The sequence below is a fragment of the Phragmites australis genome, chromosome 10 (genome assembly GCF_958298935.1).
Source record: "Phragmites australis chromosome 10, lpPhrAust1.1, whole genome shotgun sequence".
Classification (NCBI taxonomy): Eukaryota; Viridiplantae; Streptophyta; class Magnoliopsida; order Poales; family Poaceae; genus Phragmites; species Phragmites australis.
Window position 1 is genome coordinate 5,620,426 of NC_084930.1, and position 71,817 is coordinate 5,692,242.

The window sequence follows — 71,817 nt, forward strand, 5'->3', positions numbered from 1 at the left end:
TCAGCAAGTTGTTGGGCCAAGGGGGCTTTGGCAAAGTTTATCATGGCATTGTTAAGTCTCTACAACCACCTGATGTAGCAGTGAAAGAACTCAAGAGCGGAGATGATGAGTACAAGGAGATCGAGTTCGAGAATGAGGTGCAGTCAATTGGTCGAATCAACCACAAGAACCTGGTCCGAATGGTTGGGTACTGTAAGGAAGGGGTGCACCGAATGCTCGTGTTCGAGTTCATGTCGGGAGGCTCCCTTGGTGAGTTCCTCTTCAAGTCCGAGAGGCCGTCTTGGAGCTGGCGTGTTGAGGCTGCAATAGCCATTGCGAGGGGGCTGGAATACCTACACTACGGGTGCACCTCCCAAATCATCCACTGCGACATCAAACCTGACAACATACTGCTGGATGGCAACTATGCCCCGAAGATAACGGACTTTGGGATTGCCAGGCTCCTCGGCAACAACAAGGTGAAGCAAACAATCACTCATGTTCGAGGTACGTTAGGCTATCTTGCACCGGAGTGGTTCAACAATGAGAGGAAGGTGGACAGCAAGGTGGACGTGTTCAGTTTCGGCATTGTGCTTCTAGAGATGATCTGCTGCAAGAAGCACCCGGACCAGGATGGGCCGCGACGTGATGACGACCACTCGGACCTAGGCATGGCTGTGACGCTAAGAGCCTGGGTAGCGGACCTGATTAGAGAAGGCAACATTGAGCGTATTGTGCAGGGAGACAACGACGCCCTACAGGACTTGCAGAGGGTGGAGAGGTTCGCGCGCGTCGCGATTTGGTGCGTGCAGGTGGATCCATCGTCGAGGCCAACGATGCGGAACGTGGTGTGGATGCTAGAGGGTGCCGTGGATGTTGACCCTCTACCCGACCCTCCAAGGACTCTCGACTTCTCTGCGACGATCCTCTCCGCTAGCAGCGGCACTGGAAGCGGAACCCATGATTATTCCAGTAGTATGACTGAGTGAGTGCTCTAGCAAAGTGCTCCCTGCTCAGAAAAAAAAGGCCTTTGTGTATGGCCTTTGCTAAATTAATCAAGATTATTTGTTTGGACTACTTAATTGATCACTGTATATGTGTCTGGATGTCAATTTACTTGTGTTGTTGTAGTCATGAAACGGCAGCCCTGGAGCTGCAAGTCTTAACTGTGGTCACAAGATTTATTTTCTTTTTGTTATAGCCCGGGGCTATGTATTTCTGGGGAGGCTCATGTTCTCTCAAGTTAAGCCTTCATCGGCTCATGCTAATATTGTTACGCCTATATCAGTGTAATTTTGCCCCTAATTTATAGCCATTACATAAGACATGAACAGTGACAACATGATGGTACTTAGTCCTATAGGGTGTATTTGGTTGCTAGAATCTCCCCTAGTCTGACCCGGTGGATACTGAAAGAGTACGGGAATTGGTGTAATGTTACGTGTGTCTTGTATTGAGCCTCGAGGGCTGAATATATAGAGTAAAGATAGCTTAGATATCAAGCAATCCTAGAGATATGATAGAATCTAATCCTAATCTATCATAACAAACGGTTCCTTATATATCATATATCATATACTCTAACATCCCCTAGCAATTACAGTGGGAGCGTCGCAGATGATAAGACTGGAGAGTAAGACGAATGACATCCCTCGCAGTTGAAACAACGCGATGCATATGTTGTGACTAGAGAAATCGATGAGTTGCTCATGCAGATGGTAGCCCTTTGTGCCTGATGTCGAGGTAGCCGAGAGTGAGACGAGTAACCGTGGTTGAGGATGCTGTGCATGAGATAGCTGTGGTTGACGTAGCCATAATCGGAGTTGCCGTGGTCAAGGGAGTTGCACATGAAACCACGGGCGCAAGGGGCGCCATGGTGACGGGCGCATGGAGGCCCGAGAGAAGAAAACGGTGACGCAAACGAGATAGTTGTCGAGGAAGAGGTCGATGCCAAAGTCAACACAGTCAAGATCGTCGAGGACGAGGTGAGCACTGGGTTTGCCAAGCCCAGGAACGCATCGGGGATGAAGGCACGCACCGGTGTTGCCAGTACCGGGTGCACGAAGGTAGAGATCCCAACCATACGCTAGTGTCTAAGAGACCAACAGAGGAGGCCTCAACGGTCGCGGTGCGCAAAGTGGCGAGGAGGAGAAGGTGCCGATGCAACCCGCGGTTCCTGAAGTAGACAAAGAGGTTGAGGAGGAGACTGCAATGTTGGCGACGAGGTTGTGCTGGATGAAGACTGTAGAGGCGGAACCAGCAGCCTGGAGCGGTGACGCCGGTGTTCAAGAGAGTGGCAACGGTGCTTGAAGAAGCAGGCGAAGAACACCCGAACAACGTGACGAAGACCAAGGGCACCGACGACTGAGGCGATGATGCGCCGAGAGAGGCGACGTCGGTAGGCTGAAGCATCGTGGCGCACGAGGACGATGATGTAGGGTGATGGCGAGATCCTCAGTTCGGCTAGACCGCGCCAGGGAAGGCACGACGGCACTGCGGAGGCACGGCTACGGGCAGCAGCACTGTGGCCCGAAGGCGACACAGCGGCACCTTGATTCTCGGGAGGGAGACACGCGTACTTGAGGATGACGGGAGCCACGCCGATCGGCCGGGAGGCACGCGTGATCGGTTAATCAGACAAGGACATGCAAGACAGTCGTGACAGAGGCGTCCTGAGTGGTGGAGGTGACGACGAACCGGCGACAGTTGGGGTGTGCGGACAGGGCAGCCGAGCTACGGCACGTGAAGGCGTCCCTATGGTGCGGCGAGCCCGAGTGTTGCCGTGGTCGAGGGTGTGCAAATGGTCCAGCGCATGGTCAAGCGGGCAACGTGGTCGATGGACTCGGGGTCAATGGAGGCGCGTGACGTCATGGTGAACCGGCCGTCGTGATGTGGTCGATGCACCTGAGTGGTCGATGCAGAGCTACGTGGTCGATACAGCCGAGACGCGTGAAGGCGTGGCGTCGGTGGCGATATGGTCGGAGGCATCCGGGCGCACGCGCGAGGACGTCTAGCGCGTGGATGAACTGAAGCAGGGCAGAGGCCGGAGACACCTGGAGGCATGCCGTGTGGAGGCGTCCAGATGCGTCGATAGAGTGGCTCGAGGAGGCGTGCACCAAGCAGAGAGGGTGACGGTGACAGGTGCAGACGCGTGGAGGCGGAGTGCGGATCGATGCCAGGCGGCAGTAGCCGTGACGCACGGGAGGAACCGTCACTGGGCCGCACAGGAGGACGTGCCGCACGGGCGGATCCAAGCGCACGGAGAATAGTAGAGGACAGTCGATGCGTGGAGGAGCCGGACGGGGTGCGTGCCTGGATCCGCACGCGCATGGAAGGCTGGCAACGCAGACGCGCGTCGTGGACGGAGACGCGCGGCGACTTTTTTGTAACGCGATGGATGGTGACAGAGACCCCGGTCGGTGGAATTGTCGTTGACGACGTGTGCGGAGGACGAGGAATCGGTCGGTGAAGTCGTTGCCGAGGTTGGAGTAGAGGCGCGAGGTCGATGGTGACGGCGATACAAACCGATCTAGGGTAAAAAACAAAAAATAAACATCAATAGAGAAAAAAAAAGCCCGTTGAACGAATCAGAAAAATACTCTTTAGAATGGCCACTTAACATGATCGACAACGTGAACTCTAAGTACGGACGGTGTTGTCCTCGGTGGAGATCATAGAGATCGATCTCCTATGAAACGCGCGGGGTGGAAGCTTGTGGCGGTTATGGTTTGTGGTCTAAAATTAGAATCTAAACTCATGATACTATAAAAGAGTATGGGAATTAGTGTAATATTGTGTATCTTGCATTGAGCCCTGAGGGATGAATATATAGAATACAGATAACTTAGATATCAAGTAACGTTAGAGATAGGGTGTAATATAATCCTAATTTATCATAACAAACAGATCCTTGTGTATTCTATACCATATACTCTAACAGATACTTATTATTTCATAGAAAAGCGTGTTTACTTGCCCTATTGTTCTAACCTGACCCTATGGATGGAAATATACAGCCTCATCTGCCTGACCCTGCGGATGCAGGTTCTACATCCGATCATTTAGGCGGACCCACTTGTCAGTATCATAAAATCATCTTTATACGAGTAATTAACCATAATTTTAATTTTTGCATCCGCTCATGCAATATCAGATTCAGTCAACTAAACAGAAACTTAGCTCAGCCTTTTCAGACAAATACAATTAACCAAATAATATTCTTTTTAATAGATATGACTCTGCTCAACCTGCTTATATGATGTAGCTCTACAAAACCTCATTCGAGAAACCAAAATAGTTGCCCAAATTTGTCCCAACTTAGCCTGACGGATGCGTATAATCTTGTGAAGAAGCTTATTTGGTTATCCACAACCACTATTCCAGCCTGATTTGGTAGATGTAAATATACGACTTTAACTTGACCCGACGGATACAGACTCTGCATCAATTCATGCAGATAAACCTACTTGCCAATATCACAAAATTATCTTTATATGAACAACTAATCATAATCTCAACTTTTGCATCCGCTCATACAACCTTAGATTCAATCAACCAAATAAAAACTCAACTCAACATATCCATACAAATATAACCAACTAAATACTCTTCTTTTCAACTGATATGATTCCACCTAATCTACTTCTACTTAATCAAACTATATGATACAACTTTACGAAACCCTATCTAAAAAGACCAAACACACCTATAACGATTGAAAGATTTAGTATGACTCTTGTTACGAACAGACACCTCTTACATTAAGCATATGATCAAATATCATTAGCAACTAACAAAGCTAACTAACTGCCTTCAGTTATCAAGCAAAGGCATCTATTCATCTCAACTGTTCAGGACGTATATATATATAAATATTGTTTATGAATAAAAAATGAGCTCATTCTCTCAACCTACTATCCTTTTGCAAACTCTCTACTCAAACAACTCTCACTGGACGACAAGTTGCCGACCATCATGGCCGAGCTTAAAAATTGCAAACTTTGGGTCCCAAATCGCACTACTCCCTATACTCCTCGGAAGCGCAAATATTACACCAACCTCACTCACCAACATACGTTAGGGGCCACTCTCCCAAACAATCACCGCTGAGTGGGTTCGCGGCTACCGGCGACGGCGAGCAATTCGATACACAAAGGTGGACATGTACAACTTCCGCGTGGTTAGCTTTGGAGTATCGCCCCGCCAGCTCCCCGTGTGCCGCGCACATCCTCTGCTTTCTCGTGCTAACCCGGCCTGATCCTCTCCCTCGCGCAGCGCAAGCGAGCGCGTTGCCTGAGCACCCGGCCGTTCGTGCCGGCGCGTCTCGCGGCTAATGGCACCGCTCCACGACACGAAACGAGCGGACTGGAATGGGCGCCGGCGCTCCGAAGGCCGGAGCTGCAGCTTACCGAGCGACTGGGTGTTTGGCAAGGGATGGGGATCTGAGGGGCCTGCTGATTCGCGCGCGTGCAGAGCACCTCGCACACCATCGGACAAGGCAGCTCGGGGAAGTACGACGTCAATTGGAAGCCGCCAAATCAGTGACCATTTTGTTGGAAACTGGCGGTCATCCACCATATAGGAGGTTCGGAAAAGAATACTCCAGAAGAGAAAATGAACACAGAAGTAGAAATAGCAGCCCAATCCAGGTTATGAAAAAGGCCCACGTCGGCTTGCTGCTGCGGCTGGGCGACGTTTTTTTTTTTAATTTTTATATTTCGAAAATAAAAAAATTGCGAGGGCTGACCCTCCAAGGGTGTGGATGCTGAACGTGGTGTGGATCCGTCGACGAGGCCAACGATGCGGAATGTGGTATGGAACTGTGGATGCTGGAGGGCACCATGGAGGTTGGCCCTCTACCTGACCCTCCAAGGGCTCACGACTTGTCTGCAACCCTCTCCGCCAGTAGTGGCAGTAGTGGAACCCGTGATCACTCCAGTATGATTGAGTGAACGTTCCTGTTGAGAGCTTGCATGGTTCGGATTACTTAATTACTCACCGTGTATATGTTCCGATGTCAATTTTCTTGTGTTCTTGTAGCCATGAGACAGCAATTCTGGAGCTGAAAGTCCTTACTGTGGTCACAAGAATTTTTTTTTATAATAAGCTCTTGGTCCTATTTACCAGTTGAATGCCCGTGCGTTACAATAAAAGAAATAAATTTACAAGATAATATATATATATATAGTTGATTTATTGAAGCCAATACAAGATTTTACGCGATAATATATATACCGATTAAGATTCATGCATAAGAATGAACTAATTTCAATAATTTGTTCTAAGTAAAAACAACCAAAGTAAAATTGACTTATAAAGTTTGATTCAATCAAACAGACACAAATTAAAATTTCAATGCAACTTGATCTGTTCTCTCAATTAATTATGGCTAGGCTGATCCAGCACACACAACTCGTAAGGTTGGATGGAGCAAGGCACAAAAGGAACTTAAAGAAAAAACAAAATTGCTTTTATCTCATCTAAGATAGTGGAGAGTCAAAAAAAAAAAAAAAGAGAAGCCTGTAGTTGAGCACCTATTTGAAGGCCCAATTGGAATCAGTAGTTGCACGCAATCGTTGAGAAAGATTTAGGACAGGTGCTAGGAACATCTATGCGTTGGACCAATTATTGAAAATTGTAGCTATAGATAAAAATGCATTCATCTATTCATCTAAAAAAACTTAAGGAAAAACCATGTTCTCCTTATTGACGCAAACATTTTATCTATAAAATCAAAGGCATGCGCTGCACAGTGAAATAATTTACCTAAAAGAGAGTAAGAGGTAATCGGTGAAGCTACAACATTAGATGCTGACCAATGAACAACATTTCATTTTACATCCTAATTTCTAGGCTATTTTACCTGCTAATTCCTGGCTTGTGGTAACCCTGGATATGAGGCCCAGTTAGTAGCAATGCAGCAGAAACAGTGCAAATAAGTTCAAATTTTGGGTTTGTCCAGGGGATTCTCAAGGGTCTGTCATGTTTTTTCTGGATCTCCGGAAACGACACACAGCGATTGGAAGATTCGAAAAATTTGGAAGGCACAAGCGAGTTTCTCATCTGCTCACGATCGATACCAGTAGTTTTCACATGCAAGTTGTAGTGTCACTGTCCCTATTTTGCTGAGAGCAATGATCTAGACAGAACAAAAAAGGCTTCTAATACCATAGCTCAACACCTAAAAATGACTCGGCGAGGAACATAAGAAATAGAATCTTGAATCATTACATTAATACTGAAAAATGCTTACACGAGGTAAATAAACAACCTATGTGAAAGATCAAACTGTAGGATTGTAAGAACAAATCCTTATGGTTCAGGATGCATACCTCTGCTCGACCAAACGTGAACAAAATCTTCAGCTCTGCAAGAACACTGCAAAATCTTCATCTCTTCACGGGTACAAAATCTTGCAAGAACACTGCAAGAGTCAACGGCCCATCAGCTCTTCGTGCTATTAAAATCTTCAGCTCTTCTCAGCTCTGTAATAACAAATCAAACTCGGCATGTTATCAAGCACATTAAGTTCAGAATAAGCAGAGAAGTTCAGAATAATCACCTCTATTGGCGAGGGTCCTGCTGTCAGTGAACTGCTTCTACTGCTAGCAAGGAATCACCTAACTGCTCTGCTTCCCAAAATCAACCGGATCAGAGCGTGAACACAGCCAAAACACAGCAAGCAAAACCATCGAGAGGCAAGACCATCACTCGTGAAAACATGCCGGGTTACAAACATGTGGAGGTTGCAAAATCAAATTTTATGAATAAATTATAGATGCAAAGTACCCGTAGCATATTATACGATACGAAGGCTACAAACTGCGACAAATATTACATGAGACATATGGTGGCAAATATTATATGGGACCTTAACCACGAAAACACGACGACAAAAAAATGGTGTCATGTACGGTACACATAAAGACATACCTAATAGCGTGCCGCTCCTAATTATAACATGCCTTAGTGAGTGAAAACATATCGGGTTATATTATATGCTCTCTACTGAGTGCACCTAAGATATTTGCCCTTTCTTAGAGCATCGAGATTTGTCGCCTTAGCGCGACAGGGCCTCTTCTGCTTCCTTGCCCTCTTAGCTTTGCAGGCCTGAGCCACAGTATGGTCCTGCTTTGCCTTCCTCATACGCTCTTCTTCCTGCCGCTTCAGCCGTAGTTTCTCTTGATGTTGCTCGTACTCCCGACGTGCATAAGCTTCCCTCCTCCACCGCATGATCATGTCGACGCACCGCTTCTGATCTTTATTTTGCTCAATGTCGAGTCATTCAATGAAGTAACAGATAGGTGGAGGAGATTGGACAAATAAAACAAGATGAGATATTAGTAAAATAGTGAGTAAAATTGGGAACAAGATGTGGAAAATGCTATATGATAGAGCTATGTCGCTATACCGGTGGGTACTCATACGGTCTATGTTGAGACTTATCATATTGATAGTTGGTACATATGAAGAAGCGTGTGCCATATGTGTAGAAGATGTCCTGGGACTCGCGAAGCCTACAAAGGTCGCCACAAAAGAACATCGGTGGTTCGATCCCTTAGGAAATGAAAATCCCCCAATGTTTCTTGGGTGGGTTTGGTGGAGCTGAGGAAGATATTGCAGTTGAGATAACTGAGAAATGAGTGGTGTATCTATGGATGAAGGTGGGGTTATTTATGGTTGCTGAGGGCAGGCTTATGGAGTGAGTGTATGGGCTTGGCGGGGGCTGGAGCATTAGATTCCCTGTTCAAGAATGGAAAAGTTGTGGCAAATGCTGGGCAGAGATTTCATGTGTCAAGATACATGTGTTGTTATTTAATTTATGGTTAAAGCTCTCCCGTGTGGTCACTTCTTGTCTACAGCCTGCGCAAGGATAGAGGTGTTGTCATTTCATGGTTAAAGTTGAGTCGTGCGGTCACTTCGTGTCTATAGATTACGCCATGACAGAGGTGTTGTTATTTCATGGTTAAAGTTGAGTCGTGTGGTCACTTCGTGTCTAAAGCTAGACTCCCGATAGAGATTTCGAGTGGTCACTTCGTGTATAAGTAGCTTTGTAAGAAATACTTTTCTAGGTTTATCGTGAACGGTTCATACAAAGTCGAGGATAATAGAAAGTAGCGTGTGATCCCGTTGGATTAAGAAATTTAACTAGCGTGCGGTCATATTGGAATAAGAAATGCAGTTATGACATGGTAAGTAGACCATAGAGAGTAGACACGTCCGAATATGTAAAAATAGTTCACTAATCGAAGATGCAAATGTAAGTTACAAAAGCAAAGGTACAATCCTACCGCTATCTCCCTCGCTGACGTTGACCATTCCCACCATCATGGTCCCAGTGCCGCTGCCGCTGCCGCTGGCTTGCCCTCACGTGCCCCCTAGAGTAGGTCAGGGCGTCGGGTGGACCAACCTGCCTGGTAGGCCTAGTAGGGATCAAAGTTGTCGAGGCCTCGTCCTGGGTGTGATGTGTCCGAAGTGGAGCACTGGGCAACTGGAACTAGCGACAATGTCGTAGTCCAGTGTGCCCCCGAAGAAGTCCCTCACGAGGTCGAACGAGAGGTCTAGCCCAGGCTCATCCTCTTGACTCGGGTATGATGACTGTGAAGGTTCCGCTGACGTCCATGTGTACTGACTGGAGGGGCCTACGAATAAATGAATTAATTAGATACAGAAAATGTGTAAATGAAAGTATTTGTATAAAATACAATATTATACCTGTGTGGTATGTAGGTGCAGTAGTAGATGGTTAGGCGTGCGTGCCGTAGTAGGGGGAGAACGGTGGTGGTGGGACCGGTCGAGGTGCAGCTGAAGACGGTCCGGTCTCATCACCGTAGTGACCTGCGGACAATATTAGATATACTATTGAATATATTGAATATGACAATGTAGTATCGCCCATTACCTGAGAGGCATGCAAGAGGTGAGGGTGTCAGCACTGGGCTCAATCTAGGTGGCAGCGTCGAGACGTGTGTAGGTGCACTTAATATTTGTTTGAAATTAATGCATTAGTAACGAACGAATATCTCTAAACGACGTGCGTATGAAATATTTGTACCTATTGTGTCTGGGCATGTAGGTCGTGGTCTAGGTGGCTGTGTGGGTGCCAGCCCCGGTGGACGGCGTTGCACATCAGACTTTTTGGATGACTCTGCGTGGACCCCACTCGACCTGGTAGGAGCCTCGACTACGTTTGCGGTAGACCGGCAAGAGGTAAGCTTTAGGTACAGCGCGGTCTTGTCGAAAACTCACTTGACAAACCCCGCTACATCCGCCGCACTGAGCTGCACCCCTTGCCTGAGCCGGTCCATGGTTCCAGCCGCGTCCCTATGGATATCATAAATGATATCGGCCTGTGGAAACAAACAAGAAATGAGAATTTCAATTTATAGTCGGTCGTATGGGATTATATGATAATTAAATGAGATGTTAATTACACATACCGCTAATGCATCAGTCTCGTCCCAATGGCCTAGGTAGGCCTCCGTAGTCGACGCGATGTGGTGCCGAACAATCTCTGGGGTGACGGTGATCCGTGTACGTGTACGTGGCATGTACCACCGCAGGTATTCCTCGAAGCTCAGCTCGTCGAAAGGACGAGACTCCTCCATGACATCCTCAAGGGCATGGGACCATGCTGAGATGTACGGCACCAAGCGATCTGCCCAGAGGTTGCTACCTGGTTGTTCCTTTCGTGTATATCTGCAAGTCAACCACGTTAAATAGACTAACAATGAGACGAATGCTATGGGTTATTTACTTGATTTTAGTTACCTGTGGACGTGTCCTGGAACCGTGTGAACGTTGATGAGGGAGAAAGCTTGGTAGCACCTGAATTGCCTCATGACGCGGTGGGATGAGTACTCATCGACGTAGATGTCGAAGACTAGCGGCGTCTTCATAAGCCAGTACTCCTCGTCGCGGCTACACAACGAAGATAGACCCATAGACGCATGGGCTTGGATGGACAAGTAGCTGTAGGGGGTCTAGACCACGTTGTCTGGATGAAGATGGTCGAACTGTAACCTAAAAAGCTCGTACGTGCTATAGGCCTGCTCATGCACCTAGTGCGGCTGTGGAGAAACATAGTCAGAATCTAGAATAAAAACATGTGACAAGTATATCATTTAAATATTATGTACGTAACCGGCGTCAACACCACAGTGAGGCCATGGTGGGCCCGTCCTCCTCGGGCTCGTCGTACCATTCCTTAGGGTACGAGTGGTCCACGATTGGCTGGCCTATAGCGAACTGCTCATAAGACCACAACTGCAGCAGTAGTGGGCACCCAGGCAATGTGGCTAGTGGCTCCTTCTTCATGCACGCATCACACAATGCCCGATATGTCGCAACAAGGACAACAGAGGCCTAGCTCAACTGTGAGACATCATCAGGCTCTGCATCCGCTATCCACCTCGCGTACGAAAAAGAGTTCTCAACACGAGGTGGCCTTGGCCGTTGGTGAACATAACCCAGCCAAACAACCAAAGCAGGTAGGCCTCCAAGTGCCTCGAGACCGAATACAAGCTAGCCTCCGGGTGCATGTATGTAGACTACAAGTAATGAAAATGATGATGAGTAAAATATCTGAAAAATTGTAAAGTAATTGGGAAGTTAAATTGGAAGGTACCTGAAACTGTAGAATCCACTTCTTCATAGGCCCTCGTGGATCCGACAGGAACTCGGGCACGTAGGCGGGTGTGTCGTCAGTCCGCTGAACAGGGGAGAACCGCTGATGCATGACATTCATCCATTCTGCATCCATGTCAATGACTCCGACGGCAGCTCCGGCGCAAGGTAAGCCTAACAGGTAGGCTACGTCCTGCAACATCGGAGCCATCTCGCCGCAGGGGAGGTGGAAAGTATGGGTCTCAGGCTTCCATCGGTCAACCAGGGCAGCGATCAGCGAGCGGTCAAAATAGAATCGTCTCGCCGCTACCTCAGGGTTCTCTGTCGCTCGAGCCTCCACCAAACGACACAGCGGTAGGAGTTCAGATGCTACCAACCTGTACCATTGGGAATAGAATGTGAATGTGGGGCATGCAATAAATAAATAAATCGGCACATACGTAGCTAATTAGCGACATATCGGTGCTTCCAACGATCGTCGATCGTAAGTAGCTCCCCAGGGTCACGTGGTCGGACTACCCCTAACTCCGTCTGGTGACGACAGACAAGAAGCTGTGGTGCTTCTTGTCCACTGCAGGGTCAAGAAGCTCGAGGGTCGGAGGGTGCGTCATATCTGCATTAAAACCAAATATACATGAATATATTACAACATGTTGACAAGAAGAATATATATTGAATCCGAATATACATTACAACTACATATACATGAATAATATGTACAGTCTGTTAAATGAAAATATACACATAGTTATGTGAACAGCATATAACATACACATATGAAAATTTACATGAATATATTGCAACATGTAGGTACACAATTAGGTACAAATGTAAGGACCAAATACAACGTAGGTAACTAAGGCTAAGACCGTACAAATATAACAGCAAGATACGCTAAATATATCCACACTTAACCAAGGTCATGCCTCAACCTACACAACAGGTACATTTTTCGGACAATACTTATATGTGTGACCTGTTTTATAGCACTTGCTGCATCGTTTCGCCCTTGGACCTGCCTCGGATTCATCCATATCGTTTCGAATCCGGCGAGTTTGTCGACATCCCGGTGTGTTCTTCATCCTTTCAAAGTTTGGCACATAAATTCGTGAGGGACCTGGATTACTTGTAAATGTATCAACAATGTTGTAGCCATATAGTTCATGGTTCCATATGTTCAATATCTTATCCTTCATAAAGTATTTAGAAACACATTGCTTAGAAAGCATATTGTGCTCCGCACATGCAGCTATGACATGTGTACATGGTCTGTGTAGCAATTGTGGCTTCTGGCACGTACAGATGCATGATCCACTCCTAAGCACATACTCTTGCACATGCCGCTCACGTCTGCCACCCCTACGACCCTTATCCCGGCACAAGACACTGAACCTATGCTCCGCAGTCTCCTCTTGATTAGCACGGTGCATGTGTGCCTTCTTTGTGGCCTTCTCCATGTACTCATATAGCATCGATCCATACAGCATACGGTTATCTTCCATTGCCTTCGAAGCAGCTGCATAGCGATCAATAAAATATCTGCAAGTCTCATGCATAATACCTTCTACAATTCCAACAAGTAGGAGGGACCTCGTACCCCACATGACCCAGTTGTAGACCTCAGCAGGATTAATTATCATTATCCCATACCTTGCCCTCCCACTGTCGTACATCAAAGCCTATTTTTTTTTGGCTCATTTTGTATCCACTGCGAAAAGTTCCTGATAGCTGACCCTGACATCCTTACTATCTGAGGAGTATCTGTTGGGAGATGTCCAAAAGCAATCGGTTCATCACCTGTGGCTGCTAGCTCAGCTGTCTCCTTCATGGTTAGTTCATTTAGTCTTACCCATAGAGGATTGAACTTGATGTCATAGTAATTTACAGGGTTTCTTGCACATATTATGGCTAATTGATATGGTAGATTGTGATATGAAACACATATGTCACAAACCTCATCTCAATAGCCTTCTGTTTCGCCCTCCATGCCTTTGCGTAGTTTATTGTATACTCGAACCTTTCCTCAATATCACGGATTATTGATCGTAGCTCATACTCCAGGTTGATCGCAATCTCCCCATACATAACATAGGCAACAAAAGCAGATGACAGGTTTCGGTGGGAGAACTCTATTTTCTCAATATGACAATTATGCTCCCTGACTATTGAGCACTGCCAGTAGTCAACCCACTTCCCCCTGAATGCATGCACCCGCCAAGGACAATCAGGCACCAAACACTTCACGTCGTACTCCCTTTTACTCAATTTCACAACATTGTTCTGCCTCGAAGAGACAGCGACCAGAATTTAACTGCATCAATAACAGACTCCTTAGTAGGGTACATAGCACCCTAGGACACCTCGTTCTTATGATACTCCACGGTGTCCGGTTAGCCTCACTAACTACTAGCATTGAAAATTCTTGATTCCTCCACTCTGCAGGAACAGGAGCATTTCCCTCCTTGTCAGATGAATCCTCATCGACAACGGCTTCCTCCAGCTCTTGATCCTCCATCTCTATCTCTTCAATTATACTAGGGATATGCTCCCCCTAATCGGCTACACCCCTCGGTTGCATCTTATGCATATCCCCAACATCTTACTTGTCCTCGACATTTACTGGGCCTGATTCATCTACCACTATATGACTTGTTCCCGCTACTGCTTCCGCAGAGTTTATCTCTGTTAGATCCTTCTGGTACGTCTCAGCTAACAAAATCAGAGGGAGCCCACGGTCACATGATATATCTACATACTGCCTCCAAGTAGATGTCGCATTGATCAGGACGAGCTCGCCAAAGTAGCCTTGATTAGCACGGTTTAGCACAGCTCTCAGCTTAAGATCATGTTGCTGGGGATCCAGTTGAAAATGAAGCATCAGCCACTTGCACACGCCCACTATGGTCTTCTCATTGACTCTACTAAGTCCCTTAACGATATGCTGAAACTCAGAGAGATCTACAACGCTAATACCTTAACTAATTTGACCTTCACCATAATATATCTGAAAATATAATTTATCTGGTATCCCTGAAAACATTTGAAAATATATCCAATGTTAAGATCGAAAAACTATATTTCTGATTATCGAAACTATAACAAAATTACCGACACCAATTATCGCCTAACAATAGGTTTTTTTTAATATTGCCCCTAAACAAACTAATCAAATTAAACTAATTAACCATCCATCTACTTAATAAAATTTCTAATTACCTATAATTATTACTTACATCATTATTCTGTACAATATAGATATTCGAAACTAACATACTATAAATACTACTATGCATCTAATGGCTATCCTACCACGTCGTAATTCATATTTACAATATACTACAAAATACATCATTTTCTACATTTCTAAACCCTAGGTCATATCTAGTATAGCTACTGTTATACCGCTAAACCCTAGATCTAGTAGTACTTTACTTACTAATAAAAACATGACTATAAAAAAATTATCGGAAAACGTGCTCCAAAATCCGCAGATTAAAAACAGTAGGATTTCACCGCGATGCCTCTCTCTCCTCTCCTCTCCTCTTTCTTTCTCTTTTTCCAAAATAAAATGAGTATTTTTCCTCATTTTTAAGGTTTATATAGAGGAGGGAGCAGGAGCAGCCCACTAGCCGTCCCCTAAGAGGGCGACAAGAGGCCTAACTGCCCTCTCAGAGAACGGTAAGGGTGGCGGGCACGAGATACTCCCTACCCGCCCTCTGAAAGAGCGGTTAGCCCCACCCGCTCTTTCGGAGGGCGGTAAGGGGTGGTGCTACCACCATGGTCATTCTTACCATCCTCTAAAATGACTGTAAGCATCTATTTTAACAAATCTTATCGCTAGGAATCTATTTATTTAAATATTTAATTAAAAAATTATTAAAAAAAACTCGTCAAGGAACACCCTATACTAGCGTTGACCAAAAGAATCTCACGAGCAGGTCAGCCCATCCACGGCCCAATATCAAGTGGGCCGACCTACAAACCAGGTATGTTTTTTTCTTTTTTACTTCTTTATTTTTCCGAACCATTGCAATTAATTCATAATTTAGTATATCTACGTTTCTTATCTTCTTGTATCCATTCAACATTTAGGAAGACTTGGTTCAATATTTCTTATGAAAATGTTGAAATAGTACGCTCAAGATGTTGAATTAGTATATTCAAAATGTTAACCTTTTTCGAAAATTAAAAAATAAGAAGAATATATTCATAATGGATCTCATTCTATTACATCAATTCTAAACAACACTATGGTTCAAATGAGATCGAAATCAGATTTATGGTTTGAGAGAAAAATGTGTTTAAGGATCGAAAATCAATCACATTTCATCCCACCCATCCCCTCCAATTAGATTGTGCCATGTGTCCCATTCCCTTCCCTAAATGGCTATGTGCTTCCTCCACCCGCCTCCATTTCAGCCCTCCATCCCTGCTTGCACGCATCTCAAACATTGAGCTACTCCTAAGAGTAACCACAATTTGCTAAAAAAAAAAAGTGACCTTAAGCATTAAATGCATCCTTATGGTCGATCTTATACATTGCGCAAGGCACTAGTAGGACTAGTAGCCTAAAGTTTCTTGTGGTCGACCATAGCCTTATTAGCTCATCTTCAATTGAGCCTTCTTTCCACCTCTATCTTATATTTGAGGAAAAAATAATGAAAATCGGTCTCCAACCGACCCCTATTCGGCTCCCTTTATTTGAGGAGCCCTCAAATCTCCTCCCTCACCCCTACATCTAGGGCCCTCTCACCCGCGCCGCCGCACCCGCGCACAGCCCCTCTCGCGCTGCCGCACTGCCCCGCACCTGCCCGCCCGCGCTTCCCCACACCCGCTCGCCCGCCCACGCTGCGTCGTCGCCCCCTCACCCGCCCGCTCGTGCCGTGGAGGCGTGGAGAGAGGGAGCTCGAGGAGAGGGAGGTCGGGGAGAGAGAAGGAGCGGGGAGAGAGAGGGAGAGAGGCTCTGGAGAGAGAGGGAGAGAGGGGGGGGGAGAGAGTTACTAGATATTAATAAAATAGAGATGATTCGAATATAGGGGGTCAAATATGAGGGGTCGGTTGGAACGTGCTGAGAAGTAGGGGATGAAATCTGGATGAGGAGTCCCTAAATAAGAGAAATAGGGGGTCAAATATGAGTAGTTGGTTGAAAATGCTCTTACTACTTGGCCACAAAGACCTCACTCCATGTCGTTGTTGCTGACGCCAACCATGGGAGCTTGTGCCTCGCGGGACACACCAAGAGATGGAGCTCCTGGGAGACGACGTGATTCGGTGGCTTGGAGCACGTCGGAGTCCAACGCTTGGAGATCGATTTGGCCAGAGGGGAAGTCATGAGAGGCACCGCGCCAGCAAGGGCAGCGCATCGACCTCGATGAAGGAAGCTTGATTCGGTCATCGGGGAGCTCGACCAGAAGGAGGAGGAGGATGGTTTGGTGGTGTCGACGCGGCATCCTCAAGGCTCCCCGCGCCTCTCCTCATTCCTGTGAATATGGAGCTCGTCACCCCCAGATCCGGCAAGGGCGGGCATGCAGATACCCTTTTGCATGTTTGCTATAGTTCAGATCATGCTGAATTTAAAGTTTATATGATAAAATAAAGTAGTTTAAATTTTTATTTTTAATTTAAAATAAAAATCAGTTGGCTTAATTAAATATCTTCCATTCACCAACAGCATAGATCTAAAATTTCTTGAGACTAGATTTGATCAGCTCAAAAAAAAAAATTGAATCTCTAAACGGGGAAAGACATTGGAGAATTTGCAACAACTGAAGCCAACCTTTTCTGGACCCACCTTACTGTCAAAATGCACAATATACATTGCCCTAAGCTAAAAAAGGGCGAGCTACCTATTGGAATTCTGCAGTCAATGTGGTTCGCACCCCTCTCCTGAAGCATGTTTTAAGAGCTCAATCACACAAGTTGGGCAATCAATAGCTTCGACAAATTGAGTCCCATCCCATCGGGGTCCTCCTGTGTCGTGCTACCAGTCTACCGCTCACTCCTTTTGCCTATAGAACTATAGGAGATTCTACTATTTATCATTGAATAAGTTGTCTGTTCTATAATATGTCATCAGTGTATCAATGACATATGGGTTCAGGTTCCACATGTCATTCTCACAATGGATGTCATATCATAGAACAGACATTTATTCAGTAGAAAATTGTAGATTGTTCCTAGAACTATCGAAAAACAAGTAGAGTTGTTGAAAAGCATTTATGTTCCTGGCACTAGGTGTATCAGGTATATGAACATTGTTGTACGTCCCACACCGCCTCGAGATTTGTGTGACCTCATCCTGCCTTGGTCACCGCCGTCGAAACCCTAGCCCGCTCGGATCACAATTTTGAGAAAGGTTCCGATCATGAGAGGAGAGAGAGACCATAGGAGGAGAGAGAGGGACAGTGGGAGGAGTGAAAGAGGAGGGGGAGAAATGAACGGAGAGAGATAGGGACAACCGGACAACCGATTTATTCCGTACGCCGTTCGTGGGTCCCATCTACATGTACATCTCATGTGCGTGTTTCTCTACTCATCCGTACCACGCGCATCTTGATGCCGCCCCCGCCGTTCCAGATTTCGGGATAGTAGGTGCCAGACCATCTATTTCGTATTGGAGAAAATGCGGTGAACATTTGAAATGATTACATGGCCGCCGGCGTGGCGCATACGGGGTAGCTGGCACTGCAGGAGCAGGTTCTGCCGATCTACGCCGGTGCAGGAAACTAGGCTTTCTCCACGAAAGCTAGGCCTTCCCTGGCCTGTTCCAGAGATTCGAGGAATCTACCTCTGGCTTCGGGGCAATCGTCGCGAGAGTATCCCTACATCCACATGGACACTACATCAAACGGCTCCGGCACAAGTGCAAGAACACTCCCAACACAAGCCTTGCACCGCGTATTTCGCCAAATGTCAATTGCCTTGTGACGCATTACGGCGGACTCATGTTCGTTGCCTTCAATATCATGCTCTCTCTGATTGCAAATGTAGATCGTTTTAGATTTATACATAAGAATTAAGAAAATAAATCAAATGATATTGTTGTCTTTTATTTATTCTGTATTAGTAAAGATAACTTATTTATTTATAAGAGTGATAGTATTTATTAAATAAGAGTAACAAGAGGAAAAAAGAGAAAAAATACATATAAGTTCGAAAATAACTTATATTTAAAAAATAATTAAAGATACTTATAATTAGAGAGAGTAGTATCTACTATCTATCTACCTTTACATTTCTAATATTTACGGAATTTAGTGATTGTTACTATCTAGCTTTCAATAAAAGCTGTAACAGGGCTTCTGCAAATGGATCGGTACGGCTGAGCATCACCGATTACGTGCATGCGGTCCTGGACCATGACGCAGCCAGTTCGTAGGCAGGCACTGGCACCAGGCGGGCAATCAATCAAGGTCGAGGACACAACCTACCTAATAAAGCTCCCAACAAAGTACTCTCCGCTCCATCAAAGTCTCACTCTTTTTTCATTTGTAAGTGCTGAAGATAATATTTAATATCTATATTAATTATAATAATAAATTTAATGGGACATTATTGAGTCTTGTCGAATACGTGAAGGTGATCTCTGATTAATATGGTCTCTAGCTAAGGTGATATCTAGTTAAGATGGTCTCTAGTTACAGTGGTCTTCGATCAGGCGATCACGGTGATCCTCAATCATGGTGATCTTTGACCATGTGATCAAGACCAAGGAGTTGGTTAAGTCCAAGGGACTGGTTGGACCGAGCGGTGATTGATCAAATTTGAGCACGTAACTAAGCTGAGCAGTCGTTCTTCAAGCAAATGTTTGGATCGAGCAAGCGGTATGTGAGCACAATGATGATGCCGAATGGGTCTGGTCTTCTAAGTCTAAACCAATCATTTGCTCTACTCTTAAACCGATGCGTCTTAAGGATCGGCAAGAAGAGATTAAAATTACTTGTGATGTAGCAAAGTGCGATAGAATTTTTTATTATTTGCTACAGGAACAACATATTAAGTTGTATTATAGTCATGTAGTTCCACCGCCAGATGCGAGCTTATTGCAAATGGCATAATTCTAATTCTCATGCAACTAATGATTGCAATATTTTTCATCAACATTCAATCGGTCATTAATGAAGGATGATTGAAATTTATGGAGATGCAAATAGACAAACAGCCGTTCCCGGTTAATGTGGTCAATTTCTAAGACAAGAATGTCCTAATTCGACCAGATCAAGCCAAATCAACTAAAGAAAAGAATGTAATTGTTGGTGAAGAAAGACCTAAGCTTTTGGTGGAAAATAAAAGCTTGTTAAGAGAAGTATAACTTAAGAAAACTCCTGAAGGTAAAGAATCAATTAAGATTTTAGTGCACACTTCAATCACCGGGGGGCATGATCACAATGCTAAGCCAAGGATAATCAAACTAAAAGGCCTAGAGGTTGGCAAATGGAAGTTCAATGAAGCAAGGAGATATGATAAGACAAGAAGTTCAAGACCACCTTCGACCAGCTATTGTCTAAATATGAGAAAGACAAGACCGTTCGAGCACATATGAGCCGACCAAGCGGGTTTAAGCGACCACAATCATCTTCAAGGCAGGGATCGTGTGATCATCATCGACAACAGGAAGGCTGTGCTACAGCCATTTACCCACTGCTTGGATAGTCTGCACCATTGCTATGGGCGCTCCCTCCTATGCTATTTTCTCCTTACCCGACGTGGGGTTATGACGGTATATGGATTCCTCCTCCTCTCATGCAATTTCCTCCTTTTCATCCGGGATGGACACCACCATGGAGGCTAATATTTAATAGAATATCACATCCTGTCCATGATCGGTTGAGGCATATAAATCGGTCTAGTGATGTTTCACATGCTAAAATTGTGAAGAAAATATACCAGGCCAAAGAGAGCAGTGTTTCTACTCAAATTGCGGATCCTAATATTGATAAAATAATGAGCACTGCTACTGATATTATTGAGATCGGTTCAATGAAAGTGGTTGCCAAAGAGCTTGGCGAAGGATCGATTGTCATTAGAAATAATTCGATAAAATATAAACATGTGAGCATTGCTCTCAAAAATAGTCCAGAAACTAATGATCATGAAGCGAGCAATAGCAAGAAGCTTTCTAAATACCTACAATCAAGTTGGCATCCTTCAGGCTTGTCCTATACAAAGAAGAGAATATTGTAGCGGTTGCGCAAGCAAGAATTGATGGAGCAACAAGCTGAAATGTTACGAGATGTTACGTTCAATGAGGTAAAGCCAATGCAGCATGTGAGATAAGAATGGAAGCCGAATCAAGGCGCTGCAGCGGCCCCTATGACAGCTCCTAAGCCAGCTTCTGCATCGACTACAACACTTGTTCCTAATGGTGATGAAGATGAAGAGTTACTTGACTATAGTGATTCACTGGTGTACACTAATGATGTTTCACCAACCGAATGTATGGATATCAATATGATTTTTATGTTACCTTTGGAGTTTCGTGCTACAAATGAAGGTGTAGTGGCTTGGTTGAATTTGGGACCGAAGGAAACTATTTTTGGGAATCCAAAGGAAGCAGATCGGCATTTCAAGCCGTTATATGTAAAGGACCATATTAATAGAAAGTCGATCTCAAGGATGCTAGTTGATGGTGGAGCTGCTGTGAATTTGATGTCGTATTCAATTTTCAAGAAGCTTGACAGAGATGATGATGAATTAATAAAGACTAACTTGGTGCTCAATGGATTCGCGGGTGATTCTAATGAGGCCACATGCGTTATTTCTATGGAACTTACCATTGTAAATAAGACATTATCCACTGCCTTCTTTGTCGTTAATGTGCAAGCCAATTATAGTGTTATTGTTGGACGGGATTTGATTCATGCAAATGGTTGTGCCCCCTCTACTTTGCATTAGTTTTTGATTCAATGGGTAAATGATGATGTAGAAGTGGTACACGCGGATACTTTGGACTATGTTGCTTTAGCCTATGCTTCAGCCGATTGGAGATATGGCAATACCAAGTGCTTGTCGGGACTTGATCTTTCGGATTATGACTTTGTTTGTGTCTCTAAAGATGGTCTTGTGCCCGTAGTCGTAAAATTGGTTTGTGACAATCGGTTAAATGATGTGGTGTATTAACGAGGAAAGATAGGAATTTAGAATGGCTACAAAACCGCATGGAGCAAAATTGTTTAGATAAGAACGACATTTGTGAAGCCGTTGAGAACTTAGATGAGTTAGATAAGTTAGGTCAAGGTTTTTTATCGGCTGATCCATTAAAGGAGGTTGATATAGGTGATGGTATTGTACCAAGGCTAACATTTGTAAACAAAATTATGAAAGCCGATTACAATGCTAGAGTAATCGAGTTGCTTAGAAAATACATCGATTGTTTTGCTTGGGAGTATCACGAGATGCTAGGACTTGATCGAGAGTTGGTAGAACATCGGTTGTATATGAAGACATATGTGGCACACATCAATCCACACGCAAGATGAAGTGGTTATTGAAAAGAGCTAGATTCTATTGGCCCACTATGCTTAATGATTGCTTCAGGTATTATAAGGAATGTAAGGCATGCCAAAAAGTTTGATGATATTCAATTAGTTCATACTGCTATAATGCATCCTATTATTAAACCATGGCCGTTCTGAGGATGATGCTTGGATTCTATTGGTTAAATACATCCTCCGTCATCTAAAGGTCATCGTTTTATTTTGGTGGCTACTGATTATTTCACCAAGTGGGTCGAAGCTGTTCCTCTCAAGAATATGACACACAAGGAAGTAATTGGTTTTATTTTGGAGCATATTGTTCATAGATTCGGCATTTTGCAAACTTTAAATACAGATCAATGTACTTCATTCATGTCGCATCAGGTATGTGAATTTGCCGAGTCATTGAAAATTAAGCTTCTTAATTTATCTCTATATTATACTCAGGTCAATGGTCATGCTGAGTCTAGTAATAAAATTTTGATTAAGCTTATCAAGAAGAAAATAGAGGAACACTCCAAAAGATGGTATGAAATTCTATCGAAGGCTTTATGCGCACACTGTATTTCTAGACATGGTGCCACTAAAGTAACACTGTATGAACTAGTTGATGGACAAGAGGTTGTACTACCTGTTGAAGTAAACATTGGTGCTTTGAGGTTAGTCAAGCAAAATAACCTGTCAACTATAGATTATTATAATCTGATGATATATATGATTGATGAAGTGACAGATAAAAGATTACATACTGTGAGAGAAACTGCAAATGACAAATTAAGAGTAGCCAAACTTACAATAAGAAGATAAAAGCAAAGTCATTTCAAATTAGAGATCTTGTGTGGAAGACTACCTTGCTGATTGGATCAAAAGATAATAAGTTTGGTAAGTGGTCTCCGAGCTAGGAAGGACCGTACCGAGTTGTAAGTCGTCCCTAGAAATTCTTATTTGTTAGAAACTTTGCAAGCGGAGAAAGTGCATAGAGCTATTAACGGATGATACTTGAAAAAAAATATTATCCTAGTATATTTGCAAGATGCTTAGAGCAGATGTAATATAGAGTTATATGACCGATATTTTGTTCTTCATCGCCCTAAGAAGCACCTAAGACCGATGTCTTGATCATCATCCTAAGAAAAGTAAGAGGATAAGTGTCACATTGTTTATACCGGATCTGTCACGCAATTATTTTTTGGTAAGCAAGCTTTATCAAAAAATAGGGGTATATGTTGATCAAGATTTGACATCTATAGTGGTCATAATGATCGGCTTAATGAGATATTGCTGGGCCTGGTCGAATGTGTGAAGGTGGTCTCTAACTAAGGTGATCTCTAGCTATGGTGATCTTCTACTAGGTGACCACGGTGATATTCGACCAGGCGACCACGACGATCTTCGACCATGGTGATCTCCGATCACGGTGATCTCTGACCAGGTGGTCAAGACCAAGAAGCTGCTCAAGACTAGGGAGTTGGTTAAGTCCGACGAGCTGGTCAGACCTAGTATTCATTGGTCAAATTTGAGCACGTAATTGAGCCGAGTAGTTATTCTTCAAGCAGATGTCAGGCAATACGCGAGCAAGATGTTCAGGTCGAGTACGTAGTTGAATCCAGAAAAGTTGAACTGCAATAAAGGATACTCGGGTAGATATATGGAAGTTTATGTGGTTGACAAGAAAAGATATGTTAGTTATAGGAAGTTTGGAGATCAGAAGGCATAACCGAATCATATTTGTAAGTCTTGTTCGGTTTGAATTATGACTTCTGGTTTTGTACAGCTAAGACCTGCCACCTTTTAAATATGAGAGGGTCATGACCGATTGAGAAACATCATCTAATTGATTAAACACAATTTATTACTTTTTATTTTTATCTCTTTTACAACTCCTATAGTTATGTTCCTTTTTTTAATCTACATTACTACTTATTCTTGATCTTGACGACTAAGAATAAGCCGTCGATCATCCATGTTCTGATGGATTCCTTTCGAGCGTGGATGACAACGAATGTCCGATAATGTAGCACTACGACTAAGGTATCCTAGGTGCTACTCAACCGATATTACATATAAAATACTCGATATTTAATGTAACATTTTTCACGTCAACTGTAAGTGCACACGGAACCACTGGAAAACAGGTAGAAATGCCGCTGAAAAACAGGAAATACGCACATGGCACACACAACCTGAGCTCTTGCGATCACGATTTGGCGTTCAGAAGAGTGCAGACATACATGACGAGATGAATCAATGCGGTGCTGTTGTGGTAAATTGGCATGCTTGAGAGGGCGCCAGTGCAAAAGACATTCTCCTCTGTTCTGTTCTGTCTTCTCCCAGCCAGGACCTCAAAAGGGCAGCCTCCGCGGCTGCTGCTGCTGGCTCCTGCCACTACTGCAAATCCCAATAAAGTGCGTGCAGAAAGGAAGGGGGCAAAAACAGGCTCCCCTTCGGGCAACTCCACAGTGTTATAGATAGTAGTTATTTTTTATTACTGTGTATATAAAGAAAAGAGAAGTAGATGGATGTGAAAATGAAGTTAATGTAGAGGAAAGTTTTTCTTATGTGAAAGGGAATCTTGGAAAGATAACTCTTAAATAAAAGAAAATAAAAGATAATTTTGAGTATTATGAGATATTAAAAATTCAGAACGAAATATTTAAAAAATGTGATAAAAAAATAAAAGATAACAGCTGAAAATAAGTACTGAAATGCGCTTCTCCACGGCTCCTTCTCCCCTGTGCTCCCTCGGACACCTTTGACTCCCTCATTCCGGCCTAACAAGTCACAACACGGGCCAGACACTGCACATTGCTGTCCAAGACCAACTGAACAACACAAGAAAGACACCACCAAAGGCGACGCAAGAGCCAAGGCTCTCTCTAACCATCCCTCGTCTTCCCTCTAGAAGAGGCATTGATCACCAGAGACAGGCAGGCAGCATGGTGAGCTCGCTGCCCCTGTTCTTGCTGCTGCTGCTGCTGCTCTCTGGAGCCGGCTTCGGCGGCGGCATAAGGCTCGGCAATGGCGGCTACGAGGAGTGGAGGCTGGGCACGGCGACCTACGTCAAGGAGTTCCAGCCGCACCCGCTTAATGATGGTACGTGTGCGTTTTAGCATCAGGAACTTCAGCAATGTCAATCAGAGTCAGCTCTTCCTCCTCTCCTTTGCCCCCCGCATTTTCTGTGGATGGGCGGTGAATGTTTTTTTTTTTCTGAAAGAAATGGAGAAGGTAAATATGATGAATCGATGAGCAAGAAGATAGCGTAGTATTATACAGATCCCGGCGTAGTTGGCAATGTAGTGTTACTGAGAGAAGTCGCGAATGAAAGCAGAAGGGAAGATTCAGGAATGAATGAAACTTCTTCCCTTTTCCTTTCTTCAGACATATTGAGTGATTCTTCCAAGCATGTTTAGGGAGTAGTAGATGATAGGAGCACAATCTTGATTTGTGAAAGGTACTGCAGGGAGAAAAAAAATTGGGAGCGTTGATGGTACTGCACTCAGCCACTAATGCTGTCCTTAACAGCCAAAAGAAAAGGGGTTATGTATTACATTTTCGGAGCTAGATGGGCTTTTAGTTTTGTGACCTTTTCCTTTTGACAAAGTTGTAGTTGAGGCACATTGAATGAATGCTTTGACAAATTCTAATTATGAGAGGCAAGCTAGTACTGGTAGTACAATATGAGCTTTTCTTGCTGTTAGCCTGTTATTGTTTGTATTCAAGTCATGGAGGGTACTTGCATACAGAAATTGTTGCATGAAACATGACTATAGAAACAACATATTGGCAGAACAATTCATTGCAACTGTACTTTTACCTCAAAGAATGGTTTTTGATGTCCAAAATGTAGTAATTTCACAGAAACTTCATGTTAAACAGTTCCCTTTTTTTTGCGGGAGAAACAGTTTAATTCTCGTAAAAATAAGAAATTTCCCCGTGTTCTAAACGGGGACCAAAATCCTATATTCAAGGACATCCATCTTTGCATTCATTTGTCTGATGCTGATTCTTTCTTCCTTTGCAAATTGAGAAAAGAAAACACGCTGCTTATTTTTTCTGTTCGATGCAATTGTTCATGTAGGTGGTGGCGCCTGCGGGTACGGCGACCTGGACATCTTCAGATACGGGCGGTACACGGCGGGGCTGAGCGCCGCGCTGTTCGGGCGAGGCATCGCCTGCGGCGGCTGCTACGAGCTCCGGTGCGTCAACCACATCCGGTGGTGCCTCCGGGGCAGCCCGACGGTGGTCGTCACGGCGACTGACTTCTGCCCCGGCAACATGGGCATCGCCGACGACGCCGGCGGCTGGTGCAACTTCCCCAGGGAGCACCTCGAGCTGTCGGAGGCCGCCTTCCTCCGGATCGCCAAGGCCAAGGCCGACATCGTGCCGGTGCAGTTCCGGAGGTATTGTCATTTACATGTCCGCATGATCTTGAATTGCTCACAGTTATTCCTTTTTCAAGGTAGTTTTTTTTGTTTAGAGCATGCAGAAGAAATGCACAATTTTGCTTTAATACTACTACTTAAGTAGGATGAAACAAACAATTTACGAGATCGCATCGAACTGCTCGCTGCTCATTGGCCTGTCTTGGCTAATTATACTGCAACTAGCTTGAGCCTGAATATGCAAAGCCATTGGCACATGGCACGCTATCATTCTTGAGGTGTGCATTCAGTGTATTTTTCTAGCCTGCGGCTGTACTGCTTTTGCGAAAGCCCAGAATGATGTCTGATGATTAGAAATGGATCGTAGAATATGGGATGAATGCCTGAAGCCACTTTGGAATGCAGGGTAATGGATAGAGCAAAAGAGCAGCTTTAATCAGTGCTCTCTTTTTAAATCTGACTTGTGTTGTTTATTATGAGCACTTCCCCGTTTTCAGACAAATGCTATGAGTATGTCCCAACTGCTGCTAGAGTATACAACAAGTATCCTTTTTAGTACTAGAATACGAAGTTTAATATTCTTTCAGTGCCATCTACTCATCACTTCAAAAGAGGCCATTCCAGTATGATCACCACCATGGATGAATTGAGCATTTCGTTGTGGATATGATATGCAGCTGAACACTTGTTGATGCAGGGTGAGCTGTGACAGAGCGGGCGGCATGCGGTTCACGATCACCGGCAGCGCCCACTTCCTGCAGGTGCTGATCACCAACGTGGCCACCGACGGCGAGGTGGCCGCCGTGAAGGTGAAGGGGTCGAGGACCGGGTGGATACCGATGGGGCGGAACTGGGGCCAGAACTGGCAATGCGACGCCGACCTCCGCGGCCAGCCGCTGTCGTTCGAGGTCACCGGCGGGAGGGGGAGGACGGTCACCGCGTACAGCGTCGCGCCGGCGGACTGGATGTTCGCGCAGACGTTCGAAGGCAAGCAGTTCGTCGAATGAATGCAATGCAAGACCATCAGGCTCCGATGATTGTAACTTGTAAGTAGAATTTTTGTTGGGTTCCATGTGGTGAGATGTGCACCAAGAACATGAGACGTTTTTGCTATGCTCGTCATGAGCAACAGCAAAAAATATACAAGAACACCTCAGGCTTCTCACGAAGTTTGGGTTCAGCAAGGTATTCCTATCACTATCAGCTATGGTTCAGACATAAGTACCACTGCTGGAATATTGCCCAGGTCCAAAGTGGATCTCCCAATTCCCATGATATGTGGGATCGAACTTTGGAAAACTTTAGTGATAACCAAATATGTGCATTCACGACTGTATTGATGCTCTAAACGTCAACTGGATCAGAGCGGAGGTCATGATATCACTGCTGCACATGTACAGAAACTGCATAAGAAACTTTGTGAAAGATATTACTTGCGGCTGGTCTCGGACATGTCAATATGTCATGCAGTATACCGAGACAAGGCCTGCAGCCTCGCACACCGTATGAGAAGCCCCGGAGGTTGCCATTGGCACTCATTGCATATACAGCAATTGGCAATGCAATTGGAGTTTTAGGTTCCAGCATGAAGGCAACTGATGTGAGTAGAAATCAATTAGAGTGTGAAAACACTTGTATTCATTAACTGAGTGAATGTTTACATATATAGTGAATGGATGGGATATGCACCAGTTGGGGAAGTCGGTAACCCAATGTGTGTCTTTATATTGATTAACTTTCTAATACAGTTATTGTCTAATTGATCACGCTTTTACAATTTTGGAATGTTGGTTTGTAACACTTCCTCTTGATCAATTATTCCGAATGTAAACTTCTTGTTAGACCTCCTCCAAAAATCCTGTGAAAAAAATATGAGAAATGATATATTGATATGCCACTAAAACTCCTTTAAAACCTAATAGAAAAAGTAAAGAGAAATAATATAGCATATATTGGTTATTGCTTTATTGAGGCTCATATGAGAAAGATAAATAGGAAAAACTCATCAGTGAACTTAGAAAACCATAACTATGATCTATGGATTATATTAAAACCTCCAAAAAATCTCTTAGAAAAATAGAAGGAATAAAGTAGATATTGCTTCATTAAAAACCTTATATGAAAAACCATATAGCACTGAGATAAGAAACTTCAGGTCTCACTATCTCTTCTCCGGTCTAAATGAATATTTCTCTATGTCAAGAGATCGAACAACTATAGGAGTCTTGGATGGATATGATTTATTCATATTGAATTTCTCTAATATTTTTTGGTATATACGGCTCGGTATACTAGAATACCTGAAGAAAGATGCTCGAGTTGTATACCTAAGAAAAATTTGGTTTTACCTAAATCCTTTATTTCAAATTCCATTTTAAGATAATTGTGTATTTCATCTATATCTTCTGTATTTCTAATAATATTTAGATCATCAACATATACAGAGATGATGCAAAATTATGTTGAGGATTTCTTTATGAAAACACATGGACAATCATCATTGTTGGAGTATCTTTTATGTAGAAGGAACTCTTTTAACCGTTTGTACCACATTCTCGACTGTTTTAAGCCATATAGTGACTTTTTAAGCAATACATGTTGCAGTTTGCATTTGATCAGAATGTCTAGTCCTTCGGGGACTTTCATATATATGTCCAAATCAAGTGACCCATATAGGTATACGGTTACTACAGCCTTCAACTGCATAGATAGATGATTTTGAACTGCCAATGAAATTAGATATCGAAATGTGATTCCATTCATTATTGGAGAATAAGTCTCATTAAAATCAATAATGGGACTCTGCATGAACCCTTGTGCTACAAGCCTCGTTTTATATCTCACCACCTCGTTGTTTTTGTTCTGTTCGCGGACGAAAATCCACTTGTATCCCACAGGAAAAATATTACGAGGAGTAGGTATTACTGATGTGAATACCTCTCTTTTGGAGAGTGAGTGCAATTATGCCATGATTGCATCCTTCCATTGTGTCTGGTCCAAACACTTGCGACACTCTATATGGTCTTAGGATTTAGATCATTGTGAAGGTCATTTGCAATCTTTGAGGAGAAGTAAGTGTCAACAATTGTAGTATTTTGGTCAAATGATTCTCCATAATCAATATAACTGATGGAAATTTCATCTACCCTTTCTGACTCATCATGATTTCCCATTACAATAGAGTCGGGGTGTTCTGATGTCCCAGTATCAGTATTTGTGTGCACAGTTGATCTGGGATGTGAATGTTGATCATCCACTTGATGTATAATATCCATAGGCCTTGGGTGTCTTTCAACTTAACGTTAGTTTGCATTTACTATTTTAGATGAGGGATTCCTCTGTTTCCGCGATAGCTTGCAAGAAGTTTTATCCTTTGTGACCGTACTTCTCTCCCTCTTATTTTGATTTAGAAGTTAAGTGATTTTATTTCGTGCCTCCACTTTTTCCGGCACATTCCTAGCAAGGATATAGGATTTAGTGATACATTTGTTGTCAGTACATGCATCTAGCAGGTTATTTGCAATATGTTGAAAATTTATGATTCTCTATGTATGTGAATTTGAGGAGAAAATGTATGTGGCATTCCAATTGATCTCATGGCATTCTTTCTGGTATATGAAATCTCCCCCTAATGCCAGAAAATGCTCCTCATCAAATATACAGTCAGCATATTAGGCTATAAATAGGTCTCTTGTGAGGGGCTCAAGGTATTTTTATGATCGACGGAGAGTTATAACCAACGTAAATCCCTAATTTCCTTTGTGAGATCGGTACGTATAAATCGCAACCGAATTTTCATAGATGGGAGGCCGCACCGTCGGAGATGGGCTAGAGCCAAGCCAGCCAGGATGGAGGCCGCGCCACCGGAGATGGGAGCGTTGATGTGGGCGCATCATTGCGCCGCCTTAGAGCGCTCGGAGGCCAATGCACCATTGGATCCAGGAGGGGCCCACATCACCGACATTGAGAAGTCAAGCCTACGACGCGGACAACTAGGAGGCAAGACGCGGGCGCCGAGATCGATCGCCTTCTTCATGGTGTCCATGAGGACGTCGATGTTGGGGGTGCGTCACCCCCTTCCCCCTCACATGCACGCATGAAGGGCCCAAAAGCCCCTTTTCCCATGCATGTGCGTGCGTCTAGGCGCGCTTAGACGCCGTCGAAGGGGAGGCTGAGGGCCGCGTAGGCCTGAACGGCGGTTGGCTGCCGCTGTCGCAGTGCGACAGAGGCAGTAGTACGTCGTTGCAGCGGAGGAAGATGCCATGGTCACCGAGTTCAAATTTGGGACAACCGATGGAGGAGGAGTGGTAGGTGAAGGTGTCCGACGGACGTACTCCTCAGGATCTTCCTCTTCCAAGGAGGACACCGCCGTTGTCGGGCTGTTGAAGAGAGGAACAGCACCACTGTGCACTGCCATTGTGGGCGGTGGGCTGAAGCCAACCGCTGTTGTGGAGGTAGCCACTGCCGTGAAGGATTCCACGCCAGTGGCCAGTGCTGTCGGCGGCCTAACTCCGAAGGAGTAGGACGGTTGGGGCAGCGAGGTTGGAGGCGATGATGCCGATGGCGGGATGGCAACAAGGCCACTGTTGCGGCCAAAGTGGCGATGAGTAGGACCATGGTGTGGACGACGGTGGGAACGGAGAGGGCATGGATGAAGCGGCAGAATGATGACGTCAAAGTCTGAAGAAGTAGGTATGCCATATATGGGACATAATGGATGTGCTATGCTCACCTTCTGGGAGAGGCCTTCATGCCTCTCTGTTCTTGATTGTTGTGCCAATCAGTGGTAGAACTACTGTCTGATAACGTGATGTGAGTAGAAATCGATTAGAGTGTGAAAACACTTGTATTCACTAATTGAGTGAATGTTTACATATATAGCAAGTGAATGGATGGGATATGCACCCGTTAGGGAAGTCGGTAACCAAACGGGTGTCTTTACATTGATTAATTGCCTAATGCAGTTTTTGTCTAATTGATCACACTTTTACAATTTTGGAATGTTGGTTTGTAACAGCAACAAAGTTGTATTATGATCCTACCAGTGAAGACAACATTAGTGCGACATTGCACATCAAAATAACTTGCTTTGTCTCCAATCATCCTATCCAACATTGCAGACCCGGGCCGACAATACACATTTTACTGCCTGAGAAGCTGCAATATTCTACGAGCTAGAAACTACTACTAATAGACAAACGATTAATCCACTATGTTTACAAACAAGCAGACACAGTACGTGATTCGATTTGATTACACAAAAGCAACGGGATCACACTTAAAATCTAGTAGAATTGTAGCAAACTTGCGCTCATTAGATAGATCAATACCAGGGACGAAGCTAGAGCTCAGTCGATCTTGGTGCACCCCTCAACATATAGTTCTCTTATGGTTTAGATAAATTTTAGATTTTTCACTAATTTTCATTCCAATTTATACTTTTTGGAGAAAAAAATTAAATTCAGAATTTTTGCCAAATTTTATTCAAAAATTCAAATTTTCTAGTAGAATTTTTTCAATAACCACCAATAGCTGACCTTATCGACTATATAGTCCAGGCTCAGTGTTTTAATTAAATGATACCATTAATACTAATCAAATATCGAGTACTCATATTATAGAATCAAGAGAAAGAAATATAAAAATTCAATCAAGCATCAGAAGCTTATTTGACATGGTATTTATATATCTGCATATCAATTCTCAAGTCTCATGTCTGAATCCTTCACTACTTAGCGTCCTTTCATATTTTTCCTTCTAATTGCAAGTCCCCAATTGAGACTTGAGCTTCAAATCTTCCATACATAGAAAGCTGAATGAAGCAACAAAAAAAAAAAAAGGATCTGGTTGAATGTCAGTGTTCAATATAGTTAAGCTTGATCCATACCGTAAAACATAAGAATGTCTGGTGCCTACAAGTTAGCACTTCCAGAGAAAATACTAGCTATAGCCCACAATCATCGTATTAGGACTATCGCTGACTCTTGCACACCTATTGAAAAAAATTCCCAAAGCCTCTTCATACTATGAATTCTGCACACAAACGAGATGGCACAATTCTAAGAATTGATCCCTAGCTTGACACCTCTCAGCCGCATTTCGTCAAACAAACATAGAGCGGTACTAAAGTAATTGTTTCATGCAAATTCGGGCACCATCATGATGGCTCATAGTGGATGATGGCCTGATGCCCCATAGTGTGCCCTGCAGCCTGGTGCACAAGCTGAATGAACAGTGGTGCACACAAGGTGATTGTAGACCCAACACACAAGTAAAAGTTTTTTGGACCCTGGTGCCAGTGCACCAAGGTGCATAACATAGCTCAATGGACAAGACAATTAAGTGATTCCTAGTGGAGTATTTTATTAGCAACCATATATATGTTTATAAGCTTAACCGGGAAAAAGCAAGTAGAAAAAAGGATAAGAGTTAGGGGATGCTTGGTTCGTATAGGGATATTTGGTTTGCGTCTAAGTTTGTCATAACTAAGGTTAGCTAAATGTGCTAAAAAAGTGTGACTAACAAATTCTTAGTCACAAGTGTGGTAAAGTTAGTTTAAAAACTGAGTGTATAACGTATAAACCAGGGGCTAACAAAGTATGGTTTACCATAATTGTGACAATCAACTAAAAAATTATCTAAAAATCTATGACATGACTAACCTTATGCGTGACAAACTTCAAACACTAGAACCTGAAAGTAACAGGAATTGAACCTAAACTCTAATGCAGTCTCCACTGGAAAGACAAAAATAAAACAAGATGATGTTTATTTAGACAGTACGAATTTTGAAGGGAAAGAGAGAAACAGTGAAAATTGTCTCAGACTTCTCGGATAAATTTTTAGAGTTCATCTTGAAGTCCTTCAAAAAGTAGAGGGAAATGGTTTCCCATAAACTTTTGATATGGAATGCCTTGGCCCATGGGATATTAGGAGGAAATCGACATTACGTCCAACCTTGTCGAAAATTTCCTTTGTTTCTGTCTCACACTTCAAATTCATGTGTTTTTTCAAACGATCTTTACTCATAGAAAAAGTATTACCCTGAGCAAGTCTAAATAAAGACTTAATTTTCGGAAGAAATCTAACATGACTTCCAACCTCATCAAAAAAACTTCGTTTGTCTCACTTCAAATTTGTGTAATTTTAATGGATCTCGGCCAAACATCTTTATGCATAGGGAAAGTATTACCCTGAGCGAGGCCAAATAAAGACTTATTATATTCAGTAGCATGATGAAGAAGCATATCATCTTCTGTAACCTCATTTTCATGATGAAAGGAATGACTGATGTTCTTTCTTCTACAGTTTGCAACTTCGGTAGTACTCAGTAGCCCAGTAGAGTCAAGTTTCGCTTAATCTTTTGAGCCACTAAAACTCTTCATTGGCATAAATTTCAATTAATTCTAACGGTATGGCAGATTTTCTGGACAATTTCCACTGCCTCAAACTGTACGTGATGCGAGACCATGGAGCTCTGACGATTGTAAGTAAAATTACACTAAGTCAAATGTGAACCAAGAAATCCAATGTGTGTAGCTATTTGCTACGCTAATCATGTGCAACCAAAAGTATTCTACGAAGACACCTCGCGCCTAAAAGGTTGGATCCGCCAGTGGATTCAGACATACAGTACCAACGCTGGTATTACTGCCTCCAGTTTCTATACAATGCAATCGAGCTTTAGTTACTTTGGTAATTGCCGAATATATTTAGCTGTCACATGAAATTGTATTAATATATCCGTCATCGAAGTGAACCCTGTCACTACTAAAATTTGTGCATTCACGACTGTATCGATGCCCTAAATGTCAAATGAATCAGAAAGAAACGGAATACGACTGCATTCACCGCTGGATCGGACAAGTCATATGGCATACCGAGATAGTGCCTGCAACCTCGCACACCGTATGAGAAAGCCCTGGAGCCCATCATTTGCATAAGCAGCAAACGACAATGGAACGACCGGCATGAACGTGAAAAAGTTTCCATGGTCCTACCAGAGAAGAGAGCACACTGCAGTCTGGACACCAATATAATTCGCTTTGCCTCGAAGCATCCGATCCAACATTGCAGGTTTCACAGACCAGCTACACACATTTTACCGCCTGAGGCTGAAAACTGCAATATTTTGCGAGCGAGAAGCCCATACTTACACACAAATGACTAATCCATTATATTTACAAACAAGCAGGCCAGTAGGTGATCGGAATTTGATTACACAAACGTGGGGATCATACTGCTGCAGCGCTCCTCAATAGTGCATTTAAAGAAGGCATCATGCATCAGCTTCCAAACAAAGCATTATACCAGCTGCGGAGAAAAACCAGAGGCACAAGGTCTAAATAAGAAATAAGATGAGATGCATGTCAATTCATAAGAATAGCTACAGAAAAAGAAGCTGAGTGAGAATGACTCGTGCATAATTTGTATGGCCTATGTGACAGGGAATAAAAGCAGAACACTTACCATGCATTTCCGTTCTCCGTCACTGCTTACTATACTTTGCAGGTCCCCTCCGTAGCCTCTTTAAAGTAGGGGGAGGTGCAATATCCTCAGATTGTGAGGCGGCACCATCAAGATCATCTGAAAGGGGATTTTCAGTTCATGCAAGCAGTTGAAAAAAAATTACGGAGCTCCATCTGCACAACATTCCTACCATCGCTGATGTTCTTATGCTTTGGTGGCGTGCCTGAAGATTTCTTTCGCTTGTTGACAATCGCTGGGATTACCTGGACATTCTGATGATACACAAAAGGATGAGTAAATACTTTCGTAGCTTTGATATAAGAAAATGAATATATCATACGCTCTGGATTTATATTTACCTTCACATCTTCATCTTGAGTAGTCCTTTGGTTCTCAATATTATCAGACTTCATTTCCTTCTTTGGTGTCTCTACTTGCTGGGCAACCCTATTTTGTTCATCGTGATCAGATCTCTTCTCACCTATCACGATGACACCACGCCCCATTTGTTGCTCTGGAACCTCACATTTCCCATTGAAGGGTGGCATGTAGCAAAACCTGAAATTGAGAATGTCAACACTAAATTAAATCTGATGAGTACTAAATTAAAGAGCAGCTTGAACACAGTAAGCTGAGAAACCAGCAGGATCATCATCATTAATAGAAGTGATTTAATGATGTTAACATGTAAAATATTCAGAGTGGTGCCACTGTACTGCAGTAGCCAAGAAGCATACAATGATAAATTAACTACATTTAATCATCTATGAACATTATGGTAAAAGGGGGCATGATTGTCTGGTAAGATGTAAAAGAAAGATAATCACTATGAAAGAAGTGCTCTAGTGCGGTTAGCCCGTAAATCCCTCATAGAACAGAGTCGCAGCAGCCTAGAAGCGCACAATAAAATCACAACATTTCATCATCTATGAGCATCCTACATGATTGCTTGATACAAACCATTCATCCGGAAGAGTCTCTGTATTGAAGCCTGCATTCAACATTCTCCATTTACGACAACTATAGCACTGAACCCAGTCATGATCAGCCTTGCACTGCTCATCCCCTTTTCTCTGGATGTGAAGAAAGTCAACTAGAGTGAACAACGTTTTTAAAAAAGAGTGAAATGAAAGAACTCAAAAGGTAAAGTACTAACATGAGAACTTAATTGATTTATAATATGAACATTTAGCTACTGATGGCTCAAACATACACAAGGATCTGAAAGAAACCTAAAAATCCCATCCCTGACCCAGTGGCCAAGTAAATCTCTGTTATACTTTCAGAACATGTACCATGTGAAGATATGTATTTGCCAAAAAATACATCACATGTATATTTTTGTCAAAAAAGGGGTGGTACAAGTTTAAGACACCTATATTTGCACGTTTACTAACTTGATTATCTGCAGTATACAGTCTATAAAGTAACAAGATATCTTCCTGACTGTCTGCATACCATGATGGTATGAGATGAGGAATTAATCCCGTGTTCAGCCCCACCCTGTTTCAATCCCTAGTTCCCTATGTGTCAGATGTTAGGCATATACAAAAGACAGTATTTCTTAGTAAATGAATGAAAAAAAGCTGGGTCTACTGTCAACCCATGCTGTACAGTGTTTGCTATATACTCGTTCTTCTCTTTTCCAAGGTCTAGTTTCCAATGCAGGGGGTGTCACAGAGAATTCATGACCAGATATGTATGAGCAGTAAGTTATGCTAAGTATATAAAAATGTTTTCCTTTACAAACTAAATTCATACATACATACCAATTCAAGACTGTCAAAATGTGTATCCCAGTATTCATCCACTTTCCGACCAAGCCACTCCTCCAGTTTGGCATACATTTCACAGTCTTGAAATCCTTGTTTGTTGTTAAGAACCCATGTATTGCCATCTTCATCATCCTGCAAAGAAACTGACAATTTTATTCCATGGGCACAAAGGATAAAATACAATATTCTGTCAAGAAAAGGATAAAATAGATGACACAGGACAACTGAACTTCACAGCACTCGAAATCAAAAAGTATAGTAATTAGCAAAAGCCATGATATTTGAACCATACAATAAGAGCTGTAATATCAGCAACTCCTATTACTCCACGTCCCATGTCAGCATTATGCTTCTGGCCTCCAACTCTTTTGTAAGACTGAAAAGTAAAGAACATAGAATAAAAAGTTGGGAGAGAAACGTGCACATGTGAAGAGGTAAGATCCTATAAATATGGACTGCAGAACACAAAAGCCACACAATGAACATAACGAGCCACAACAAAATAAACGTTTAATGCTAAATAAACATGAACATGGAACGCTCTATCTAGTTCCTGCCAATTGTTGTTACATTGAACATATATTTCCATGCTCAACACAGATGGAGTAAAAATCCGCTCTCCAACTGTACTCTAGCAAGCAATGCAACTAGTAATACCAGAACAGCTAATCTAACCTCTACAAGACGACCGTGCCAATACAAGAAAACCCCACAGTTCATCCTGTACCATTCTAGATTGCTTCTTCCCAGAGTTAATTGAATTGTCCTTCCCATAATTTCACCAGACGTGACAGAAGTCTTGTTAAGGGTCTTTGCCAACGGGCAGCTTTTGACCTACCAAGTAAAAAACATACAGCAAATGAAAACAGGAATAGAGACACACCATAACGTATATAAAGAAATGTGGCACATGAATATTTACCAAAGACCCTTGGACAAAGATCTTCATCCGAGGATTCAGGAACATAACTTCCAAATAGGATTGAAGAGAATAGTCCAATGGCACCTAGGATATGACCCAGAAAAAGATGTGTCCCAATCGCAAGGAAAGAATCAGCATATGAGATTAAGAACCATTGCCAGACATGACTTGAGCAAAGAAAATGGTTAGGTTCCAAATCACTGTCATGCACAAGGTTCAGACTTCAGAGTGCTCAATGTGTGAAGGCTGTCACTGCATCCTCACCAAACTACCAAAAATCAAGCTTACAGGCAGTATATAAAAACATAAAAGCCATGTCAACCCATCAGAAAACTATAATGAACTTATGGTTTCTATAAGGAGAAATTGCAAATACCACTTAGAAGTTACTTTGAGTATGGTTGTCTCGTGTATCAAAGGGAAACAAAAAAATAAAATTGATGAAGAGTTACAGAGCATATACCTTGTTACTTGTCTGTCCTGGACGTGATCTGACTCTTCTCGAACGGATTAATATATCTCCACAACCATTGTGCACAGGATTTTCAGAAGACTTCCCAGAATGCCACTCCAAGGTGTAATTTGTACCCCATTTATCTAAATTCCATATATAAATTTGAGTTCCAGTACGATCTTCACCAAACAGCCCTAACTTTTCTCCAATGAAATACTCGTTAAAGGGAGAAAACTCCTTAATAGCATTCAGGTTATATTCTGCAGTAGCTTCAGACTGGACACTCAAATCAACTTCCATGTATTGCCCTTCCTTATGATATGTCACCACAGGGATCTCAAGATTCTGCAGCAAATCATCAAATGCAAACTTTAAAGATTCTCAGTAGAGTGATAGACTAAGAACAAAAGCAATAATTAGAACAATACGTACATCCTTTTTTTCATTAAAAGACTGAGACAGAAAGGCCACTGATCTAGAGGACGAATTTTGGGTAAGCACAATTGCATCCTTTCCAAGTTTCATAGCACCAGTCTACGAATATTACCCAAAAAAATTAAAATTAGCATTAACAACAATTTTCACATCAATAGAACTGTGCATGAAAAAACTTGATTGAGCATGACGACATGCATGATTAAAGTATGCAGATCTGAAATAATGTGTTTAGAGCACGCCAGAGGCTATGAATCCTGTGACAATTCCTGTCATTGGGAAGCAGCAACTCTCAGGATAGCATTAGCATTGCACAGAAAAACCCAGATGATAAAAATAAGGAATGAATAGCATTTACAGAGCGTTTTAGGATTATTCTAGTAGTATGAGTAGAAATACTGAAAGAGGAAGATGAAGACATTCTACAGCAAATTACTGAGAGTTGTTTACCTTGAATCCAATTCCAAATCTCCCAATCTGATCCTGGCAATGTTCATTTGGTCGTTTGTGACCAAAAGAGATCATTCTCATCATATCAACATAACTCATTCCATGTCCATCATCCATTACAGATAAGACAGGAATTTTTCTTTCTGCTTTCTTTGAAAACATAGATTCAATGGAAATATTCAACCTTCCAGAAAGATAAAAGGGCAATAAACAAGAAACAAATGGTTAACACAATCAAAGAAGAATAAATCTAAAAAGTTCACAAAATATGCTAATAACTAGCCCCAGTGTCCTTTGCTTAAAACAATGTTTTGCAACAGGACATGTTCTGGAAATTACAGATAGAAACAGGGTATTTTGTACATAGTTTGATACATTTATAGAACATGCATGCCCATATTCGCCTGGAAGAAGGTGAAATAAGACTATGCTTGACACTACGGTGGCTTATATGTTCATAATCTACGCTCTACAATTTCATTTTCCTGTTTTGGCATATATTAACTAACTGAAAACATTTCTTAGAGCCACATCAAAATATTTCATTACTACAATTAGTAAAGATTTACTTAATTGACTAGATCCCACAATGCAACATGACACGTCACTGTTAGTGAAAAAATGGACCTAAAAATGATTGTAAAAATAAATGAATCACCAATTTCTTACTAAAGCCCTGAAGACAAATTACCTAGATGCACCAGCATCCCTGGAGTTGTCAATGAGCTCTGCTATTGCTCCAAAGATCCAGCCAGCATGTGTCTGACTAAGTGTCCGCAGATAGCTAGGGTCTGCACTGGCGAATTTTTTTGTAGGAATAGGTGTTCTCTTTTTTACTACTGGATCGAAAACTCTAGGACCATCTTCAGAAGATTCGCATGGTGAGGATTCTGGAACTGATCTATGGAATTCTCTGACATGCGGATTATGAGGTTTGCATGAACTGTCCATCTCCTTGGGGTTTGGTCCATTATCACAAATTTCCTCATTAAAATATGGCTTATGGCTCCTGGAGCCATATTGCGATTCACTTTTGCAGGACCTCTTTGAAACATTTGCGACAGGGTTATCCACATGTCTCTCTGGTTGCATAACAAAGAACAGTTTATTAGCAAAAATTAATTTGGAAAGTTCAAATAAACATGCACATTATGACGCATAGCTTCAACTTCAGCTATGAATACCCAAGCACCATAAACAACTAATCATCGAAATAGGAGTAAAAGGAACACAGCTTAATGATGCAACCTTTAGGACATGACATTATCGCCAGCACAAAACAAACAGTTATCATGTGATAGATGCGGAATATATCGCACTGGTCAATCAGCATCTCATTATTCAATAAACAATGACATCAAACTAATGAAATGTCATAGCAAAGCAGTCATGTTCAAGAAGAAGCAGAGCAAAATCCGCACCAGATGTTCCTTCCATCTGTTTACAGTCTTCTGGACCATTTTGTTCATGTTCATACATGATCACCGCATGCGAAAAGTTAGGGCGTTCATCAGATTGCGGAGCAAGAATGTAGAAGGTTGAGGTCCCGAATCTAACAATAGCAGCCTTCAAAAAGCACACAAAAAGTAAGACAAGGGCCTTCACGCTACAGACACAAAACGGAGCCGGTAGATTGTGTTATAACATAATACAGCATATGCCCACTCAACAACAAAAAAATCTGCATGCGGTATTTTACTTAACTGAACTAAAAGTTTCTACAGAATATGGTGCCTCTATCTCTCAAACCCACCCACCCCTTTTTATTCTTCTTAATCCAGATGCCCCTGTTACTATAGCCCCTTTCTCATACCTCGAGCTAGTTGCACCCACCCAATCAAAGTGCAATCTCATGGGATTGTAAGTTGGTAAGCCCGTATAATCCTGACCTTAAAGCATTTATAAGTATTCATACAATGCATAATATATGTACCTTTTTGCGGTCCCAAAGGTAGCGCGTGAACCTTCCCCATTCAGAATCCTGGTGGCAATCTTCCGGATCAGGAAGCAGTGAATATTTCGGGAAACCACTCCGCTGGTATACATTACTTGGTACAAATTTAATAATCGACCAAATGCAGGGCCTGTAGAAGAAAAGCATAAATTTTAAAATATAAATATATACGTGGATAGTACAGAGTACAGACACAGATTGCTTCCATAAAATTTTAAAAACAAATTCATCAAGTGGATGAAGCTAGTGTTAAACATAAAGACAACAATATTGTACTTTACAACCAGTCAAGAGCCCACGCATCCACAATTAAATTAAGGCTAAAAGAGATGTGCAAAAGTATGTTATAGATAACATGAAGCGCTCTTTTTTCACCAATAGGTTCATCCAAGCTAGTATCGAAAGTACTTAATGTAATTTACTAGTTAGAAAAATTATCAACTTACACTTCTATGGGAAGATCACAAACTTTGGTGCGGCATATGTTCTTAGAATCCTTTTGCAGAAACACATAGTTCAAGTTGCGACCTACCATAAAAAACTACATCCTTCAGTCCAAATCTTGCATAAATTATATTGTACTATATAAGATATAGTAGGAAGGACTGGCTAAAAGAAGGAAACACCACCATAATAATATATCAGTGATAAGTACATCCATGAGCAATTGAAAGTACAAGGCTACAAGGTAGAACTGCTAAAATGCACTTAGGAGTATATGTGGTAAATTATCAAAATTAAGTACGTTTGAACTGAGCAGTATGTAAATTGAACAGGATAAGTGGTTTTGGTGCAATTTCAACATAATTAGTTCAGGAGAACCAATCTACAAAAACTAAGTGATTATTTCATTATGACCAGTTAGAAAATAACAATGGCACTCATACCTCGATTTTCATGTGGTGCCTCATTCAAATCAAATGCTTCACTTCCCATCACCTGTTTTTCACCTGTTAGCAATGTCAACACCATTGAAACGAGAGTTGATTATTCTCAAAGATTAAGTTAATGCACCTATATCTAAACCAAATTGAAATCAAGCCTGCCTATTACACTAAAATTTTAAACCAGTCTCCAAAGTTGAAAAACAATATCAAGGTAAAACGCAGAATATGCCGAGCCAGGATGCATGAAAAGCATTAACATGCCCAGGACAATTTTAAAGTAATACAAGACCATTAATCAACTAACCATTACTCATGAAGTCAGTTGGTGAATGCTCCTTGGTGGTGCATCGTACCTTTCCAACCCCACTTACAAAATGTATAACAAAAAACAAAGGTACAATAAAAGCATCACCCCGAAAAACAAATTAACTCCTGAAAGATTTTAGCCTTATCCCCCACAACCCCTCCCTAGTCCCTACACACTATTCCTTTTCACTGCTCCGTAACATACCTTCTTCATTCTCTCAGTATTACCATTTGGCAACACTGCTTATGGTCAGCACACCCTCTCATCGTCATGTCAAACCTCTTTTCACCTTCAAGTAAGGCCGCCTATTCTAGCCTGGTCAAGCTCAATTTGTCCATGAGAGGCAGAAAGCAAGGACAACAAAACAGGGGATGGGTGTGGCGCAAGCCATCCATTGTAGCAGAGGCTTGATGATTGCTATACATAGACGTAGCAGTGGAGCCACAGGCACAATTCATGATGAGCACAGTGGTGGAGGAGCTGTGCGGGCCGGTACAAAAACTAAGCCCCAGGTGACACAAAGCCAATGGTGTAGCACATGCCAAGCCTGGCGACAGCAGCGCGACATGCATGGCAACAGTCTTTTTTATTTGTAGCAATGCATGGGCATCCGACTGATAGATCTTAGAAAGTTGTCTTTTATACCGACCGCAAAATTCTGATAACCTAAACATTCCGATAGTTCCAAGCATTATGACCTGCTCAGATGCAGCATAATCACCCTTCCTAGATCAAGCCAGCAGGAGCATTAGATGATGAAGAAGAATTCCTTCTCGTAACATGTGGACCCATCCTACCTAGTAACATAACTTTTTTTCCGTAAACGCTGCAAAAAACAAACAATGGCACAAATTCCGAAATTTCAGCAGGCAAATAACATACACTAAAGTGTCAAATTACATGTATGCAAACATGCTTCAAGTAGTAAAATGTAACATACAGCACAATACGACTAATGACTCCGAACTACAGCACATACAGCACAATACGACTAATGACTCCGAACCACAGCAGTGCCAGTGTGCCACAAAACCATCACATACACACCTTAAATAAGTCACGTAACAAACCCAAACCCAGGTACATGCCAAGTGCAACCCCAAGGCCTCAAACAAGGCAAATAGGACATGAACCACCAAACTCCCTTCTCATACAACTAAAACACTGAACCAATTCACATCAAACACTCGAGATCGCGACCAAAAGAGAAAAACTTAGGCCGGTTATTACTTCAATCCGACTACCAGGTGCACAAAGAAATTATTCATCCACAACACCAAGTTAAACCAAGTAAAAGCACCAAAATCGAAGCATGCAAGATCTTACGCAGGGAGGCACTAACGAACACTGCAATTTCCCACAATGCACGAAACGTAAATGCAATTTTTCGCAGTCACCTGAAAAATTAGCTAAAGATAGTAATAACCCCCGATCGCGCACCGACCACTGCGTAAGCAACTCATCAGAACGCACACATCGAAAACCCACACATAAAAAAAAACTCCGAACCCCACTTGGCCACAAAACCCCAACCCCAAACAGTGCAAGCACGAACGACGAGCAAGCGCCTCAAACAAGCCACACTGCACCGCACCTCACCGAAGCAACTAAGGCAACAGAACACCAGTGCACGCCGCGCCGCGCCGCGCCAGGGCACCGCCCCGCCCGCCCACGAGCCCACGGAAACCCCGTGCCCCGAAATCCACGGCGCGAGTGCCCGGAGGAAAGCAAGAGCGAGCTCGGAGCTAGGGTTTGAAGTGCATTACCCCGGAGGAGGAGGCGGACGCGCGGGGTGGGTTCAGAGAGAGGGAGGCGGGCCTGGTGCTCGCGATACGGAGGAGCATGGGCCGCGGAAGAAGGCGGAGCGGCGGTTGCTGCCTCGCTGGCCGGCCGGCTCCGATATATAGTTGCCGCGGGGGCGTGTGACGGAACTGCCCACGAGGTTTAAGGGAAACCACAGGGACTGCCACCGGCTGGGGTTTTGTTGGTGAATCCTCACGGTGGCTGGTGGGCCATGCTGACTCTTGCGAACTGGTAAATTCTGAAGTACATTTTGGATTTACCCCCTGGTAAATTTGTACCGGATCGCGTGCATTCCACCTGTGTCTCCTTGCCTCCGCCGTTGGCAATTACGGCCCTCTCACGTTTGGTTTGGCAAGCGGGAATTTCGGTGCTTTTGATTGAGATCAGATGTTATAGTGTTATTTTTGTTTTTTTAAAAAAATAAATTAGTTTTCTGTTTGGTTTGATAAATAAGATAGGTTATTTTTTTGGGTAGGATGGGCTAGTTTTCTATTTAGTTGGATGGATCAGATGAATTAGGTTGCTTGTGATTTTTTTTAACACCTCAATTTATGTATATGAGAGAAATATTAGTAAATTATTTTAGATTTTTGAGAATTTCTTTGAGGTTTTAGAAATTACTAAAAATTATAAAAGTATGATTTTGGAGAATTTTATTTAAATATTGGCTCGAGTTTTTTAATCAAATTAATTAAAACAAGTGCTAGTGAGCTTTAATTTGTTAATAAAAATATTTATAATCTTTAGACTACTCTTATAGTGTACATAAAATCAAGATTTTAAATAGACAAACTTAAACATACCTACACGACAAAGGAACGCGTGCACACGAACGCGGGCCGTGTCGTCCGGGTTTTTTTTTATCACCTCGTCTAGAACCTCGAAGCAATATTTTCTCTGGAAATGGACGACCTCATCCGCTCCTGACGATGAACCAAATGTCCGGCCGAAACCAAAAACGGAACGAGACGATCCCATCTAGATCCGGTAGACGAACCAAACGCGCCCTTTTTAATTTTTCTACGAGAATCGAACGGTTTCATTTTAAAAGTATAGAAATAACTTGTCAAATTCTCGTGTTTCAAATAGGCCCTATATCTACTTACGTGTCAGGCCTACTCTTTACTTAATTTACCTCTTTTAGAGCAACTCCAACGGGCGAGCGGGACGGAAAACAGAGCTCCAACGCACTCACTATCACACTCGCTATTTTGTTCGCTCACTAGCTGGCTCGCTATTTCGGTCGTTTGCTTGCCACTTCTAGCGAGCGGAGAGGCTCGCTATCGCATCTCTCAGCAACAGGACGGACGAACGAAAGAGAGGATGACTGTGGCCCCGCATAAACAGTACTCTCCCTGTCTAATTTTCCTTCTCGCATTCTCTATTCAAAACAGTGGCTAAAAATTCTATAATTTTTTGTATATGTTCCATAATCCATTTGCAACCCATTTTAATTAGATTTATCCAAAAATCCTGTGTAAAATTTAAACTAAAATTCTCCAAAAAAGACTATTTTTTATAACTTCTAATAATTGTTAGAGCATCAAATAAATTCCTAAAAATCTGAAAAAATTTACTAATATTCTTCTTATGTAATGGACTAATTTCTAAAATTATTTCCATTCCTAAGTTATATGGTGAAAAAATGAATTCCTTTGTAATGTTACATTTATATGCATTTTTATCATTTAATGTGATATTCTTCTATTAATTCAATTTGAATTCAAATAAAATTTATATATATACAAATTTTAGCCGTTGCAAATATAGTCATTGCAAATATTTTTTATTTATAGGATACTAATAAAATAGAGCTAATTGACATATAGGGAGGCAAATTTAGGGTGTCGGTTGGAGCACGCTGAGTAGTGGGGAGAGGAATATGAGTAGGGAGCTCTCTACTCAGATAAATAGGGAGGCAAAAATAGCAATTCGGTTGGAGTTGCTCTTAGTGCGTAACCGACTTCACTATTAGTCACTTTTTTTTCTTTTTCTTCTTTTTAAGACAAGCTTCACTATTTGTCATTGTTTCAGAATTATTCTTCTAGTCCAACCTAGCAGTAGACTAGTCATGCCACTCTCGTCTTGTTACCCCGTCAAAATATTAATGATTAATTTACTTTTTTTATATAAAATTTGGTTAAACTTTTGAAACTTTGGCTGCTAATAACTTTTAAAATATTTAGTTTTAAAACATAAAATTATATGTATTTATTTTCAAAAATATTTTTATAATATTATAAGCTTATTAGATTGTATAAATATATTCTAGTTGAAAACAGCGTTCAAATATATGTATTAAAAATTGTGTTATGTTTTAAAATGTCAAGTATTTTTTTCCTGGAGGAGGTATGAAGTAAAATTTAGGTAGTGAAGTGCACGATTTTTAATATGATGACTCGGTGATAAGGTGATGTGTTCATTTGGAACCTTTTCTGAATGGAGAAACTTGGTATACATTCAGTAGCGAGCAATCTGATTGATGCGAGAATGGTACACATCTCAAGATAGAAACGTGGCCTAATATAATATATATTCTTGCCCACAGAATTTAAGTCTACAACTAGATAGTACATTACCACTTCGAGGCTACTGATCGCACATTCTGATGGAAAACATTCATATTACTGAGATTCATGGTTGTGCACAGACGAGAAAATGTACTATATTAATAATCTTGATTTGTAAGTTTGTACACAACAAGAGCTTATGTCACACCTCAAAACCCTAATCAAGTCATCAAATATATATATACATCATAACATCGTGTTTTATGTATTTGATTTTATTCTAAGTATTTAAAAATGTTATGGAGACATTCCGTCAATGATCAATGTGTGTTTTCACTATATATATATTATGAGTGAAAATTATTTAGAAATACTTGGGAAGATCTAAAGCTATTTAGGAAGGAGAAGAAAAAGTAAAGAAAGAAATAGGGAAAAGAAAGGAAACTTTTAGCACATGGGTCCTGCATATGGTCAGACCACCAAAACTCAGAACCAACACTTAAAGCTATCGATCAACTCTCACCCACCCTCTATCCCTCGCTCACTCGTTCATTCTTTCCCCCACGCGAGAGAGAAAGAGAGAGAGCAAGGAGTGCTCCCTCGCTATTCCTCCACCTCAAGCTCAACGAAAGCTAAAGCTTGAAGGAGAAAGTCGCTCACGGATTCCCCACGTCATCCCCGAGCATCTCCTTCGCCAAAGCAAGTCCGAAGCCTTTCTTCCACCTATAGGCTAGCCAGAGTATCCCGGAGACGATCCCTACATCGGAGCTTCCCCTGAGCTGACCAATCCTAAAGCATTTAGGTGCCGATTTTGGCCGAAGGTGTCGCCGGAATCGATGCCAGCAAGCTCACCAAGTGCCACCGGCCAAGCATAACGGTCTGACTGCGTCTCGTAGCGGTTTGACCGCCGTTACAGGAGTTAGACCGACCCTTAGGGTAGACTGATCGTCGAGTATCAAACCGACAAACTTTCGAAAGAGTCTGGACACCCTTCCCTATGGTCTGACCGTCACTCTCAACGGTCTGACGGCCCATATTGGCGATCTGACCGCGATCAACTCAAATAGAAGTGTTTTAGTGCAGTTTACTATTTTGCTGAAACTTGTAAAATCATCAGAAATTTTTTGTAGCTCCAAAAATTATGAAATCATTTTTTTCATAGTTATATCCTCTACCTATTAAAAATATGCATGACCATGGAATAATTAATTAATTTTCTGAGATAAATTAATTATGTTAAACCTTCATTAATTCACAATTAATTCATTACAAGTCATAATCTTCTTATGATATGTGCTAACTAGAAAAAAATATTTTCATGATATGTCACTTTGCATCTTGTTCATGATTATGTATCATGAAGTTTACTTAATGGCATTTTATCATACTTATTGAGATGTTTTTTTCACTCATTTAGTGATCAACGATTTGGAGAGTGACGGATTTTCTTGAGAATGTTTCGTGGTTGATCTTGATTTGAAGTAGAGCACAAAAGTAATCATCTATCATAATTCTTCTATATTTTGATGAATTGTTGGTCAACTTGTTAGATATTGCAATATGTCGTATATGCATATTTAGTAAGTTGATGTCGAGAATCAGGTAGCACATATCTTGTTGCATATGTTCGTATGGTATATTGATAATCTCAATCCTTGTAACATGGGGATAATCATATTAATGTCCAACTTAAAATTTATCTTAAATACCATAGGTTATCGGTAAAAGTCGAGCGGTGGAGTGTTCCATCGTTCACGAGCTATAGACTTAATTACTTTCACAATGATAATGATGTTAAGATAAAAAGTTAGTGAGGATGAGATGAGATATGGACGGTGCTAGAGTAGATCGGAAGAGGAACCTGTATATTATAGACCGCTTGCATCGTTTAAGTATCATTCGTTGATATTGTTGGCTTAAACACCTCTCTGTACTACCACATATCCAAATATGATAAGGATGAGCCAAGTATTGTAAGTTACCGTGTTCATTTAATTCATGAGTCTAGGATGAGAGCGAGAGGGCTTGTATAGGCACATGAGAATGCTCCGGGAATAAATCTAGGTGGCTTCCGTATACTTGAGCATGGGAACAAAGGTTCGAGGTGGGCACGTGAACGATTGTCACGTGAATCATCGCTTGCAACCGACGGGTTGTATGGAGGGTGGTCTCGTATCGTGTGGGTAAAGATATACTCCCTTGTAGGGTGTAAATTAATTTGAATTGTCGCACTCTCGGTTATAAACAAGCTTAATATTCATTAGACATCATTGTAGAGTCTTGTTTGGTACTAGTGGTGTGGAGGTTATGTGGAATGAGATGAGATTATTTGTTTATGTTCTATATTGAGATAACCATGTTCACCTCTTGTATATGGTTATGTTTTTATGATCATGATAGGATAACTTAAGTGTTAAGTTATATAGGCGCTCATATGTTATGTTGTAGGTTGAATTGCTTTTCGTATAATTTAATTTAACCTTGTAGCATATTTCTTTCTAATTCATCCAAATATATTATTCTTGGAGTCAGAAATATATATACTCATATGTGTAAGTCTTGCGAGTACATTCGTATTCATCGCGCTTTGTTGATTGTTTGGCAGGTAAAATTATGTGCCAGCTACTTGTACCCTATCAAGAGCGGTATGATGACGAATAGTCACTATACTACTTCTAACCCTGGTTAGTTATTTTATGGGCAAATGGCGCAACCGGTCTTCATTTTCTTTTAGATGTTTATTCCGCTACGATTTATGTATATTTACGCTAGATGATACTTGTCTTTTGTTTAATTTATTAACATGTAATCTTTTGAGCTTTTGTTTAATCGTGATGTTGTGATATACATGTTAATAGAGATACGTGTGGATAATAGCTTTTCTAGGAATTATCAAAGCGCACATATCGGGACTACCGGGATTGGATTCAGGTTAATCATCAGTGGTCACGATTGTTGTGATGAGATGTGAGTTAGCACGTAGCACGTCGAGAGATATGTGTGTGTTAACTCTCATCTTATTAAATGATAATCTTAATGATTAATTCAAATACAATTCAGATGGGTCATCAAGGGCAAATATGGCTTTCTAACTTCTGTAAATCATAGGCACGATGCTCGACGCTCATCAAGCCTAACAGTATTAACAAATGAAATTACACACATGGCAAAATTGTTAGCACAATTGCAGATGGTTAGAATTGTTAACCCAATTAATACTACAGTAATCAAATCGAAAAGAGAATTCGAAGGGTTTTGTTAAGAAGACACCGCCATAGCCGTCATCACACCTCCACACATATCCATTCTCCACCAATCCATCCATAAGAATTAGTAATATAGATTGTATCTTCGATCCAGCGTTTGTAATCTTTAAGATTGTTGCAATAGTTTCCTGTACAATCTATATACTATTTATTTCTCTATTTATTCAGATCATGATTTTATATCATTTCTCAGCGTGTATGTGTTTTTCTATGCATGAGTCTCAAAGGACGACATCCTCTACTTGAGTGCCATGGGCATTGGTGGCGTGTGGTTGCGTTGTGGGAAGCCCACAAGTAGTGCCGCTGGCATTAGGTTACGACCGTTAGGGCTGTGCCTGCTTGTCACCGTCAGCGGCGGCGGGCATCTGGCCATAGATGGGGGGAGGAGCGCGTCGAGGTGATCGAAGAACTGCCAGAACGATACTGACTTGGCCCTCTTGATCTTATACTTCTTCTTGAGCATGCCAATGCGGTTCTTCTGGATGTCAGATTTGGATTAGCCGTTACGTGAGGAGACGACGTCGGCGGCCTCCTGCCACTGCGGGTGGTGGAGGCTGCCATGGCCAAGCATGACGAAGCGTTCCCGCTAGGTGTCAATAGGCGAAATTTATAGGTGAGATCATGAGCAGCATTATTCATATTGACGAAGAATCAAGATGACTCATTTTTATGGTGACAATTTATGGAAGCCAAATGTTAAAGTGAAAATTTATCGAAGCTTAGCCTTTTGAGTGTCAAATTATCAATTGCGTCTAAATTTGGAGCCCCCCACACCTAAGCCCGGTTTCAGTTCAAACCATTTCCCCACTGTTCCTCTTGACCTCTCCCTCCCCTTCCCCTCTCGTCGTCTCCCCATCTCCGGCTAGGGTTTCCCCGCCCCACCGAGCCCGACGCCCTCGCCACCCTGCCGCCCCTTCGCCGTTGCCAACGCCGCGACCAGGGATGTCGCAAGCGGAAGTTGGGGACGAGCCGTCGCCGCAGGCGGAAGGCGAGGCGCAGCCAGCCGCTGATGTCCCCATGGACGACGCCACGGCGGCGGAAGAGGAGAAATCCGTCGAGGATGAGGGCGGACCGGCCGGCGCCGTCGATTCCGTGAAGGGTTCGGCGGACCCAGAAGTAGCGGGCGCGGAGGAGCGGAGTGGTGACGCGGCGGCGGATTCGGTTGGCGAGGCTGAGAAATTGGAGAACGGGGATGGGCATGCGAAGGTGGACGGCGAGAAGGGCGGCGACTCGCCGGAGGAGGGAGGCGGTAGTGACGGAGATAACAAGGGCGTGGGTGGTCAGAATCAGCCTGCTGAGAACCAGCTTATGCTGGTGCCGGCTGGGGAGGACCAGGCACTGTCCAAGATCTCCAACAACTCCTTCATGTTCGATTGCACACAAGGCGGTGATGACTCGGGGACTGAGGAGGAGCAGGCTGCTTTCATGAAGGAGCTCCAGCGGTTCTACAGGGAGAAGATGATGGAGTTCAAGCCCCCGAAATTTTACGGTGAAGGGTTGAATTGCCTCAAGTGAGCACCAAAAGATCCTCCTTTTCTTCTTCTTCTTTTTTGCATTACTCATTGTCTTGTGACTATGCTGAATGAATTAATTGTAGCTTTATTACGATCTTACAGGTTGTGGAGACAAGTAACTGGATTGGGTGGCTATGATCAGGTACTCATTTTTATGTCTTGGTGAAAGTATTTGGGTATCTTGTAATTTTTTTTAGATTTACTTGATGTTTGTTGGATACCAATATGCTTAATTTATGCCTTTCTGTATGGTAATGGTTAACTTATGAGTTCTGTTTTGCATTGCACTTCTCAATTGTTAGTATTTTTGCTCAAATACTCTGCTAGTAATGAACGCGATATGTCAGGAAATGTTTCCTGCAAAGATCTTCTAACTAGAGTTGAATCCTAAGTAATTTTCTCTCTATGTGCCCTTGCTTTCCCTTTTTAGCACTTAGTGTATCATACTCGTTTATCTTCGCATCTCCATGTACAGTAACACTTAAAGAACTTTGATTAGCTTGCCCAATTTTGTTTACATATGTTTATCTTACCACCACATCATCTTAGTTTTACGCATCATACACGAAGACTCAAGTCACTATTATTTATCTGAATTCACCTTCCCTTCCATGTAACCCCTTCCCCTGTTTTGCTGACATAAAACCCTGTACTTTAATCAATTGAAAAATGGATGGAGACCCCCCCTCCCCCGCCATTGACCATAAAAAACATCAGATTTACTGATGTTTAAGCTATTCTTTAAGGGTGCAAATTGGTGAACCTAAGGGTACCCACCAACTTTTTTTAGTTCAACCATGACACTACTTTTCTCAAATTGAGTAATTTTTTAGAAAACTAATGTAATGAATTAAACTAAAGAGGGTTGGTGGGTACCTTTAGGTTCACCAATTTACACCCTACTATTTTTTTTATCTCTGTGTGACTATAAAAATATGTATCTGTTTATTTGTGGTTGTGTTTGTTTTTGCCCCTGTTTCTTGAGGAGTGGTTCTATTATGCAACTTTGTTGTGTAATTTTTAGAAAATCTGCATTGTATTGTTGCTAACTAGTTGCATCAACACTCAACAGGTTACATCGTGCAAACTGTGGCGTCAAGTGGGAGAGTCGTTCAAACCTCCAAAGTATGAATTAATAGTCTGCGATCATTACATTTAGGGCTTCTCATTTGATGATTCTCAACTGTAATTTTATGATGCCAGAAATTGGGACTTAGTTAACATAAGCTCTTCTTTCTGTACTCTCTCCCATGATGTGACTGGCATGTTTTATGCAGGACATGCACAACTGTTTCATGGACCTTCCGTAACTTCTATGAGAAGGTAACTTCACATTCCCAGTACCTGGGATTACCTGGTCACCTTTATATATCTCTAGTTGCAGCAATCTTCTTGTTGAGCATTGCCACACCCGGAACTGCCATGGTGCTTGGTTGAATAAAAAACGTTTCATTTAAGCACATTCTACATGATCATGTCAAATGTGTCTTGCCAGCTCAAATAAATGCTGTTCTTTGGAAGTTTTTTTTAAGCTGTTAACATAGCTCTGTCCTAAATCCAATCTCCTTAAATGGCACGGAGTGGATCAAATCTTTGGTTACATTGTGGAATTATACAAGTGCTAATCTACACCTAGGGTGTAGCCACACCACAGTGAACTACTGAACAAAATTTTGGTAGTAACTACTGGATGGTGACTACTGAAGGCCTACAACTAAACCACATTCAGTAGTAACTCCTTTCGGTTCAGTACTTATGTATTTCACAATTCTTTTTTCAGTAGTAACTATTGGGTGTAGAATAAAACTCTACACCTAAGGCGTAGAATAGCGCTACTGTGATAGGATTTGCGGGGAGACGCGAACATCATCTGCTAGTTTGTGTTCCTAGGTTTTCCCTTTAAATAGCAGAACTGCAGGAGGAACTCCTGTTCTCAGCAGGGAAGGAACTGAGAATACAATATTTGTAAAGTGTAATGCTACTTTTGTAAAGAGTGGTTGGATTATTTAACGAGCATTGATTTCCCCTTGTTTCCTACAGATCTCTTATTATTTTCTCTCCTGCAGGCACTTCTTGAATATGAGAAACACAAAATTGAAACAGGAGAATTCCAAGTTGCTGCATCTACTTTAACAGAGCGATTTGCCTCCGAAAGTCAGGTACAATTTTATGTGGGTCAGCATAGGTTGTTTTATATGAAGTTCAAATAGACTTAGTTCTGTTTGTAAATAACTAAACACAGAATAGTTTCAAATGCAATGAAATTCTTTTTTTTGGGTCTAAAACTGTGATCATTCCATGAACTCCTAAGATCTAAGAGGATGCTCGTGTAGTTATGCTAAGATATGAGAAGAATATGTTGCTTTTGAGATGTGGAAGGAGCCTGAAAGTTGCAGTTGTATTTTTCCACAGGTGGGTGGAAGCCATGCATCAGGTTCTGGAAGAGCCAGAAGAGAATCCGCAACTCGTGCTATGCAAGGCTGGCATTCTCAGCGTCTGCTAGGCAATGGTGAAATTGCTGATCCAATAATTAAGGTATTTGTTGCTTTCAGGTCGAGTGTCATTAACGATCTGCATATTGTTGTATAAATAACCTTCTTTTCCCCCCCAGGATAAAGGGACTGTTGTCTTAAAGAAGGATAAAACTCCTAAAAGCAGTGGTAATTTTTTTGGATTTTTATTTATCAGACATTCATTAATGCCATGTTATACTAATAATTTAATTTGTGTAGGTTCTGCCAAGAGGAAAATGACACCAACCTTGGAAGATGATAGGCTGATACCATATAAATCCGATAAGCTACAGTAAATCCCTTTTGCACTTATCTATACACAGATCTTGCATTTTTTTTGTTTCTGTTGCTGTCGAGTAAGAATTGCAACATTGCTTTATTGCTTCACGCCGTAGGCTTCACTCTGTTCTTTTGCATGGAGACATGGAGTAATAGCCTTATAGGGCCTAATATGCACTTAATAACTATTTAGGCATGGTGTGGCAGTAGAATAATGCCCTCTTTCCTCGTTGCTCATTGGATCTCCATTCATGTGATTGGATGAATGATTGCTATCTGGCAGAAATGGCTCAATGGTAATTGACATGGGCCCTCCTGCTGATTGGGTGAAGATAAATGTTCGGAGAACTGTGAGTATCTGTATCTCATTTTTTTTTCAGTTGTTAAACCTTACTGCTTCATGTTGTTTCGTATGTTTTTGCTGTTTCCCTATATCTCAGTTCCATTAATTCCCAAGGAAATATCTGAAGCATTGAAAACTTTGCTAGTTAACTGCTGATTCTTTATGAAATGTGTAGGTCTCAGTTAGATCTTATGGTTATCATTTTTCAAAAAAAGAGCATGGGTTAACCAGAAATCAGTGAAACTATGATTCTATGTGTGTATTTTGTGAAAGAGATCTTCTGTTTTCTTGCAGAAAGATTGCTATGAAGTCTATGCATTGGTTCCTGGCCTTCTGCGGGAAGAGGTAAGTAAATGCAATCCTTTTTACTGATTGGTTATTGCCTCATAAGTGCTGCAAAAGTTGGAATGCTGAGGTTGCTTATAGATATTTCCTGATGCATCTTCTGCTGCAGGTACATGTTCAGTCCGATCCCGCTGGTCGTTTGATAGTTACTGGAGAGCCTGAGCAACTAGATAATCCATGGGGTGTCACTCCATTCAAGAAGGTCTGTCAACAATTTGAATAGTATCCTGATGGTGGTTGTTTTTCTTTTTAAATGGTTAGACTTGTTTGTACTGAAAATGGCACATCTTTTACAGGTCATTAGTTTGCCTTCCCGCATTGATCCTCACCAAACCTCCGCAGTTGTCACTCTCCATGGCCAGCTATTTGTGCGTGCACCGTTCGAGCAATCAAAATAATGATGCTATTCAGAATGAAGCACAAGAATACAAGTATGCCCTTGTTTACCAATGATACGCTGAAAATGTTATATTATTTTTATTCTGAACCTATCATCTACAAGAATAGAAATTAAAACGAAGATACATGTGAGTATGGTCAATTTTAAGATGCATGACGGATGATTTTAGTAAACCTGTAAACCACATGTGTGGATGGTTTTGAGTGCATCTGTACCTGTTAACTGTTCTATCCAGTTTGTTCATGAGTCATAAAACTGAAAACTATAGTTGCTGGACTAGCAAGTTGCAAAGGATTTTATGTTCTGAAATACTGTTTGTGTTGAATGCTAGAGTTTTCTTGCCTTGCATTGTGTCAGACCCTAATTGAAGAACACCATTTCACTTGAGTTCACACTAGTGTAACTAGCTTTGAACTCAGCACTTATTTCATAATTCCTACTTAGCACACGTCTAACCAACATGTCTTTCTTGCAGGTTTGTCTTATCTCTTATGGGTGGAATCATATGATTGTGACTTGAGCTTTGAAGTTCTCACCCTGATCTTCGTCAGAAACTAGTTCCTTGCTGATTCTAATGCTTCGGGAGGCAGGACTCCTTTCATGCAAGATCTCTCCTGTATTAATTAAGCTAAGCTCGTTAGTTGACCTAGTTCTGTATTCGGCTGTCGATTTGCTGTGATATGTAGCAAAAGCTAAATTACCGAGCCTTTAGTTTAGGATGTAAATAGCCTGATCCTCAACATGTTCATGGTTTCTTTCCTATTTAACCGGCATAAAGGATACCATTTGTAGCATGTAGTTTGTTCCCGTTATTTGAGTTTTCAGCGGTAGAGATATATATTATGTTTGTGTAATATTTCTATCTTATAATCAGCTATTTGTATATTGCTTATATGTACAGGTATGTATATTGGCTTATAGCTTTCATAGAATACAAGTTGCAATTCTAACATGATATTAGATCAATTTTTTTAGCGGACTTCAACTTGTGCCGATCTAATCCACCTACCGGCTCTCTCCGCTGGCCATCTCTCTACTTGCTAATCGGTTTCCCGCTTGCCCACCCAATCGGTCGTTCTCTCCACTCGATGGCTGGCTTGATGCTTTTTTGTGTGCCTCCTGTGGCCGTGCTCGCGCCTCCCCTCCTTCCGTTGCCTCCTTGTCGATCTACTCCTGCGTTTGTTGCCTACCTGTAGATTGCTCCTGCACACCGCCCCTATCCCCGGTTCGCTTCTGTGTGTGCCACCTGGTGTCATCTTAGCCTCATCCGGTGCTGCCCGACGACGGCTCCTCTGTCGCTAGCAGCTTCTGCCTCTGCTTCGTGCAGCTGTGTCGATGCTGGCTGATATATCGCCGTCGTTGTTCAGAACAATTTGAATATATAAGGGTATGTTTGATTGGGGGGTGAGGTTGGATGAGATGATGTTATTCTTTATTTTTTTATAGAATGAGTCAGTTTTCTATTTGTTTGGATGGGTATAATGATTCATCTTTCTGTTTGCTTAGTGAGATGATACTGGATATGATGATTCGATTTTCTGTTTGGTTGAAAGAATTGGATGAGCTGAATTGTTTGTGATGTTTTTTTTTGAACACCTCATTTTATACACATGAGAGGAATATTAGTAAATTGTTTTAGATTTTTGGGAATTTCTTTGAGGTTTTAGAAATTGCTAGAAATTATAAAAGTATGTTTTTGGAGAACTTCATGTAAATATTGGCTCATGCTTTTTAGATCAAACTAATTATAATGGGTTGCCAATGAGCTCTAGTTTGTTAATAAAAACATTTCAAATTTTTAGACTATTCTTATACTCTACATAAAATCGAGATTTAAATAGAAAAACATAAACATACGTACACACAACAGAGGAACGTGAGCAGACAAACATGGGCCACGTCGTCCGGTTTTTCTTTCTTTCTTTTTTTTTTGCAGGATCACCTCATTTAGGATCTCGGACGACCCCATCCGCTCCTAACAGTGAACCAAACGCCCGACAAAGACCAAAAGCCGGACGGGGCGATCCCATCCAGGTTTGGTACGACGAACCAAACACTCCCTAATAATTTGTGTTTCGTCGTTAAAAAAATATAGCTGCTACTGCACTTCTTTGCACTTTCACCGTTGCTCACCACTACTTCTCCACGCTTTTGTTGTCACTACTTTAGGATATCGTCAAGCATTGTCTTAGTTCCTCTGTGCTCGATGATTTTTTTATGGTATCAACTACATAGATTTTGTACAACATATGCGCTTTCACATGCGTGGGGTTTGGTGACATCCCTTGTCCACCTTCCCCTGTTCTTCTGACAGAGCCTGTAAACCCTTCCACTGACAAAACTGATAAAATAACTATTGAAGCCGTCATTGCTGCCTATGATAAGGCCATCTGCGCCTACTAGGACGCTTTAGAGTTATACCGAGATTAACTGTTTGATTATGCTCAATGGATGGATAATGATGCTCGTGCAGCATCCATTCTAGTTGCTAGTGTTGAGTCCTGATTTTCATATGAGATTGTTGAGTTCTCTACTGTATTTCAAATGTGGACTTATCTTCGTCAGAACTATGAGCCTTTTAGTAATGCTCTTTACCTGTCTGTTGTTCACCAGTAGCAATCTCTTCATCAGGGTGATGCCATTGTTGACGTGTTCTATGCTCAGATGTTGGCAGTGTGGGATCAGTTGGACTCTCTTTGCGTTGCTGGTTGCTGCTCCTACAAGTGCTGTTTGGATCTAAGTGATGAAAGGGATTTTCGTTGCCTTTACGAGTTTCTGACTCGTCCTTGTTCCGAGTTTGAGCAACATCGTGCTCAGCTACTTGCACGTCATCCTCGTGTCACGCTTGTGGAAGCATTTATGGAGATGAGTTCGGATGAGGCTCATCTACATGGTTCTGGACTGCTACCACTTCCCTCGATGTTGGCTTGCTCGTCCGCTTGTTGCACCTATGTCTTCACCTACACTGTCGACTGCTCCTCATACCACTACTTCACCTTCTATGGCCTCCTCCGGTGATGGTCGCCCTCGCTGCACCTACTGCAGTAAAGAGAGCCATGTTGAGGCGAACTGCTACCAGAAGAAGCATTTTCGATGATCATCTGGTGCTTCTACCCCCACTACCTCTTTGACTAACACTTAACAAGAGATTGTGACATTGCTTTGACGCCTGATTGCTACCTCTGTCTCTTCACCGGCATGTTCTGCTGGATCTTCTAGCACTGAGAGACCACCTTTTGCACTGTTAGGTATCTCACCTTGGATTCTTGATTCAGGGTAAAGCTGTCCAAATGACGGCCCGCTGAAAGTGCATCTAGCCCTTATGTATGATTTTGGTAATTAATGACAATACCTATGAACTAACAATAGTGGTGAGAATTGTTAATAGGTTGCTCTATAGGTGATGTATGGAGAAGAGATATGCATCAAGATGAATGGGCTCTAAGTGATGCTCGAGTAATTCAAGAACAATACCTATGGACTAACAATTATGCTGAGAATTGTTATTAGGTCATTCCATATGAGATGCATAAATGATGAAGCATAAATTAGTTGAGAAATGCCATGAGTTCAAAGAATTGCATTGAAGTCATTGAGATCTTAGTGATGCTCATAAGAAGAAGAAGAAGCTTAAAAAATGAAGGCTAATTTACTTGTGAAGATAAGGTATGCCATAATCAATAGAGTGTTATGGACTAACCCATATGCTATGTGCTTCAAAAGGAGTGGAGTTAGGTTCCATATGAAGAATGACAATAAACATGAAGGCTAAGTTACTTGTGGAGATCAAGTAACTTAAGGTATAAAATTGTCAATTATGTTTTATGGACTAACCTATGTGTTTTGTACTTGAGAGTGAGTTGGGGATTAGGATCTGTGAGAAATCGTCTAAACAGTATTCCAATTAGTCATTAAGTCGATCATTTCCTTGATCACGACTCTCATGACTAATCGGAATACCATCCCGATAGTCCCGACACGTGTTTTATATCTAAGATCAGAACACATGCCTTTCCAACGTTTAATATCACAACACAACTTAATAAAGAGTGAGTAATTAATATTAGGTTACAAGTTCTTAAGCATTTACCAAGTTATTATAATTTATAGCAAGAGAGAGCTAGGATGAGATAAAAACCAACTCAACTCTGAACCAACAAAAGAAACTACGCAGCGGAAGACTAAAAACTATACAACAAAAGAAGGATGGAGTCATATGCCCTTAGACTTCATCACAAAAGCACAACCTCCGAGCAGTTGTCTACTCATACCCACCACCACCCCCGGCAGACGTGAAGTAGCTAAAGACCAACTCCTCCTCACAAGAATTAACCCAACGAACACTTATAAATAGCCTGACTCCAAGGATTATGTATTTGGATGTTAGCAAGGATGCGGACACATGGTTAAGTAAATTTCATATGCGAAAGCAAATTTAACATACACATATGTGAGCATCTATATTTGACCAAAGTAACATACTAACCCATAAACATCAATTGAACATAAAGTAAAAGGAACCATAGGACTAAAATCTGTAAAGCACATCTTAAACCATCGACCACATCAATCCACACTCGTAACTCTACGACTGCTACAAATGGACAAAAGCATGCTCATGACCGAGAGCATGATATTTCGAAATATTTTACACCCTGTGGGGTACTCCTTTACCTACACGACTTAAGGACCATATGGATTGCATGACCACACGTGTACATACAAGGGGTACTCATATCAACCTTTTACAATAAGTCCTAACCGTTTTATCATGCGCCGATAGGTGCGGGGGTCATCCAGAACTACTCCTGGAGCAAAATAGATACCCTAACTGGCCTCATGTCCGACACCATCGACCCGCACGCCAAAAAGCCACAAGTACAAAGGTAATCAACTTATCGTTCCCATAGGCGATATGTAGAAAGCATGAAAAGTGCTAAAGCCAACTGCAACAACGATCGATACTTAAATGATGCAAGCAGTCTACGGTGTCTGAGTCCCTCTTCCGACCTATCTAGGGGAACTCCACATCCGGATAAGACAAACACACCTAACACCGCACACATTTCGTCCCATCCTCATCACTCATTCAACCAACACCATCAACCCATCATTATGATCGTTGTGCAAGTAATTAAAGCCTATACTCGCGAACGATGAAATATTTCACCGCTCGACTTCTACTGAGGACCTAAGCACTTGCTAAGCATCATAAATAACATTTTAAATTAGATAACACCATATTAAACCCATGCTATAAGGATACGTATCAACAATTATTCAAAACAGGAGAATTAATGCATCAACATAGGTTCTGCCCATCATAAACCCAACCCGACTCAAATTCAAGCAGAACATATATATAAAACGTAATTTATCACATATGACGCATACGATCCAAATTAACGGGAGAAGTATGATTAGGTTCTTGCCTTGTTGTTTGGGTGACCACCTAATGCTACCCATGCAACCCTCATAAAATTTCAGGAGATTGGCATCGCCTTCAACCGTGGCCAGGTCACGTGCTGATTCTTCGTTCATTAAATAAGAATGCATGCAATGATGAGCATGAATGAAGTGCAACAAAATATGCCATAATATGCATATGATAAAATTCCATAAACTATGCTTTATAATGCAAGAAAACATCTTTTCTAGATGGCACTAATCATAACATAAATTATCCAAGAGGTTTCATAATTTTAGGATATGGTATTAATTAACTATGATCTAATCAAGTTGAGACACATTTAATTAATTAATTAATTATCAAAAGTATTTTCTTGAGTTCTAATATTTTTAACATGTAGTTCATACTCATACAAAGCTAACGCAACAGGTTTCATGATTTTTGAAGTCTTTGGCAACGTAACAGGGCCAACATAACAGGGCCAACATAACAGGGCACTAACTTTCCCTTCATCTGAAAACGTTGCGTTCCTCCGAGAGGGAGACCTTAAGATAGACAAAATCTCCATTTTTAACTCCAACACACGCCGACGACGGTCAGCATAGCTCTTCTGACGAGACTGAGCTGTGAGTATATGTTGGCGAATGGTTAAGGCATGTTCTTCTGCCTCTTTGACTAAATTCGGGCCTAGAAAAGCTCTTTCGCTGGACTCGGACCAATTCAACGACGTTCTACATCTTCGACCGTATAGAGCTTCAAATGGTGACATTTCGATGCTTGCTTGATAACTGTTGTTGTAGGAGAATTCCACAAATGGCAAGCAAATTTCTCACTTCTTGCCATACGTGAGAACATAAGCCTGTAACATATCTTCTAAGATCTGATTCACCTTCTCAGTTTGGTCATCGTTCTAAGGGTGGTATACGGTGCTGTGAAAGAGCTCGGTTCCCATTGCCTCATGAAGGCTACTCTAGAAATGAGAAGTGAATTGAGTGCCTCGATCAGAGATGATTTTCTTCGGAATTCCATGGAGGCAAACACTCCTAGTGTGGTCCAACTCCGCATATTCCTTGACCGAATATGTGGTCTTGATAGGAAGAAAATGAGCGGACTTTGTCAAGCGGTCCACAATGACCTAAATTGAGTCATAGCCTTTAGAAGTCTTTGGCAGTCCGGTAATGAAATCCATACCAATTTCTCACATTTTCAGGAGGGAATAGGTAAAGGCTAGAGTGTACCGGCCAGCTTGAGGTGTTCGACCTTCACCGTTCAGCAAACATCACACTCAGCAACATATCAAGCGTTTTCCTACTTCATGCGAGTCCACCAAAATCAGGGTTTGAGGTCTTGGTACATTTTTGTGCTCCCTGGATGAATGGATAGGAACGATTCATGAGTTTCATCAAGAATCTTCTTCCTCAAAGCCTTAACCTTCAGGACCACTAGCCGGTTTCCAAACCACAGAACACCTTGCTCATCTTCAGAGAAACATGTGGCCTTGCCTACTTTCATCTTGTCTCGGATTCGGACCATGCCCTTATCACCCTTCTGAGCTTCCTTGATTTCATCCAGGAGGGTAGATTTAATCTCTAAACTTGCAAGAAATCAGTCCGTACCCATCTCAAGCCTAAGCCTTCGGAACTCATCACAAAGTGTAGCATGATGAAACCATAAGGCAATTGCACTGAGCCTTACGGCTCAAGGCATCGGCGATAATGTTCACCTTGCCCGGGTGATAGTGGACTTCCAACTCATAGTCTTTGATCAACTTGAGCCATCTCCTTTGCCTCATGTTGAGGTTGTCTTGGATGAAAATATACTTGAGGCTCTTGTGGTCGGTATAAATTTTGCACACATTTTCGAGGAGATAGTGACGCCAAATCTTTAGGGCATGCACTACTGATACAAGTTTTAGATTATGTGTGGGATAATTTTCCTCATGTGGTTTCAATTGGTGTGAGGCATAGGCGACCACACGTTCTTCTTGCATGAGAATACAACCGAGTCCAAAGCGAGAGGTATCACAATAGACATCTAAGCTCTTGTGAACGTCTGATTGTGCTAGAACTAGCGCTTTGGTGAGACGAGACTTCAAAGTCTGGAAATCTATTTCACACTCCTCAGACCATTCGAACTTGACATTCTTCTTCAACAATTCGGTCATGGGCTTGGCGATCTTGGAGAAGTTCTCGATGAACTGGCGGTAATAACCGCAAGTCCGAGAAAACTCCAGATGTCAGTGACACTTCTGGGTTGCAACCAATTGAGCACATCTTGTACCTTACTCGAATCAGCTGCAACACCGTTCTCGGATAAAACATGCCCTAGAAAAATGACTTCTTTGAGCTAGAACTCACACTTGTTGAACTTGGTGTAGAGTTGATGATCTCGAAGGCGGCCAAGAACAACTTGAAGGTGCTTAGAATGCTCTTCTTCGGTCTTGCAGTAGATGAGAATATCATCGATGAAACTATGACAAACTTATCAAATTCCTCCATGAAGACCATGTTCATCAGATACATGAAGAATGCCACTGCATTAGTCAAGCTGAAGGACATAACGGTGAACTCATAAAGCCCATAACGAGTAGAGAAAGCCATCTTTAGAATATCCTACGGTCAGACCTTTATTTGGTGATAGCTTAATCTCAAGTCAATCTTGAAAAAGACCCGGACACTGATCAATTGATCGAACAGAATATCGATCCGAGAGAGTAGATACTTGTTCTTGATCGTGACCGCATTCAACGGACGATAATCAACACGCATCCTCAAAGTACCATCTTTCTTCTTGACAAAGAGCGTCAGACATCCGCAAGGTGACGAGCTCGAATGAATGAAACCCTTTGCAAGCAATTTCCGAATTTGCTTCTTTAATTCCGCTAACTCATTTGGCGGCATCTAATAAGACCTCTTTGAGATCGGGGCCGTACCGGGCAATAACACAATGGAGAACTCCAATGTTCGGTTGGGTGGCATTCTAAGTAGTTCTTCTGGGAAGACATCAAAAAATTTATAGACAACTAGAATATCTAGGAGGTCCACGGTTGTGACAACCTTCAAGGCATAAAGGCAAGGATTGACATCCTTAAGCTTCAAATGAATCCAAATTAATGGTAGAAGTATACTTAGATGCTTGCCTTACTGCTCGTGTGGCTGCCTAATCCTACCCATGCAACACTCACAAAATTTCAGGAGATTGGTGTTGCCTTCAACCGCAGCTGGGTCACGCATCAGTTCTTCATTCACTAAATAAGAACGTGTGCAATGATGAGCATGAATAAAATGCAACAAAGTATGCCACGATATACATATGATAAAATGCCATAAACTATGCTTTATAATACAAGAAAACATTTTTCCCAAATGGCACTAATCATAACATAAATTGTCTAAGAGGTTTCATAATTTTAGGACATGGTATTAATTAACTGTGATCTAATCAAGCCAAGACACATTTAATTAACTAATTAATTATAAAACGTATTTTCTTGAGTTCCAATATTTTTAACATGTAGTTCATACTCATATGAAGCTGACACAACTAGTTTCATGATTTTTAGAGTCCGTATGAACTAATTATAAAATTTACAAGGTATCAGCATAAAAGAAAAGGTCTAATAAACAGTAACTCCGGAGTCTCCGAACAATTTTTCAGACTCTCCAGATTTCGGAGTCTCTAGTCAATTCTTCGGACTGTCCAGAGGCTCCTTTAAGGGGAAAAACTTGACCGATTTAATTTATGAGCCTCACCAATCTAAAGGGAAACATGTTTAAGATAGTTCATGGAGTCTAGACCTCACTCACTAACCTAGAAACACGATTCCTAACTCGAATCTCATTTAATTATCTAAATTAGCTCAAGAACTCAAGAACTCCGCTCCAACTCAAAATCGACCAACCAAATGACGCATTCTCGTCGGGGGAAACCTAAGGGACTTACCCATGGTGGTTGTGGAGGTTAGTGATCGTCAGGGGGTGGAGGAAACACTCGGGAAGAGGAAGAACGCCGGTGCTCCTCGTTCTTCAACCAAGATCACCAAAATGAGTTAAAAACCAGCTCAAATATTCCGGGAAAACGAAAATGAATTGGATAGGTGGAAAGCTCATGAGCTAGTGATCACGTGAGTACCACATACATACCTTGATTCGGCTTCTAGAGTGCGGATTCGAGGGAGAAAGAGAGGGAGAGAGGGCAGCACAACTGATGTGCTGCTCGGGTGAGAGAGAGAGGAGAGAGAGAGAGAGAGAGAGAGAGAGTAGGTGGGGGTTGCTCCAAGGCAGTGAGGGAGTGGTTGGCCTCCCATGTGGGCCCCACGCTAGAGAAACTAGTTCGTTTTAACTGCAAAATCTATTCCTTTTTCTTCCGAATTTCTTTTTCTCTCGAATTTCTTTCTCTCATCCGATTGACTCAAATCGAATTGTTCTAATGTGACAAAATAAATTGCTCCAAAATTAATCATGACCCTAATGACGCATAATTAGACTTGATTACGTGATTATGATTTCAGGACGTGACAGGATTGATAAGAAGGCACAAGTTGAATTGAAATCCAATATGCCAAGATTGAAGAATAAAAATTGGACTCCATATTTGATAAAGTGAATTCATTGAAGATGTCAGATATAAAGTTGTTTTCTATGGCAAGACGGTGAAAGACAAGGAAGACTTAGCTTTGATGGACCATCCAGTGGTGAAGAACAAGTAAATGGCTTGGCATCGAAGGACCAAGGCCGTGGTGAAAAGTGAGTGAAGCCTTTGCACCAATACCGTATGAGGCCATGGGAATCTACGAGTGATTCACATAAATCACATGAAGAATCAAGAAGAGATGGAGCAAAGATAATATAAAAGTTGTCAAGCCTCTAAGTTTGAAGGAATAAGCGGCACTTGAAGGTATTCAAAGGCTCAAAGTAGTTCAAATGAGTTCTATCTTTGAATTTGTGTATAGGTTTGCTACACTATTAAGAGGAATGCAACATAGAGCTATTTGTCGTATTTTAGTGCTCAAGAGTTTCTAACCAACCCAAAGTGAAAGTTCCCTTTAGGAGTCTGGTGCTGATAGTGTGGAAGTGTTTGAATCAGGTTTTGAAGTGTTTCTAATTTTGATCCAATGTATTTGAGATCATGAGTTCAGTAAGGGATAGTGTGGGAGTGTCCGAATCAGGTTTCAGAGTGTTCCTAATTTTGATATAATGTGTTTGAGATCACAAATTCAGTAGGGATGTATAGCCCTCTGAATAAGCTTTTTGTAGAGTCCAAAATCGTCGAAATCGGATATCAGGATCAAAATTTATCATTTTTTTCAGAATGCCTGATGTGCTGAACTCGGAAGTTTCGGGTTGTCCCGAAGTTCGGGATAATTCCGAGTTGAGATTCTCAGTTTGGGCCTGTATAGTTTATCAGGAAGTTTCAAGTTAGGGTCCTTTGTTGGGTTTAGCTCATGTAACTCAGAAGTTCCGGGTGAATCCAAAAGTTCCGATTTGTACTGACTTTTGGGTATAACAGCTAGTTTTTGAAGGTTAGGTATAAATACCCCATCACCTCTTTTGAGGGGGGCTACTACTTGGGCACAAAAGAAAATCTTCTAGAGCCAAAAAAAACTCTTTCCCACTCCGATTTAGTATGATATTTGAGAAAAAAAAAAGTGAGTTGGATCGAGAGATTGAAAGATTAAGTGCAAGTGAGCTAAACTCTATTCTTGAGCACTTGAGTTCATCAACAAGAAGTTCATCATCGTGTTTGTCTTTTTAGAGCTTGAAGCTCCTAGACGGCTAGGCGTAGTCGGCGAGTACCCAAGATTGCGGTGTGTCATGGGAAGTTTATGAAGGCTTCGATTTCACCTCCGCAAAGAAAGAAATTAAGAGTGAAAGCCAAACTCAAGTGTGATTGAGCTTGGAGAGAAAAAAGGTTGAAAGAGATCCAGCTCAAATGTAATCGAGACCCTCAATGAGGAGGAACCTCTAGAGGAGGTGTCCGAACTTCGAGAAACATATCTTGTGTCTTCTCTTTTATTTCCTTGTTCTTGAGTTCTTGCTTTCCATTTATGCATATTTGTTCAATCTACTTGTTCGTGTGAAGTTGTTTGTAGGTTCTCCGTGGATATATTTGAAATCATCATTTGGAACACACAACTTCATTTGGTTTGAGTTAGAATTCATTAGGCGTACTTTAATTTCATTTTTGAGCTCTTTATCTATCTGAACCCAGAAGTTCCAGATTGATCCCAGAACCTCTGGTGAACAGTAACTCCAGAACTTCCGAATTGAACCCAGAACTTTTGATGAATAGTGTTTTCAGGATTTTTAATTAGAGTTTTCTTGTATACCTTTTGCGATATTTGAATAGTCTATCACCCTAGAATTGTAACATTCACACCTATTTATGGTGATTGTGCATTAGTTGAGCCTAGCATATTTAGGATTTTCACTTGTGAAAAATCTGTTAGTTTATTTTCTGCTGCAAGTTTAGGCCAACGGCAAAAGGGGATGAATTTTTTGTAAAAATGTCTATTCACATCTCTCTAGATGATATCATTGTCTTTTCACTTGGCATGACCCGTTTAGACCCGTTAGCTAAGCAGGCCATGTCGTGTTGGCCCACATGCCGAGCCTTCGGCCTAGGCACAGGCCACTTAAGGCCGAGCCGGGCTAGACCGTGCCAGCCCATAGCTAACGTGCCTAAATAGGACACTTCCCTCGGTGTTAATGATGGCCTTTTTTGGCCCATTAAGTCCGTTAACCGTTAATACGTGAAAAATCATGTAAAATTAAAAAAATAGAAAAACTCAAGAAAAATTAGAAAAAATATAAAAAAAATTAAAAATAGGTTGTGCCGTGCCTACAGTGGTGGGCCTCGGGTTGGCCCAATAGGCACGACCTATCTGGACAGTACTAATTTAGGGTCATCTTTTCATATGACTTATGATTCTTCTAGTCTATCTTCGCTTCATTCTCTTGTTTCTCCTCTTTATCTCATAATTGTTGATGGTACTTCTCTTTTTGTTGCTGGTCGGGGCACCTTTTGCACCTTTTCTTTTAATGTTTCTTTTGTTGCTCATGTTTTCCAACTCATCATGCAGCTCATGTCCGTTGGTCAGCTTACTAATCATGGTTGTCACATTATTCTAGTTTTTGACTCTTATTGTGTTCAGGATCGTCACACCGAGGATTTGGTTGGTACTGGCCCTTGGCGTTGTGATTCCTACTATCTATGGGAGCTTGACTGGCTTTGTCTTCCTTCTGCTACTGTCGTCGGTCTTTATGCTTCCTCAACTACTGGCTCATTCCACGTTTCAACTCTTTACAGCTCTGTGCATATTCTGATACTATTTGGGCTAGTGATCCCTTTGATCACCGGTCTTTTTCTGTCTACTGTGTTTTTCTTAGTGGTTCTCTCATTACTTGAAAGACTACAAAGTATAGTGCAGTTTTCCGTTCCAGTGCAGAGGCTAAATTGTGAGCCATGACTTTATTGACAATGGAGCTCGGTTGGTTACGGTAGTTACCTGAGAATTTTGGTGTTTTATCTTCTGCAGCTACTCCTCGTTCCTCCGATAGTACATGCGCTAATCAGTATTTCTTGAGATCCGGTGAAGCATGAACTCACCAAACATATTGGTGTTGATGCTTTTTACATACATACACATATACATGATAAAATTATTGTTGTTCAGTATGTTCTTTCAGAGCTTTAGTTGACTGGTTTTTTCATAAAGGCATAGAGTATAACTCAGCGTATGTTCTATCTCTCCAAACTCAGAGTAGTTGATCTCTCTTGAGTTTAAGGGGAGGTGTTAGAGATATTAATATCCCTATGTTATAAGGGGTTATTTATATATTGTTTGATTGTATATGTATATATATTGGTCTATAATTTTTATAGAATATAAGCTGCTATTTCTAACACTCGAAACGAATTCATTGTATGTACCTTTCGCCTGGTGCATTGCTATTCAACTTGTATTGTCACAGAGTCTCGAAACTTTGTGGCCGCCCCATGAAGTATGGCTGTGTATTGCGACTTTGTGCCTCAGTACTCACTGAAACAGGTAGCAACCTGCAGGACTAAACGATTGTGTTGAGGACATGGCTAATGCTTTCTGTTTCTTCCATTAATGTGCTCACAGGTTAAGGTTATGTGAGAACAGTATGTAATAATGTTTCTGTTCTGATGGGTCATAACCTGTGTTTTGATGCTTGCAGATTTGCAGCTGCAGAGGAGCTTATCTGCTTGTGTACATTGTTTGCTGTAATTTTTATATCTGCTCTGTCGAAAACTAGGGATACATGTCGGTATACTTTTGAGATTAAAATGAAATGGAAAAACTAGGAATACACAAATGTATTGATTTTTAATGAAATACATACCATGATAAATATGACTCCAAAGCAATCAAGCCATTCGAACATCTTGTATAAGCTACGGCCTTTATTCATACATGATATAGCCAACACAACTGACCGACTCAGAAAACATTATGATAGGAACATTTTATTTCCAGCCGCAACATTCTTCAGTGTGACGCTGCTTAGGTCACATCATATGCCAACTTGGCATGCAACGTGAGCCGTCATCCTCAAGGCTACCCTTTTGGGATGCGACGGCTGTTATGGCTGAGGTTGCCCTGGTTGTCTTTTGTTGTAGTAATTTGGACTTTATCACTGTCGTTCCAATGATGCTTCCAAAGATGAGTAGTATCATAGTTATTATCGTCACGATTATTATCATTATTATCACCACTAATGTTACTATCATCTTCACCACCTCCTCCACTATTGCCACTACCGCCCCCTCCTCCACCTCCATTCAAACCACCTCCCCCACCTCCACCACCGTTATCATCGCCTCCTCCTCCCCCACCACTTGTATCACCTGCACCGCCACCGTTACTGTTTTCACCGTTGCCGTTGCTGCCTCCTTGCGCGTTTCCCCTACCGCCACCTCCGCCATTGCCTCCTATTACAACATTTCTACTCCCTCCACGGTTACCTCTTCCTTTTCTCCTCTCGCCACCACGATTGATTCCTCGGCCTTCACCATGACCATTATCTCGACCTAAGCCACCTCCTTTTCCCTTACCCCTACCTCCTTCGCCTCCCCTGTCACCATCACCATTGCTTCCCTCATCACCACCACCACCTCCCCCTCCCCCACCGCCGCCACCACCTCCCCCTCCCCCACCCCCACCCCCGCCGCCGCCTCCTCCTCCTCCTCCCCCGCCTCCACCGCCACCGCCGCCTCCTCCACCCCACCGCCCCCATCCCCATACACTCTGCTGACGCTTAATGATGTCAACCACGTCCTTACCGACCACGACACCGTGCGCCCCGTTCTCATCCTGAAGCGCCACGTCGTCGCGTTCGTCTCCGACGCTGTGAGGCGCCGCAGAGGTTCGCCCCTGCCCCTCTGCCATGGCAAGGCGCAGGAGCAGCGCGCCGGCGGCGAGGAACAGCAGGCCGAGCCATGGAGCTCCCCTCCTCACGGACACCCTCATCTTCTCCTCGAGCACTAGCTCATGGCCTACGTGCTTGCTGTAATGCTGTGCTGCTACTAGTCTGAGGTTGCCATGCATGTTGAGATGGCTAGCTGAGCTTTATATAGGGGCCGAATGGCTGATGGAGAGAGCGTGCAGCGGATGCATTGATGGCATGATGACGAGTGCTGTAGATTGAAAATTAACCAAGTGCGTACATGTATGTAATTAGCTTTAGCTAGATGGCCAAGATGGGGACCGGGACAAGTGGAGCAGAAATGGAGTACATGTACTCGCTTCCGTTGAAAGCGATGATATTTGCATGTGACAGACTGACAGTGGCAGTGGCCATCTATCGGAGAACTATCTACCATCATATGCATCTTGCACTGCTGCGTACTTAGTTACTGTTACTTGCAGCGATACCTATAAAATAGTTCCAAACGTCATCAAATTTCAATTGGGTTCTTGGGAAGAATGTGAAGCTTTCTCGCCTGCTTTGTTGTTCAGAACTATGATAGTGTTCTGCCACATATATAGTACGAAAGATAAACAATTTATCCAACTCTGAACCATTCAATTGAAGCAAATTTGATCGAATATAATGAACCAAGGAGGCTTGACCGAATTGCCGACCTTCAAGCTTTAGAAACTAGCGACAGTATACATGTAAAATTGCATACAAGTGTATGAATGAAGGGATCCCTCTGAAAATATTTGGGATTCAGTTTAACTTTGAACTAAACAACGAAGGTTTGGATCTAGATCCACTCGTCCAAACATGCCCTTGGCTGTCAAAAGCTAGTCGAAAAGATAGCATATATATTGTAGTCATCCTTCAGAAGCAAGCAAAACGCACATGCATATAGCATATGTAGAAAGGGTAGTATAGCACAGCTACCGCATTCACAACAAATCGATGACACTTCCAATCCCTTGATCAATTCAGGTAAAGTGGCAGCAGTGAAAGATGTATCAGACTGAGGAAACAGAAAGAGGCGATCCCTTGATCAATTCAGTACACGTACATTACATTCATTATTGTCCATGAACCATGCCTGAGATGCATGACGACCAACCCCAATACGTAGAATACAAAAGGTAGGTACGGCAACTCGGTCTATGGATGGAGCACAAAACATACTCTCCCTATTCATTTTTATTTATTTGTTGTTTTAGAATCTGCACGGTCAAACTTCCAAATATTTAACCACTAATATGTTTAAAGTTATCAAGATCGACTATATAAAAATTATATCACTAGATTTTTTTCCTACAAATGCTTAAGTAAAAATACAAATTTATTAGTGTATATAGATATAAAGTTATAGTAAAATTGTGTTTCGAAGACTACGAAAATTTAAAATACAAATAAAAAAGAACAAGGTAGTATCACGTATGCATGGCACATGCCCCAACCATAAGCACCATCTCATTGAAAAATCAGGAAAATCTCACGGAAAGATCATCTGATGGGGAGAGGCGTCGTACCGGCACAAGGGAGGCCAAGACGACGTGGTTTCTGTTCCACATCGTTGTCGCAAACGTTATCTCTCCGACTAATTATTGCACCCTGGTAGGTAGATTCTGTCATACTGTAGTAGTATGTATACAAAGACCCGTTTGCCAATGGGAAGCTAAGGCACATGCAGCTAGCATTGTCATTGCGTTGTTGGTAGGTTGGTTACTCTGATTAATATATGAGTGAGCTGCTTCTGCAAAGTCAACATGGATGGTGATGCTGCCCAATATATCGTATCATGCTCATGCATATATAATCACCTTGCAAACAAATCTAAAAAAGCGTTAGCACATTGATATCACACAATATTTTTTTTCATGAAA

General features: G+C 41.9%; 4 protein-coding genes across 4 annotated transcripts in view; 3 read left to right on the forward strand and 1 right to left on the reverse strand.

Annotated features, from left to right (window-relative positions):
• The window catches only part of LOC133931124 (G-type lectin S-receptor-like serine/threonine-protein kinase LECRK2), a 2,388-nt gene extending 1,420 nt beyond the window's left edge, over positions 1 to 968 (forward strand). The window contains exon 1 of the mRNA XM_062377935.1: positions 1 to 968. This exon is cut by the window's left edge and continues 1,420 nt beyond it. Within this exon, the coding sequence (XP_062233919.1) occupies positions 1 to 968 (968 nt within the window).
• A 23,864-nt stretch (positions 969 to 24,832) lies between these two features.
• LOC133883207 (expansin-A16) lies at positions 24,833 to 28,037 on the forward strand. The gene is made up of 3 exons (XM_062322445.1): positions 24,833 to 25,172; positions 26,158 to 26,479; positions 27,159 to 28,037. The coding sequence occupies exons 1-3, from the start codon at positions 25,016 to 25,018 to the stop codon at positions 27,466 to 27,468; spliced, it is 789 nt and encodes a 262-aa protein (XP_062178429.1). The 5' UTR covers positions 24,833 to 25,015; the 3' UTR covers positions 27,469 to 28,037.
• Positions 28,038 to 34,368: 6,331 nt separating this feature from the next.
• Positions 34,369 to 44,036, reverse strand: LOC133931336 (uncharacterized). Its single transcript, XM_062378188.1, has 18 exons — positions 43,881 to 44,036; positions 41,808 to 41,870; positions 41,367 to 41,448; positions 40,900 to 41,050; positions 40,388 to 40,532; positions 39,658 to 40,048; positions 38,967 to 39,150; positions 38,514 to 38,615; positions 38,091 to 38,426; positions 37,628 to 37,711; positions 37,381 to 37,539; positions 36,998 to 37,081; positions 36,700 to 36,837; positions 35,891 to 36,003; positions 35,290 to 35,488; positions 35,121 to 35,202; positions 34,931 to 35,047; positions 34,369 to 34,802 (listed from the first exon to the last, which is right to left on the reverse strand). Exons 2-17 carry the CDS (start codon positions 41,854 to 41,856, stop codon positions 34,950 to 34,952), a joined length of 2,397 nt encoding a protein of 798 aa, XP_062234172.1. The 5' UTR covers positions 41,857 to 41,870; positions 43,881 to 44,036; the 3' UTR covers positions 34,369 to 34,802; positions 34,931 to 34,949.
• Positions 44,037 to 50,465: 6,429 nt separating this feature from the next.
• On the forward strand, positions 50,466 to 56,005 carry LOC133883298 (AT-rich interactive domain-containing protein 6-like). The gene is made up of 13 exons (XM_062322578.1): positions 50,466 to 51,204; positions 51,310 to 51,349; positions 52,280 to 52,332; positions 52,485 to 52,530; positions 53,274 to 53,366; positions 53,620 to 53,742; positions 53,819 to 53,867; positions 53,940 to 54,012; positions 54,283 to 54,349; positions 54,637 to 54,687; positions 54,797 to 54,889; positions 54,984 to 55,118; positions 55,563 to 56,005. The coding sequence occupies exons 1-12, from the start codon at positions 50,636 to 50,638 to the stop codon at positions 55,083 to 55,085; spliced, it is 1,359 nt and encodes a 452-aa protein (XP_062178562.1). The 5' UTR covers positions 50,466 to 50,635; the 3' UTR covers positions 55,086 to 55,118; positions 55,563 to 56,005.
• The last annotated feature ends 15,812 nt before the right edge of the window (positions 56,006 to 71,817 follow it).

Coding starts and splice junctions, on each gene's coding strand:
- LOC133883207 (XM_062322445.1), top strand. CDS start 25,016: ATGGTGAGCTCGCTGCCCCTGTTCTTGCTGCTGCTGCTGCTGCTCTCT. Junction 25,173..26,157: donor GCCGCACCCGCTTAATGATG/GTACGTGTGCGT, acceptor TTGTTCATGTAG/GTGGTGGCGCCTGCGGGTAC. Junction 26,480..27,158: donor GTGCCGGTGCAGTTCCGGAG/GTATTGTCATTT, acceptor TTGTTGATGCAG/GGTGAGCTGTGACAGAGCGG.
- LOC133931336 (XM_062378188.1), bottom strand. CDS start 41,856: ATGGGAAGTGAAGCATTTGATTTGAATGAGGCACCACATGAAAATCGA. Junction 38,616..38,966: donor GATTTGGAATTGGATTCAAG/GTAAACAACTCT, acceptor TAATATTCGTAG/ACTGGTGCTATGAAACTTGG. Junction 38,427..38,513: donor CTTTTAATGAAAAAAAGGAT/GTACGTATTGTT, acceptor GATTTGCTGCAG/AATCTTGAGATCCCTGTGGT.
- LOC133883298 (XM_062322578.1), top strand. CDS start 50,636: ATGTCGCAAGCGGAAGTTGGGGACGAGCCGTCGCCGCAGGCGGAAGGC. Junction 53,367..53,619: donor GATTTGCCTCCGAAAGTCAG/GTACAATTTTAT, acceptor ATTTTTCCACAG/GTGGGTGGAAGCCATGCATC. Junction 54,890..54,983: donor GTGTCACTCCATTCAAGAAG/GTCTGTCAACAA, acceptor CATCTTTTACAG/GTCATTAGTTTGCCTTCCCG.